This window comes from Populus alba, chromosome 1 (genome assembly GCF_005239225.2).
Source record: "Populus alba chromosome 1, ASM523922v2, whole genome shotgun sequence".
NCBI lineage: Eukaryota > Viridiplantae > Streptophyta > Magnoliopsida > Malpighiales > Salicaceae > Populus > Populus alba.
The window spans coordinates 43706927-43778632 of NC_133284.1; the positions used below are offsets into that span (position 1 = coordinate 43706927).

The 71706-nt window shown below is 31.0% G+C and overlaps 5 protein-coding genes and 1 long non-coding RNA gene across 9 annotated transcripts; 3 read left to right on the plus strand and 3 right to left on the minus strand.

Annotated features, from left to right (window-relative positions):
• Positions 1 to 7720: 7720 nt before the first annotated feature.
• On the minus strand, positions 7721 to 8620 carry LOC118063596 (uncharacterized). The gene is made up of 2 exons (XR_012168988.1): positions 8337 to 8620; positions 7721 to 7842 (listed from the first exon to the last, which is right to left on the minus strand). It is a non-coding gene; the product is annotated as an uncharacterized lncRNA (long non-coding RNA).
• Positions 8621 to 14484: 5864 nt separating this feature from the next.
• LOC118027469 (gamma-glutamyl hydrolase 2) lies at positions 14485 to 20123 on the plus strand. The gene is made up of 10 exons (XM_035030846.2): positions 14485 to 15035; positions 15434 to 15520; positions 15710 to 15799; positions 16550 to 16644; positions 17374 to 17434; positions 18101 to 18190; positions 18270 to 18332; positions 18969 to 19057; positions 19698 to 19790; positions 19896 to 20123. Exons 1-10 carry the CDS (start codon positions 14580 to 14582, stop codon positions 19993 to 19995), a joined length of 1224 nt encoding a protein of 407 aa, XP_034886737.1. The 5' UTR covers positions 14485 to 14579; the 3' UTR covers positions 19996 to 20123.
• Positions 20124 to 24715: 4592 nt separating this feature from the next.
• LOC118063537 (uncharacterized) lies at positions 24716 to 28728 on the plus strand. Of its 2 annotated transcripts, none has more exons than XM_035077591.2 (8): positions 24716 to 25197; positions 25311 to 25366; positions 25457 to 25581; positions 26192 to 26351; positions 26847 to 27262; positions 27431 to 27907; positions 28163 to 28271; positions 28391 to 28728. In XM_035077591.2, exons 1-8 carry the CDS (start codon positions 25129 to 25131, stop codon positions 28524 to 28526), a joined length of 1548 nt encoding a protein of 515 aa, XP_034933482.1. In that variant the 5' UTR covers positions 24716 to 25128; the 3' UTR covers positions 28527 to 28728. The 2 variants fall into 2 exon arrangements, with proteins under 2 accessions (XP_034933482.1, XP_073260388.1); XM_073404287.1 differs by having other exon boundaries at positions 25457 to 25518.
• Positions 28729 to 29414: 686 nt separating this feature from the next.
• On the minus strand, positions 29415 to 34201 carry LOC118063538 (uncharacterized). Its single transcript, XM_035077592.2, has 4 exons — positions 33785 to 34201; positions 31866 to 31988; positions 29965 to 30084; positions 29415 to 29722 (listed from the first exon to the last, which is right to left on the minus strand). Exons 1-4 carry the CDS (start codon positions 33819 to 33821, stop codon positions 29658 to 29660), a joined length of 345 nt encoding a protein of 114 aa, XP_034933483.1. The 5' UTR covers positions 33822 to 34201; the 3' UTR covers positions 29415 to 29657.
• A 3437-nt stretch (positions 34202 to 37638) lies between these two features.
• On the minus strand, positions 37639 to 42527 carry LOC118063540 (uncharacterized). 2 transcript variants are annotated; one of them, XM_035077596.2, is made up of 8 exons: positions 42142 to 42527; positions 41951 to 42025; positions 41686 to 41853; positions 41058 to 41228; positions 40407 to 40616; positions 39291 to 39379; positions 38154 to 38820; positions 37639 to 38040 (listed from the first exon to the last, which is right to left on the minus strand). In XM_035077596.2, the coding sequence occupies exons 1-7, from the start codon at positions 42233 to 42235 to the stop codon at positions 38170 to 38172; spliced, it is 1458 nt and encodes a 485-aa protein (XP_034933487.1). In that variant the 5' UTR covers positions 42236 to 42527; the 3' UTR covers positions 37639 to 38040; positions 38154 to 38169. The 2 variants fall into 2 exon arrangements, with proteins under 2 accessions (XP_034933487.1, XP_034933486.1); XM_035077595.2 differs by having other exon boundaries at positions 37639 to 38044; positions 42142 to 42526.
• A 7132-nt stretch (positions 42528 to 49659) lies between these two features.
• On the plus strand, positions 49660 to 55513 carry LOC118063530 (uncharacterized). 2 transcript variants are annotated; one of them, XM_035077582.2, is made up of 7 exons: positions 49660 to 49796; positions 50233 to 50594; positions 51104 to 51331; positions 51475 to 51829; positions 51906 to 52033; positions 52192 to 52327; positions 54821 to 55513. In XM_035077582.2, the coding sequence occupies exons 2-7, from the start codon at positions 50251 to 50253 to the stop codon at positions 55058 to 55060; spliced, it is 1431 nt and encodes a 476-aa protein (XP_034933473.1). In that variant the 5' UTR covers positions 49660 to 49796; positions 50233 to 50250; the 3' UTR covers positions 55061 to 55513. The 2 variants fall into 2 exon arrangements, with proteins under 2 accessions (XP_034933473.1, XP_034933474.1); XM_035077583.2 differs by having other exon boundaries at positions 49689 to 49791.
• Positions 55514 to 71706: the final 16193 nt, after the last annotated feature.

Below are 71706 nucleotides of genomic sequence, written 5' to 3' on the forward strand. Positions count from 1 at the left end.
TGAAGTTGAAAAATATCAATTAAAAAAAACATAATAAACAAAGTTAATCCACAAAACTTGTGATCCTTATAAGACTTGGATAATCTCATAAAAAAAAAAAAAAAACAAATTAAAACATACCATAAATTACAATACCCAAAAACAACCAAGTGTGAATTATAAAATTAAAATTAAAAAAATAAATAAATAGAAAATACTTCTACTTTATGAGATGATGCACGCCATCTCTTTCCGTAATTTATTGATAAATGGATAAAATTTGAGCATCTAAATTGGAAGGTGAACCAAGAAAAACAATCTACAGCCGGGCCCTCCTATCTTTTAAAAACCTGGCTGGATTGAATGGACTATACCGAATCGGTTCAACAAGAAATCCTAGCCGAATCAAGTACCAAATAATATTAAAAAAAGAAAACAGAGAAAAGTGATTGCATAACATTAGCCTTACTTAAAAAGTAAGTATTAGTGGCCTCTGACTCTGCAGCTGAAGCATCATCCTTTTTGCTGTCTTTATTATCTTCAACAGCAATATTAAAGCCAAAAGGATCGATGTTTTTTCCTCTGACACTAACTTCAATCCTCTTTGAAATTCTAAGAACATAATGGATTGTTGGCCCGTATTCTCCTTTTCGAGCTGCACATCTTCTGCTCCAATAAAACACAAAAATAGTTCACTCCAAGTATAACTAATCTCATCTCTTAATAGAATACTAGCCTTGGTACCCGCGCTATGCCGCGGGTCATTTTTTTCATATAAAAAATATAAAAAAAAAACAACAAAAATTTAAAAATCTTGGATTTTTTTGCAAAGCCATACCCAAGAATCTTGGGTTTGGCTGCAACGCCTGACCTAAAAGTAATATTTAGAATATTAATAATAAAATTAAACTTACATGACCCAAGTTTCAGTAAGCCTAATTGCAACACCGAACTCAAGAATTTTGGATGTGGTCTGGCTATAAGGTCGTGTTATAAAAGTGTGATAATTAAATAAATTAATTAAAAAAAAACAAAGAAAAAAAATCAACAGAAAGGAAAAAACTAATGAAGAAAAAGAAAAAAAAATGAATTAATTGGGTTAACCTTTTAAATCAGGTTATCCCGTAAAACCTGAGATTCGTGTAATGAAAGTTTGATAACTAAATAGAAAAAAAAATAACGGGTTTACCCAGAATTAATTGGGTTAACCCATCAAATCAAGTTAACCTGTCAAACTCAGGACACGTATCATGAAAGTATGAAAGTCTGATAATTAAATAGAAAGAAAATTAAACTTTAACAAACTAAACTAAATGAAAAAAATAACTCGTCAAATCAGGTCAACCCATCAAACTCGAGATCTGTATCATGAAAATCTGATAACCAAATAAAAAAAATTTAACATTAACAAACTAAATCAAACAAAAAAATTCATTAAAAAAAATTAAATTCTATTTAGTTATCAAACTTTCATGACGCAAATCCCAGGTTTTACGGGATAACCTAGTTTAAAGGGTTAACCCAATTAATTTAATTTCTTTTTCTTTTTCTTCATTAGTTTTTCTCTTTTAGTTGATTTTTTTCTTTGTTTTTTTCATTAATCTATTTAATTATCACACTTTTATGACACAACCTTATAGCCAGACCCACATCCAATATTCCTCGGTCCAGTGTTACAGTGTCTTGAGTTTGGCTGCAACACCTGACCTAAAATAATATTTTATAATATTAATAATAACATCAAACTTGCATGATCAAGTTTAAGTGGGGGTGACTGCAATACCAGATCCAATAGTCTTGGATGTAGGTCTGGCTGCAAGGTCGTGTCATATAAGTGTGATAATTAAATAGATTGATTAAAAAGAAAAAAAAAAACTAATAGAAAAAAAAACTAATGAAGAAAAAGAAAAAAAATGAATTAACTGATTAACACGTCAAATCTGGAATTCGCATCATGAAAGTTTGATAACTAAATAAATGAAAAAATTAACGGGTTTACCTAAAGTTAATTGGGTCAACCCATCAAACCAAGTTAACCCGTCAAGCCAGGATACATGTTATGAAAGTCTGATAATTAAATATAAAAAATTTAATAACAACAAACTAAATAAAAAAAAAATCATTAAAAAAAAAAAATAAAAAAAAATAAGACAGTTAAATAATATAATAATAATATATTAATAATGAGTAAAGTGAGGCGTTAAAAAAAAAAAATTCATTCACTGATGCTTAGGAATAATATATATATATATAATAATAATATATTAATATAATATAATAATAATATAATGAGTAAAGTGAGGTGAGGCGTAAAAAAAAAAGTCGAATAATATAATATAATATAATAATAATATAATGAGTAAAGTGAGGTGAGGCGTAAAAAAAAAAAAAGAAAAGTCTTTCATTCATTTATGCACAGGAGGCGTGGGAAAGCTACAGTACTTTCCCCACGCGTTTTAGAGTTCTATAATAAACCTCAGTTTAACAGGACATGAGAAAGTTATTTTGGAATACAATAATCAATGAAAGTTTCAACTTTTCCGTGTGGGAAATGCATATATATATATATATAGAAGGTTTAGCAAGCCAGTGTTGGATAGGCACTTGTTAAAGAACGATCAACTTTTACATGGTCACAGCCTTCTGATGGTAGGAGATGGAGCTAGGCAAATGTAAGCATGGTACGTGGCATGAAACCAGAACCCACTAGAGCCATGATCAGAGTTAAATGAAGAACTTCTCACTGATTTAATTTCTTCACAGCTCTCTGAACTCAGTTGCTTCTCTCTGTGAATATCCTACTGAGTTTTGATGCCAGATTTTTAATTTCTTCACAGCTCTCTGAACTCAGTTGCTTATTTTAAGTTTTAGCTCTTTCACGTGGTTAATATTTCTGGTTGCTAGAAGCCAGAAGCTTACGTTAATTATAGATTTTAAACCTTCATGCGTCTGACTTGTTGGAATATAGTACGAAACTAGTTAGATGACCCGCGCGATACCATAGGTTAATTTTTTTTTGTATAAAAAATATGAAAAAAAACTAAAATCTAAAAGTGTTAGGTCTTTCTGCAAAGCTATATAAAAAAATCTTGGATTTGATCACAACGCCTGACCTAAGAATAATATTTATAATATTAATAATAATATTAAATTTGCATGATCCAAGTTTAAGTGGGTTTGATTGCAATATCAAACCCAATAGCCTTAGATGTGGGTCTGGTTGCAAGGTCGTATCATAAAAGTGTGATAATTAAATAAATTAAGTAAAAAGAAAAAAAAAAACATAGAAAAAAAAACCAACATGAAGAAAAAGAAAAAAATCTGAATTAACTGGGTTAACCCTTCAAATCAGGTTGACTCGTCAAACATTGAATTCGTGTTGTGAAAGTTTGATAACTAAATAGAAAAAAAAAATTGACGGGTTAACCCAGAATTAACAGGGCTAACTTGTTAAACCCAGGATCTGTGTTATGAAAATTTGATAACTAAATAGAAAAAAATTTAACATTAACAAACTAAAATAAATGGAAAAAATTAATTAAAAAGAAAAAAAAAAAACAAAAACAAACAAAAGGCATCAGTTTTCACTATGGACTGTACTCTGCAGTCCACACTCAATGGCATAAAAAACGCAACAAAGCAAAAAGAAAAAAACTAACTGGGTTAAAAGAAAAAAAAAACTATAGGAAGGAAAAAACTAATGAAGAAAAACAAAAAAATCTAAATTAACTTGGTAACCCATCAAACTTGAGATACGTGTTATGAAAGTCTGATAACTAAATAGAAAGAATTTTAATATCAACAAACTAAATTTAAAAAAAAAAATAGTTAAAAGGAGAAAAACAAAGAAGAAAAAACCTATCAAGAGAAAAAAAACTAATTAAAAAAAAGAAAAAAAATCTAAATTAACTGGGCTAACCTGTCAAACATGAGATTCATGTCATGAAAGTCTTATAACTAAATAAAAAAAAATTAACATAAACAAACCAAATTTTTTAAAAAAAATTAAACAGTAAAAAAAAACAAAACGCATCAGACTTTCACTGTGGATTACACTGTGCAATCTATAGTCAAAGACATAAAAAAAAAAAAAACTAAAGACATCAGTCGATAACTAAATAGAAAAACAAATTAATATTAATGACCTAAATTAAACAAAAAAATATTAATTAAAAAGAAAAAAAAAGCTATAAGAAGAAAAAACTAATGAAGAAAAAGGAAAAAAAATCTAAATTAACTGATTTAACCCTTCAAACCAGGTTTACCGATCAAACCTAGAATTCACGTCATGAAAGTTTGATAACTAAATAGAAAAAATAAATTGACGGGAACCCATAATTAACTTGGTTAACCTGTGAAACCAGGTTAACCAGTCAAACTCGGGATATGTGTCATGAAAGTCTGATAACTAAATAGAAAGATATTTAACATTAACAAACTAAACTAAACGAAAAAAAATTAATTAAAAAGAAAAAAAAAGCAAAAAAAAAGAAAAAACTTCGGGTTACCTTGTCAAACCAGGTTAACTCATTAAACCCGAGATTCGTATTATGAAAGTCTGATAACTGAATAAATTTTTTTTAGTATTGACAAAAGAAAAAAAACAAAAAAAATGGATGGGTTAACCCATAATTAACTGGGTTAACTCGTAAAATCAAGTTAACCCGTAAAACCTGAGATATGTGTCATGAAAGTCTGATAACTAAATAGAAAGAAATTTATTATTAACAAACTAAACTAAACTAAACAAAAAAAAATTAATTAAAAAGAAAAAAAAGCAAAAAAAAAAACTCTAGGTCAAACCAGGTTAACCCGTTAAACCCGGAATCCGTGTCATGAAAATCTAATAACTAAATCAAAAAAAATTTAACATTAACAAAAAAAAAAAAGACAAAAAAAAGGATGGGTTAACCCGTGAAACCTAGGATATGTGTCATGAAAGTCTGATAACTAAATAGAAAGAAATTTAACATTAACAAACTAAAGTAAACGAAAAAAATTAATTAAAAAGAAAAAAATAAAAAAAATCCAAGTTAACTTGTGAAATCAAGTTAATCTGTTAAACTCGGGATCAGTGTCATGAAAGTTTGATAACTAAATAAAAAAAATTAACATTAACAAATTAAATTAAAAAAATTATTAAAAGAAAAAAAAACAAAGAAAGAAGGAAAAAAAACTGAAAGGCATAGAAAATAAAAAAATAAATAAAAAATAGTTTTTTTTAAGAAAATGATAGCTCAAAAGACAAAAAATATATATATATATAAAAAAAAAAGAGAAAGCTCAGCCTTTTACTGTGGATTGCCACAGTTAAAATGCTGAGCAATTTTAATATATTTCTAATAAAATATAAGATGAGGACAAAATTGATACATGAAAATAATATAAATATCTTAAGACTTTATTATTGAATTAAAAAAGTTCTTTGATATTATATTAAAACCTTGATAACTAAGCAGTCACGAGTTTAAATTTTACTATTCTTATTTATTTGATAAAAATCAAGTACAAAATAATGTAGATTTGTGCAAGTTTAAGTTTAAAAAACTTTTACTTGGAGTGATATGCTAGAAAATAATATAAATTATATTTTAAAATTTTATTTAATAATTTAAATTATTAAACTAAAATAGTTTTTAAAAGTAAAATTCATAACTTATTCAAAAATGCATCTCCACTCCATGACGTGTTAGCAGTCACACGCGTGCGTTCAGAGAGAAAAAAACAGGATCTGACTCCACATTAAGGCTTAATTTTACAAGGAGAAGATGATTGGAAACTGCCCCAAGGCTCAAAAGACCTTAGACCGCCCAAACAAGAAGTTTATAGGTGTTATTATAATCACCATCAGAAAATTATAAAACAATCATGAACTTTCTCCTATAATTAAAATATTAATAGAATTGCCGACAGCAACATATTGTCGGCAAGTTTCTTGTCAAAGACTTGCATTCTATTTGATGTTTTCGTCGTCAGCTTTCTTTTCTAATAGAATATTCATATCAAAATATAAGATTTTAATGTTCTTCTTCAATCGAGAAGTCCATCAGGGATATTTTTTTTAATTGTGAGTGTTGAGATGAATTTATGTATAATCTCTTCATTTAAAGTTAACAACTAAATAAGTTTTTAATAATTTTTAAAATTAATAATTTTTAAAAAAATAAAATTTAAAAGTTATTCTATTAAACTACATTTTATGTTGTTCTTGCTTGAAATATTTTTTGACACCCCCACATGATTTTAAAATTTATAATATATAAATTGATAATTTTAAAAAAATAAATTTAAAAATTTTATATATAATTTTGAAGACTTAAAATTAACAACTAAATAAATTTTTAATAATTCTAAAATTTATAATATTTAAATTGATAATTTTTAAAAATTGAAACTACATCTCATGTTATTCCTGATATATTTCTCGACACCCCCACGTGATTCTAAATTTAAAATCTTATTAACTACCCCCCTCCTCGAAGACTGTGAAGCAAATATATGATCGTCATTATTCATCAAATATGACTCATGTCAAAACAACTGAAAAGAAAACTAAAAAAAATATGAAGTTAATTTGATATGCTTTTTCGATAAATAAGTTTAGCAAATGGATAACCAAACACCCTCAATTATTGACCTATATATACGTACTGAATAAAAATACATGAACGATGGTACGACTTTACTTCTGAGTCCACTTGTATCCTTTTTTTTTATTTATTATTATTATTATTAATATAAATATTCAAGTTTATGTATCTCAATTAATATTATATATTTTAAAAATAATAATCATATAAATCTCTAATAATTTTGAAGATTTATAAAATTTGTAGTTCTTTTTCATATTGCATAGTAAGTAAATGTAAGTAGTGTAAAATTTGAGATTTAAAAAAAATATTGTTGAATATTAAAAAAAAAAAAAAAATATTGTTTTTGTAACAGTCTCAAATATAATTTGAAATCTCCAAACATTTATTTACAATGTCAAGTGTAATATAAATTTATGGGATTTTTTTTTTTTTAAATACCAAGTTATCGACAACACTGACTTCCATCTTGATAAAAATAATAAATTTCATCACAAACATAATAAATGCTAACTAACTAATAAATACAACATTAAGATTAAGAGTCATATTATGTTTATAAAAAAAAATGATTTGAATCATACTAATAACTTTTTACATTGATAAGGACATTACTTCCTACAGTTTCAAAATTATTTAAAAAACCTAACATTACATCCACACTCACTCATAAAGAAAGATCGGACCATTAATTTTTTCCTATCCATACAGAAGCAATATTCTAGTACACTTGAGTCCAAGCTCCTAGCTACTACATACTGCATAAACTTTACTTTTGCTACTAAAATCCAATCCAAACCTATATACATATCTTGTCAAAAAAAAAAAAAAAAACTCGACGTTCCAGTTACTACTTTCAAATCACAACTAGGCGACTTTTCTAATTTTGCTTTTCTTAGCAAGCAGTTCAGAGCTACCAGAACAGAAACACGCCTGATGGAGTCCCCCCTACTAATAATATCAATCTTTCAGCACTGTCTCCATGGCGAGCCCAGCTCACCGTACAGTCCTGCACTTTTTAATTGACCATTAACCAGTGGCTTTATTGTTCGCTGTAGTGCCATCGTCTACTTTCTCTTCGCTGGCTTTATTGTTCGCTGTAGTGCCATCGTCTACTTTCTCTTCGCTTTTCGTCTTATTTTCTTTTTCACTGTTGAAGCCGCCAAGAGGGAGCTTCTCCTTTGCAACATTAACCGCATCCATGGGTTTGGGCCCTCCAGTATTGGTTTGGCCACCGCGCCCGTGACTAACACCAGGGTCACGTCCAGCACTTCTGATCACACACAAGAAGAAAAGGATAATGACATGGACGTAGTTAGTGAGATTTCATAACTAAATCAAGTGACTGTCACTAAAGATAATCATTACTGAAAGACCTTAAATAATTCCTAGTTAAGTTGGCTGTCAGTCATTTGTTTTTATAAACAAACCAAACTCTTTCAAAATCACCTTTATAATCTAAAAACATTTTTTTGTTCGGCTAACACATGAAAATGATTTATAAATAATCAGCTGAGTGGCTAAGAAACCATTGATATAGCCCCGGCGAAAAGAAGAAGAAGAAGAAGAGTAAATCTAGCCCAAGAAAACCCTCACGGCTAGCTAAACCCGACCAAAAAAAAGAAGGAAATGAAGAAGAAGAAGAAAAATGTCAAATGCATGTTCATCCCATATTTGACTGGACTGGAAAGAGATCCAGAAATCCGTAAGCGAGATGACAAGAAAATTTCCAAATATATAGCCACATGCATAGGAAACTTGACCTACATGCTCAAAGTTTTACGAATCATGTAGCCTAGCCTGGTATTAGGCATGCGGAGCAAGGTCGACTTCGGGATGAAGCCACTGAGCACCATAGACATGCAAGCCATAATGGAGAAGTTTTTCTCTCTCTGAAATGCTCTGGAACTCTAAATCTATCTACTATACTCTAGCTTATGAGCTCCTAGCGAGACTCTGAGGGCTGGTTTTATAATGGAGAGCATGGATGACTTCATATTGACCTCAACAGTAGTTCTCCTGTGTTACTGTTCACAAGTGGGAGATTTTAGCGTTTTCTATATGTACTTTAGGAAACCAATAAGTAGGCGTGATATATATCTCGATAGATATATATCTTTTTTTAAAATGTGTGTGTGGGGGGTGCGTGACTTGACTCCGACACTGTTTGTCTCTGCGTTGCAACTTGTGATTTGGTAAATTGTTAATTGAATATGGTTTGTATTTTTTGGATCGTTTTGATGTACTGATGTCAAAAATGATTTTTAAAAAATAAAAAAACATCATTAATATGTATTTTGACACGAAAAACTATTTGAAAAGTAATCACTATCCACATACCAAACACACTCTCCATAAAGTGTGCGAGGTCCACTCACAAATAATGCAAAAGGGCACATGTTCTTCTCGTGGCTCGCCAATGCTAGCATGATTGCCCAACTTTATTTTTTTTCTATAATTAATGCGGGTGGAATTACCTTTCTTTCAATCTTTCACCTTTTCTTCTCATTAGGATTTAGGCATCTAGGTAGGCTGGTCACATGCTACTTTGCAATGGAGTTTAAGACCAGCGGGATTCAAGCGTTTGTGAAGCTAAATAATTTTGATGGAACAAATCTTGTTAGTTGGAAAGACAAGATAATTAATGTTCATGTTGAATGTCTTAAAGATATTCTACATTCTTGATCTGAATTTGCGTAAACTTTTTTACATTTACACTTAAAAGACAACAATTAGTTGAAGACAAATCATAAGAAATGAGATGAATATAAATTGTTGTGCAAAGAACACATCCTTCATAATTATTAGATTGTTTGTGTGATCTTTTTATATGGTTTTCTCGTAAATCTATTTTTAAAGGGACATCAATCTCACACACCAATTACCAATTAGTGTTAACATTTTCATCAATGATATAGAATTAATGTACAATAACCAACGACTCAATTTTTCAAGTTACTTACCAAGAAAAACAATTATTCTTAATTATTACTTCAACTTTTTTCATGAGGTAAGATTAAGTGATAAATATATTGGTTCATCAAGTAAACAATGACAATTCTACCAAGTCTATTCAAGAAATCAAGTAGAAAACAAGTTCATCGTAATATTCTTTATCTTAAACTCTTTTGGTTATACCTTCCTTCCTTCTTATAAGTTATTGATTTAAATATTGGAGGGTTGGCTATTATAATAAAGACTTGTTTTGTAAGGAATATCAAGTCCAGAGATAAAGCCTATACACATTAAACTCAAGATGCAGCTATTTAAAATTCAAATCTAATATGATGTTTTCATGACTTAATTTACCACCCCCTAATTGTTTATGTGGTGATAAAGGAAATTCGAGGATTAACAATACACATGCAAACACACGTGCACACACTATTTGCACTCTCTAAAAATGAAGAAACAACTTGGTTCACTACTAGAAAATTAGTAAAATATAAACAGAATAATTGATGAAAATTTTCTATTGGTATTTTATGATGACTTTTTCTAACAAAAATTTTACATTCCTGTATCAATCGGCAAATACCAACAGAGAAATTATTTCGGTATATACTAAGGGAATTGCAGTGGGAAGATAAGAAATTAAAAAAAAAAAAAAAGTAAAACAGTATGATGACATGTAACTTTTCTATACAGTATTATTGAGGGAATGTATCTGTCATTATATTCCAAAGACCATGAGCTTCTCTTTGGTGTTCACGGTGTTCATTGCATACTGGTATACCGACAGAATATATTCGTCAATATATCCTAAAAACTATAGGAACTATTTTCCTTTTTTCTGACACGGTTGAGGGTGTTTATTAATATGAGTATACCTAAAGATCATGAAAACTGTTTCACTTATCAATGTGCTGTTAATTATTGGTTTTTACAAATAAAATCATCAATAAATTGAAAAACCATAGGTAATATTTAAGGGATTTCTAAAAATAAATTATTAAACTAAAAATTTAAATTAAATATTAATAATACATTACTAATTATTATTCTTTACATAAAAAATCACCAAATAGTTCAATTTTTTCAACCAAATGTCAGCGCTCATAATTCTTTCAAAGCTGCATTTCTTCGAACATCCTTCCTGCTTGGCTAAAATGCTAATTATACTCTTATGCGTGTACTTGGGATTGGCCCAGTTGATCATAGTTTGTTTGAACACTTGCGATAAAGGTGTAGACTGTGGAGTTTTACAGCGTTCTTTTGCTGAATAATGGAAGGTGGCAAGCTGTAAAGTGGACTTGTGAGCCTAGATACATATTATACTTGAATAATAGAGATTGAATATTCAGTTGATCCCATGAATGACATTTTTATTCTTCTCTTGCCTCTCCATTCTCTCTCTCTCCCTCCCTCCCTCCGTGACCCTTACTCAAACACATTTTTTCTAGGCATTAGAATTATAGTTATAGTTGGTTTTTAAAGTATTTTTTATTTAAAAATATATTAAAATAATATATTTTATATTTTTAAAAAATTATTTTTAAAATCAGTGTATCAAAATAATTTAAAAACTTTTAAAAAATATTAATTTAAAGTAAAACAATATAAAAAATTTAAAATTTTTTTAAAAAATATTTTTAAAACACAAAAATAAATAATGCCAAAATCAATATACCCATCTCGCTCTAACTTTATCTTTTTTTTCAACTTCAACTTATTCTATTTCTCTCTCTCTTACACTTTGTTTCATTGTCCCCTCCATTTTTATTTCAACCTCTCCTTCTCCATCACATTCTCTCTCTCTCTCTCTCTCTCTCTCTCTCTCTCTCATTAATTAAGTTTCTCATACAAATGGACTGTCTAACGATTAATTCAAAAAGTTTACTTCATAATTTAAATAAAAGTTCATGACAGTGTAAACTTAAACATAAAATGATGTTGGTAACAATTAATATAAACTCATAAATTTAGGTGTGGTTGGAACGGGTAGGTTGTCTCCAATCTCTAGAAACCTAATTCTCGTACTTTTTTTTTACAAAATTTAATGATTTTTTCCTAACTTTTAATGCTTATAACCTTTTCATTTATTAGCCAAAAAAACCCATATCATATACCATTTTAAAGTCTGACATGTCTACTTTATAAATAATAGTAATAATTGTGGAACCTAGTTCTTTATAGAAAAATAGATTAAAAAAAAATCACAAAGCATGCTTAATGAACACTGATTTCGACAAAGAAGAATGGAAGCGTTCATGGTATATTTTCATCAATTATTTTAAAACATATTCTAAATAGTTCATACATGCTAATTGACTAGTAAACAAGAAACTTATACACCACAACCATCAAAATAGTGACTCAATGATAAGAAGCTTAGAACTAAAAGGTTTGCTACTCATATAATCTCAAGTTCAAGCTTGTAGTTGTTAATATATAGCTATTAGAGGTTTACATGATCGTTAACTTTGAGATTCCCATAGGATTAGTCGAGGTACGCGCAAGTTGACCTGGACACATCCACATTAATAATAAAAAAAAATTTATGCACCACCAACCATGTTTATTTTATATATAAAAAAATATCTCTTTTATCACTAGTCTAAGTATAATTAACCATCTAAATATATATAAATTGCAGTGTTCAATCCCTTTTTAAGAGCTTGAAAGAGTCTTCGCCATCTTTCTCTTGTTGTAAAAACTTCTATGTAAAGATTTGTTTTCTTATTTACTTTTCCTCACAAGTTATCATCTCACTCACACAATTTTGTACCCTTTATTTGAAGAAGGCCTTTATCAAAAAAGAAACTGGGCTAAAAAAACAAAGAAAGAAGACCGGTTTGTAGTTTGCATATTCCCATCTTTTAAAGCGAAGAAGAGCAGCATCTCTTGATATATTTTGGATAGGATAGCAGGAATATACAATTGTAGAAAACCAAAAATAATATGGAAGAAATACGGCATTCTAATGAACAACAAACAGCACCTAACAAATTAATTAATTAATTAATGGGAAAAACAAATAGATGAACACCCAACACATATCATTATATGCCTTCCTTGAAAAATAACATTAAATAATCTATGAGGAGTATAGTTTAATTGGTTAAGTTCTAGGTTTACTTTTCAGATGTCACCAGTTCGAGTCTTATAAATTTTAAAATCACTAAAAACTTATATAATCATTAATTTTAAAATTTATATAATTAACTAAGATACACATATATTATACAAGCTATCTAGACACCAATAATTAATTAAAAAAAGAATTAGAACAAATACTAAAAGGCATAAGTGTTTTATTATGGACTGCACAGTGTAGTCCATAGTAAAACACTGATGCTTCGGTTTTTTATATATATATAAGTTGTCTTATTTTTTTTTAGATGCTTTTTTTATGTTTTTCGGGATTATTTTTTTGCGTTTTTCTTTGTTTTTTTTTTTCTTTTAACAATTTTTTTTGTTTCATTTAGTTTATTAATGTTAAATTTTTTTATTTAATTATCAGACTTTCATGACATGTTTCTCGGGTTTAACGGGTTAACCCAAATTTTTTTTTTTTTTATTTTCATAAATTTTTTTTGTTTAATTTAGTTTGTTAATGTTAATTTTTTTTTTATTTAGCTATCAGACTTTCATGACACATATCCTGAGTTTAACGGGTTAATATGGTCTGACGAGTTAACCCGGATTTTTTTTCTTTTTAATTAATTTTTTTCATTTAGTTCAGTTTGTTAACGTTCACTTTTTTTTTTATTTAGTTACCAGAAATTCATGACACGGATCCAGAGTTTAACATGTTAACATGGTTTGACAAGTTAACATGTAATTGTTTTTACATGCTTTTTTTTCTTTTTAATTATTTTTTTGTTTAGTTTAGTTTAGTTTGTTAATGTTAAATTTCTTTCTATTTATTTTTTTTCTTCTTAGAGGTTTTTTTTTCTTTTATTTTTTATTATTTAATTTAGTTTATTAATATTAAATTTTTTTTCTATGTAGTTCTCAGCTGATGCCTTTAGTTTTTCTTTTTGTTTTTTTGTTATTGTTATGCCTTCGATTGTGGATTGTACTGTGCAATTCACGGTGAAAAAGTTGATGCCTTTTGTTTTTTCTTTTTTTTTTTAATTAAATTTTTTTGTTTAATTTAAATTGTTAATATTAAATTTCTTTTCTATTTAGTTATCAAACTTTTATGACACGGATTCCGGGTTTGACAGGTTAACCTGGCTTGATAAGTTAGCCAGTTAATTCTGGGTTAACCCATTAATTTGTTTTTTTATATTTAGTTATCAAACTTTTACGACTCCAAGGTTTGACAGGTTAACCTGGTTTGAAGGGTTAACCCATTAATTTATATATTTTTTTTCTTTTTCTTCATTAGTTTTTTTTTCTTTCTGTTGGTTTTTTTCTTTGTTTTTTTTTTCTTTTTAATTAATCTATTTAATTATCATACTTTTATGATATGACTTTACAGCCAGACCCACGTCCAATGCTATTGAGTCTGGTATTGCAGTCAAACCCACTTTAAATTTGGGTCATGCAAGTTTAATGTTATTATTAATATTATAAATATTACTCTTGGGTGAGGTATTGTAACCAAACCTAAAATTTTTGGATAAAATTTTACAAAAAACTTAATATTTTTAGATCTTATTTTTTTTAAATAAAAAAAATAATTGATATATGGCATCGCGAGTGAGGTAACTATTTAAATAATAAAATCTGTCACGATATGCTTTGCCTAGAATCTTCCTATATATTCTGTCTTCAAATTAAATAAAAAAAGTAATAAAATAAATGGACATTCTTACCCCTTAAATTTAAAGACGACGACAGCATATACACGTGGAAGCAGATAACTGGTTTCCGATTGTCCAATCACACTTGTCATCCTTGCGTAATCACTGCCTGACCTTTCCTTTTTGTCCATTTTGCCGTGCTTACTTCGCCACTCTCACCGTCTCCTCGCATCCCCGCCAGTACCGCCCCCCCTCCTCTCTTGCATGCCTCCTCCTCTCAAAAACCCTAACTTCCTTCACTTCCTATTTTCCCAAAATGCCGTACCACTTCCTCTCTAATTCCCCTTCTACCCCTACCACCAAGGCCTCCGATCGCCAAAACGACACCTCCGTTTCTCTCCCCTCAACCTCCACCTCCTCTTCTATTTCCCCAGATATGTTGAATTACCTTTGGATCCCTTTCTTAATCTCGCTCTCTAAAGAGCTAACCATAGCTCGATCAGCAACAGCTACAACTTCTCTTTCGATTCTCCTCCCGAGTCAACTTGCCGATGACTCGCCTTCCGCGCCTAGGTGTCCGGCCCCCGACAAAAATCTGAATTACCGTCCGGTGATTGGAATTTTGAGTCATCCAGGGGACGGTGCCTCCGGGAGGCTTAATAACGCGACGAACGCTTCGTATATTGCGGCGTCGTACGTGAAGTTTGTTGAATCAGCTGGTGCTAGGGTTATTCCATTGATTTATAACGAGCCAAGAGAGATTCTTTTTGAGGTATCTAGATTCTTTAAGGAGAAGTGCAAAGAGTGATTTTAGAGTGGGTTGGATCATTTGATAAGATTAGATTGGAGAGGAAGTGAAGTGGAAACTGAAAAGGGAATTTTTTTTTAACGATTGTAATTGAGAGAACTTTTAAGTAATTCTGAAATTAAGTATTTGCTTAGTCGAGATAATGATGTGGAGTTAGAAACTTTATTGATGAAAAAGAAAATGAAAATGAAATTAAACAAAAACAAAATCTGAATTTGTAAAGTTTTTGTGCATGGTCATTAAAAGGGATAGTCTGGCTTGAATGCAATGCTTGCACGGTGTAGGGGTATGTTATCATTATTTTATAATCTTAGTAATTTATAAATGTTACTTAAGCTTGCTTGTTTGGTGTTGCATTACAGAAGCTCAATCTGGTAAATGGAGTGCTCTTTACTGGAGGTTGGGCTAAAACTGGTTTGTACTTCGACACTGCGAAGGCAATTTTCAAGGTAGGTAATTTTTTCAAACAAACCCTCCATACTAAAATTGATTTCAATAAAAAAGTTGTTTTGCAAGACGATGCATCCCACGTTTGCAATATGTTTAGAATTCACCAAAAAGAATAAAAGAAGACAAGGCATTTTCTACTTTTAGTTTCCCCCCCAACTGTTCTCAGTACAATCATCTTGTACTTGCAGGAAGTTTTAGCAAGGAATGATGCAGGCTTCCATTTCCCAGTGTATGCCATCTGCTTAGGCTTTGAAATTCTGACAATGATCATTAGTGAGGTAATATATGGCCAAAACATATGTATATATATAGCCTGTAATGATCAGACATTCCCATTCCAATTATTTCCATATTTTCCATTTTGTCAGACTGATTCCGTGCGAGAAGAATGATTACCAATTTATATGTTATTTAAAATATATAGTCCATAGTGATTAGGACTCTTCAGGACTTTTGGTGTGCCTGTAAGTACACACATTATGTATATCTTTTGCCGTAGTGACAATAAATTGAGAGTTTCAGTTTCAATTTACAGCGGTGGATTTCCTTCAGTGTTTCACTGTGGATTCCGCTTTCTCTCTTGGATTCGAGGAAGCCCTGGTGGATATCTGGGATTTAGCTTGGTGATTCTAGGTTTTCTACCCCTTTTCTATCTGTCGAGTCTGTTACCCTTTCTACAGCAATTGGTATCTGTTTTGCGTTGCCAAGCTACTTGTCTCAAACTTTATTCCTAATGTTATTGTTCTTGTTCTAGGTGGTTATGTCTGTTGTTTTCTATTGCTGCTTAACCTGATTGTATGCAGAGAGGAGGTAAAACTTTAGGTTTTGTTTTTCTGTGAGATGTATAATTAAATTAAATATGGCCTCACAGTGCAATGATGATGTTGGTGGTAATGTTATTGCCAGAAAAATGTCAAAATGTCTTGAGTAGTTGTTTCAAATATTAGTGCACTTTTGTTAGTGGAAATTCTTACAAGTCCCACTTGAGAAATGTTATGAGCATGACTTTTATTTTTCCTTGAAAATAGGACAATCAAATTCTGGAAACATATAATGCAACTGATCAGGCTTCTACTCTTCAATTTATGGAAAACAAAAGTATCGAAGGAACTGTGTTTCAGAGGTATACATGCTGTAACCTACCCCCCCCATTTCATTAGCTTTGGTAAAATTCAAGCATTTCTCTTATACTAGTTTGTATAAACATTCTCAATTTTTTGCATTTATCAAACATGATGCACGTAATTTTATTTTCTTACCAAGTTTTTTGTTTCTTTATAGAGCCACAAAAGGATATTAATGAATTTGTTAAACAGTGTAAATAACAATTAACTTTTCTGTCAATAACTTAAAAAAAGAGTTTTTCAAATTCTTTTATATGTAAGATAACTGTTCTGAATCCCAACTAATAGTTCCTTGATCATCATTGTTTGTTTTACTTCTTAATTCTTAACATGCTGTTATCTCAATTTTGTCTTCGACATGCCAAATGCTTACCCTTTATTTTTGTGTGACTTGGTTACTGGCATGGAGAAGATGTCCTAACGTGATATAGTTACCTAATATCCAATATGGATGTGTGCTGAATAAGTGAATACGTACAAGATGATGTAGTGTCAAATTGTATTATCCAGTTTGCACACTGGGAAGCATGATATGTGGCATTATGCAATCTGCAAGGGATAAATGGAGGTCTTTTGTTATCATGTCAGGAAGTTTTGCCTAGCTACTTTGGCATTTATTGTGAATTGTTTTTCTTATAGAAGTTCTATAATTATTCAATATTGGCAAAATGATACTTTTAGTTGTACCAAGCAAAAAACTGCTAGTTAACATCAATATTCCTTTGCAGATTTCCTCCAGTTTTGCTTAAAAAGTTGAGTACAGATTGCCTAGTCATGCAAAACCATCATGTGAGTTCGCAAAACTGGTAGTACCTTTGGACTTTGGCTGCATGGTCAAATAGAGACACATGATGCTCTGTTTCTTGTTTCTTTCTTTGTTTAGATTTCTGTAATATATGACATTTTACACTTTAAAAAGGACTATATTTAAAAAAAAAAATTATTTGGTGCAGTGTTCTGTCTTATAAACCAGCAATGCCTATCCATTTCCTTGTGATTGGAGATCTAAGAATATCTTGATATTCATTAAATTTGAAGCCAAAAAGGAAAATGTAAATTAGACTTTCGTCCATATCTGGCCATATTTTAATACTCTTATACTGAAGAACCGTCCCTCAAAAGTAAACTAAAATATACTGGCTGATGAGTATCACTCGAGTGGAAGACGGAATGATGATGCTGTCGTCAAGAGAGTATGATCTGGAGTTTCCACTTTCTTGGGAAATATTTATGCTTTGCATTTCCATAATTTAGACAGGATTGGGGGGATGATACTTGAATGTTTACATCTCCCAATTCTAAGTTTTGCCACCTGCCCTTGAACATGATTGTTGCATCAATGCCGTCTTAATCTTTAATATTCTACTTTTATTTTCAAATTAGAATACTAATCCAATGACCAGAAAGGCTGCTTTCCCCTTTTAATCTAACTTATCTGATCTTCCAATGCAACAGTATGGCATCTCACCACAACGGTTTCAGGGAAATGAACTTCTATCTAGTTTCTTTGAGATCCTGACTAATAGTGCAGACGCAGATAACCAGGTAATGGATGCAATAATTTTATGATGTAGTTTTCTATACACTTGAAGAATTCTAATTCTTTTCCCAACATCTGTTTTAGGTTTATGTCTCCACTGTACAAGCACGCAACTATCCTGTGACTGCCTTTCAATGGCATCCCGAGGTATTGCTATCATGTGCTTTGCATTAGAGCCATTGTGTTTTTCTGTGGAGATACATCTTTTGTTGGGCAAATTCCATACTTGAAGTATAAAATATGGATTTAGATAATCAGGAAATTCAGGAAGGATGACAAGTCCTGTATAACCTAAAAAAAATTAGTGTGGGATAATGGATGCAGCTGTTTGTGCTTTGTAGTTACAGGAGAAAGTTTTGTCAATTTTCACTCCTTGTATCACACTCCTACTCTTCTATATGTAAAATACATGCTAACCTGGTCATCATATAAGAAAGTCTTGCGTGAATTTGTTTGAGCTGGGTCTGGTACTCTTACATAGATCAATTTGGGTATTTAGTTTAAAAATATTAAAGTGGCTTTAATGTCCAAACAATGTAGGCAATTATTTTATTAGCATTACCATAGCAAAAGGAGCAGTGGGAGGCGGAAGGGGATAAAATAACATCATAATATTTTTATAGCTCAGCTTAATTTCTAAACATAATTGAGCAATGATCCTCATGGTATGGTGCACAAGTGTCAATTCTCCTTTGTTTTTCAAAATTTGTTTACTGTTATTGTAAATATACAATTGCTTATGGTAGTAGGATTACTAGTGACTGAAATCCAAATGCATTTCAGAAAAATGCTTTTGAATGGGGTTTATCAATGATTCCACACTCAGAGGATGCCATTCAAGTGACCCAACATGTTGCCAACTTCTTTGTTAGGTGAGGATTTTGTTGTGCTGAAAAGTTATTATCTTATTCTGCAAACTTTTTTTATGAGATGTGCTGAAGATGTACTTTGAGCCTTGGACATTCTGAACTGAGATTTTGCATATTTTAAACAGGCTCCAATAAATCATCTACTCATTCACATGCATGTTAAGAAGGCTGGTTAATTCCTTCTTTTGTAAACTTATATTCATGGAAATTTTGTAGCAGAAAATATTAAGGCATAGTTCATGTTCAGACCTTTCAAAACACAGAAAGTACCAGAATGATCAAATGATACACGCAAGCTTAGATATATTTGAAGTTGTTTACAGTGGTTGTATCGAATACAACCAGTAGCAATTGAAAATCATAAACACTGTATTTTTAACATTTTGACATTTTAACTAATAATCCTGATTAAATCCATTCTATACTACCCTTATCAATATTGATATTGAAACTTTTGTGTTCTGCTGTGTTTATTTTCTGAGATCCCTGTCAGAAGTCCAAACGAAGGAAATTAAAGTCCTATGGGTCTGGCCTGCTTCGTGAACCTTTTCATTTATCTATGGTGATTTGTTGTTCACAGCAGAGTAATGAGATGAAAAAAAAAAAAAAAAAAACTGATTTCAATGTTTGTTTTGTGCTGCAGTGAAGCTAGAAAGTCCTTGAACAGGCCACCTGCTCGGAAGGTACTTGACAATTTAATCTACAATTACAGTCCCACGTATTGTGGGAAAGCTGGGTAAGTGAATTGACTCCGAGAACCAAGTTTGGCACACAAATTTATTGTTACCAAGGCTGGCACTTGCATTCACTGATTTGCGTTTCTTCTTTTATCCTACTGTAGGAAGGGATATGATGAAGTTTACATCTTCGCAGAACCAGAAACACCAAACAATACGAGGTGTGCAGTGCATGGTAATTGTCATGGACGTGTGAAGTTATAAATATTTAAGACTCGGCACTGAAGTCTGAACACTTAAATTGTATCATTGTCAACATTGTAAAGCTTAAGATCGAACTGAACTAAGTGCATTTGTTAATAATTCAAGACATGATGGTTTGTGTTCGCAAATGCTTTCAGTATTTACATTACGCCACTGCCAATTAAGATGTATCACGGCATCCTAGTCATAACTCATAACTTCACTGGTGACCCTGTTTGACTATGATGTCAAGTACCTGCATATTACATCAAAATACTATGTTGTCTGGTTCATCCAATCTCACCCATGCTTCAATTCCATTTCCCATTCCTGCTTCCATCAAACCAATGTAGCTCAAATGCATTGAATCATGTGTGTTGAATGCCTTGGTGCCCATCCAAATAGCTTACCCCAGCCGAAATGAGCTTCATATCAGCACGTTTTATTTATACAAACTCCTAGTTGTGATATAATCACAATTCTCATCAGAAAACTTATCTCTTTTCTTTCAGATGCTGGGTAACCTTGAAAAAAAACCCTTCATCGCCATGTATTTCTGCCATGAATTGGCTGTCAATTTTCCCCTCGGCTTCCCATAGATAGCTCACTAAGGCATCCAACTCCACTTGGTCACTAGCTTTGCATTACACAGGTTCTTTCCAAAGAAGATTTCCAATATTATGTTCAGGCAAAGGTGGACTTTTTGAGTCATTTCCTGTTCTTGAAGCAACTATGACACTTCTCCAGATAATTGCTAGAACCTCAATTGAAGTTGGGGACTGGACAAACAGGGATCTACTTGCTTCTGTCTTGAGCTGTCTTATCCTTCTCCAAGCACGCATGCCTTTTCTGAACATAGCGGGCTAAGAGAAATGGAGCAATAAAACTGGGATATGCTGCTTGTGATGTAAAACAAACAGTAGTTGACCGAGCTTTCATGAAGGTGCAAAATGATGCCCCATCAAAGACATTGTGAGAAACACCAGCACAAATAGCTATAACGCCGCACAAATGTGTTTGCTTGAACCAGAAGAACATAATTACCTAATTTTGATGAATCTGCTGGGTTTCAGGGAAAGAACTAGTGCATAAAGTGGCTCTCCGTTTTTTTCAAGAAATGTTGATAGGTGAAAAGTTTTCACTTGGGCTTCGATGAAATAAACTCCCTCGTCACTGCAATCAATGTAAAGGTCATGTTTGATCTTTCCTGCAAACGGGTAAAAGTGAGATGGCAGTTACAAGCATGACTAGTTGAGGAAGAACTTGGCCAGATCATGAGAACATGACGAGACAGACAAACATGGAGCATGGTTGAAAATGCTTTTGAGGCAACTAATTTCTGCAAACTGCCTGCTGCCTTGTTGGAAGAGAGAATCACTAAGTTCATGGAGGAACACAAGAGCAAACTGCTGGGGGGGAGTAATAGCTCTATAAATAGGCTGCAAGTAAGTTTTGTATATATTACACACACGAATTTATATATATTCCTTTATTAATAGTTAATAAAAAGTTCGAAAAGAATTTACTTGCTTTGTTTGTGTTAATTTCATTTACTTGCAAGTGAGAAAAGACTAAATCTAAGATGTTTGGAAATGTAGTAATAGTTATTTTTTAAATAATTTTTCATGCCTAAATATATGTTAATGATTTTTTTTATTTTTTTAAATTAGTTTTTATATTAATATATCAAAATAATTTAAAATATAAAAATTATATTAAATTTTAATATAAAAAATTAAATTTTTTTTAAAAACGCGGTGAGTATAAGACTGACAACAGCATGGGGGCTGGAATTTTGAGCAAAAAATTTATCGCTGTGATTGTTGTCTTCTAGCTATAACTTGGAATACACTTACTCTTTGTTGCAAATAATTCTATAAAATCTATTTTAGTATTTCATTTAATTTAAAAATTTAAGGGAATATAATAAAAAAAAAATTCAATATTAATTGTGAAATTTTTTTAATTTAATATGTATTTTATAGTATTTAACACCATATATGTATTTTATATTTGAGTTTAAATATAATATGTTTGATCTTGATTAATAAAAAATAAAATGTACGGAAGTAATTATTTATTTTTTAAAACAAACTAAAAGAGTCAATGATAATCAACAAAAATGCTAGAAAGGTGTTTAATTTTAGTTAATGATTTATAGAAATATCATAACAGAACTATTAATTATTGAAAAATTTTTTATTTTGAGAAAATAATAAATACTTAAAAATTAAAACATCAAAGAAAATAAAATGAAAATGAAAAAAAAAAAAAATAAAGGTACATGATTTAGATTGCGAGTTTGGTAGATTAATTTGAGTTATTGAGGAATTGAACTTTTTATAATTTATTTGTAATTATTTTCTACGAGGTTATCACGGTCTAAACAAACATCACAACATTAGATCAGTGCTTGGTTTTTTAAGGATCTATTATTTTCATCATATAATTTAAATAAAAATACTTTAAAAAAAATATTAAACCATTGAATTCCATGACTTCGATCATTGATTTGATAAATTAATTTAAATTGATTGCAAACTAGATTTTATAATTTATTTTAATATTAATTTTTATAGAGTTATCGAGATCTCAAATAAATATTTTGATATTGAGTTGGTGCTTAATTTTGTCTGTGACTATTTTTGTCATCATATAATTAACTAAAAAATAAAAATTATTTTAAACTCATTCCAGCTCATGACCCAATTATGGATTTGGTAGATTAAGCTACAATCTCGGAAATTGAATTAAAATATCACCATCTCAATATTTTTTTAAAAACATATCATTTTTATTTTTTAAAAAAATTAAATAACATTTTTTTTTCGATCATTTGAATTATATTTAAATTTATCAAGTCAATTATTTCACATCAAAAAAACTTTTAAACAATTTAATTTAAAACTCAAGTGATATAAAACATCAAGTTTAAAAATTTTCAAGATTAACCCATTACCAACCAAAAATTTCTTGTTATTTAGACATTTTTTTATGTTTTAAAAAAAACTCCCAATATACAACATAACGGTAGCTGAATTATCTAGTCTAAAACTAAGGACAACGATCATTTCCTTCCTATGTAATCATGCAATTTGCTCAACAAGAAAATAAAAGAACATCTTCATATGAATTAGTTGTTTGGACTACGCTATACATGTGGGTCCTACATATTTGTGTGTATTTATTTATGTGATCCACATGGAAGCATAAAAAACAAAAAAAGATAGCTACATGTAAAGACCGAGCTTGACAAAATAAGTTCAACATACAACAACTACCTAATTTCTAGTTTTATTTTCTACAATAAAATTTGATATATTTTACTGAAAAATAAACTAAATAATTTTATTTATACTCCTTCATTCTAGATCTATCTTAAAAAAAAAAACAAAACAAAAGTCTTAATTATAGACTTATTTTAGGGAATTCGTGAACTAAAAGGAAAAAAATAAAATTATTAATCTTAATATTGGATTTGATAAAATAAATAGAAATAAAAATAAAAATCCCATAATATTTTTAAACTAAATAGAAAATAGCAATAACTAAGAAAAATAATTTTTAAAAAAAATCATTTTTCATCATCTTTCTAGATTGGAGAAAACTTATCTTCAAGTTTTGATTATTTATTAAACAAAGTGCTAAATATTAAACATTGAAAGTATTGATCATTTTTGAATCACTATTAAGTGAATTGCATTATTGTTATTAATGATTATTAAAGCCATAGAATTAAAAAAATCCTTTATTTGTGCTTTATCAAAAAAAAGTTATTTAAATGTCCTTCCACAGTCACCAAATAACCTCAGCCATTGAAGTGTACCATCATTCAAAATTTATGTGAATATTTTTGCACTCTATTGACCTTGACATTATTAGCATTGTATAATTAGCCAACTTTAGATAAAGCTAGCTAAAAATAAAACTCCCATAACACTTTTAAATATTTATAAAAACTATTATTAGTTGTCAATAGATTATTACAAACTGATCTCTTTCCACACCACTTTGAATTCTTTATACTCTAATTCCTTTTCTTCTTCACAAGCTAGGATAAAAACAATATATTTTTACAATTATCACAAAATCCCCTCTTTACTAAGCACTAATATGATAAGCTTTTTCTTGATTATGATGGTATATGTATTGCATTGTCTGTCATACAAGATTTTCAAATCATATTGCTATGATCTTTCTAAATATAGGTGAAAAACATTTATAAATATCACATCACATTAAACATTATTAAAATATCTTTTACTCATGGAAGATATAAAATAAAATAACATTTTTCAATGATTATCCTTATTATCTCGATTCAATTCAATTATTTTAACTTATATGATCTTTGTTTTTTTTTTTTGTTTTAATCTAGCTGCAACTTTATATAATTTTTATTAGTATTATGTTTTTGTAATTATCATCATTAATGATCAAATTATATACTTTGTCTTTAGTGGTACAAGTTGAATGAAAAAGAATGGTGTATAATCAATCCTCATCTAGATTAGTTTTGAGAGCAAACAAATTTTTTTTGGATGACGAAGACAGCACAGTCATCTCTTTTATACAAAATATCCATCCATAACGTTATCCTTACCTCCTAAATGTCTCTTTTATCTCCACATCCACCCCCTTATCCACATATTCAATACTCTCTAGGATAATAATCTTCCCTTTTATTTCTAAGTTCAAGCACTATAATTTAATCCATTTTCTTCCTGTTAAACCAATTGCTATATATCCTGCCACTTATTTCCACTCCGTCTCTCTCTCTAGTAAAAAAAAAATCCAAAAAATTATATCAACAATCCCATTCTCTAGGTCCATTACGAAAAAGTACATGGATTCAAACATTTTCATGATTATGGGCCTTGCTGATACACCCTTGGCCCAGAATATGGATCCATGGAAAACACAGGTGATACATGTCACCTGCCTGCATTGCTGTTCCACCCTTGAAAAAAAAGAACGCAGACCCCTCAAAAACAATATGGCGGGAAAACCAGTGTCTTTGTAGAGGGAAAATCAAACACTCTCATTTTGTCCTTGATTGATATTTTCACGGCGTTGGTAATTTCTCTTTCATCATCCACCTGCACAATTTCTTCCGTCTCTAATTTCTCTTTGAGCCCAAAAACCACAGAAATTATGTCCCAAATGGAAACCCTAGGCATTCTCGATGAAATTGAAGTTCTTGTCTCTGATAAACTCCAAGTGGTACTTCTACTCCTCTTCAATCCCCTTAGTTTTACTGGGTTTTGTTGTTGTAATCTTGGGTCAGTTCTAGTAAATCTAGAAAATTATTTATTTATTTAATCACCTGGTTTCAGGTTTCCTACAAGTGGTTGAGTCGAAATTTCTTGGTTTCATCGAATGCTGCAAAAAGGTAATTTTCCTCTCTGAAATTTGTGATTTTTATTTTTATTTTCCTGGTTTGTGCATTCAATTAACAAATGGTTGGTGTTGCTTCCTTAAGGCTGCTTCAAGAATTTGTTAACACACGCGGAAGTGGATTCGAAGTAGTATACACTCTATCCGGTTGGTTAAAGAACAACCCTTCAAGTTACCATATAAGGCTTGTTTCCGGTCCCAAACTTGAAGGTCAGGTCTTTCAATGGTGCTAACATCATTATAGTTATCGTTGGTTAGAAACGAGAGATACTCGAAATCGCAAGGATTTCCATCTATCCCATTATAATAGATGGGTCTTAGGGTGGCATTGCTAGCTGCTGCTCTTAGGTTTGCAATAATGTGTCCTGGAAGAATCATTAGGTGATTTGTTAGCATGCCATAACCATAGGTTTGTGTTTTCGCCTAAGCAATTTAAGCATTTTTCACTTGGCTTTTTTTTCCCCTGGCTCATCTATGATCCCTCTTCTTGGAAGAGAGTAGCAGTTAGAATTTCTTTCCTTTGAATTGGCCATGGAAATGTAGTTGGAATTCTTTGAATTCTATTGATTAGAACAAAGAATTATAGAAGCGCACCAAGCATATTATGCATTCACATGAATATGTGTGATGAAAGTTGTTTTTGTCTATTTCAATACCTCAGCTGCTTGATTCTGGGTCGATGCTGTTGCACCCGTTGCTGGTAGATAAATTTCAATCATTATTTCGTGGTTTGTTAGTATCATACATACTTGAGTGTTGTGCCTGAGACAAGGATACAGGGATATGCTGAGATTTCCGTTTTCGATTTTTTTTCTTGCAGAAGCTAAACAAGAATTCAATGGCAATTGCTCAGTTCAGGTATATAGTGTTCAAGCTTGCATCCCAAAAGATCCAGCTGCACTTTGGAATGCTGAATTTGTTCAGGCAGAAGAGTTCTTCAAGCAATCCTTCACAGTTGATAATTGCTTAAGAGATAACAGGTATGATGCACCTGTAGTCTGCAATCAGTTCCAGTATCTTACAAGAACTTGACTTGTGTAGATCATGGAATTGCTAGATATGATTATTTCTTCATTTATGAAATTCATATGCAGCCGTTACAATACTGCAGCTGCTGTAGTAACAGCTTATTACTTTGCAAATATTCAGACAATGAAAGCCTGAACCGATGGTCCTCAATAATTTTCTGACTGCTGACCTGCCTTGTGCAACAAAACTATTAGTACTAAACTGTTCTAGAAGAGAGTTGACTGGTTATGTCAAGTTTGTTGATGATGCACTTTGAACTCATTTTTTAATGTAATTAGCACACACAAATGTGTTCTTATTGGGGGTGGGAATTGGTTGGGGGTAATGAGATGAGATATTTCAAGCCTTGGATGGTTACAGATTGAGGGTTTCCCTCTCTCTCCCTTCTCATGAATTGCCGCAAAAATTAGCTTATTTTCCTTGGTGCTTGAATTTTTCTTCTGCAGATTTTGTGGAATTCTTAATTCCTTTGTTAAGTACAATGTTGATGGACCTGCTGCAACCAAAAGTGCGGAAATCCCAGTGCCATTGAATAGTAATTCAGTGTGTCAAAATATTACAGCTCAACCATCTAAGCAAACCAAAGTTCAGCAAAGCCCAAAGGTTGGTCCTCCATCTCCCAATCTGGTGAACAGTGTCAAAAGTGAAAGGAATGGAACAGGAGTTCATGATCTGGCTACCAAGCAGACTGTGGATGAAGAAAAGGTCCATCTCTTGCCTGCCGATAAGAAGAAAGGCCAGAGTGATAAAACCTCTTCTGGAAATGGAGGTTCGTTGGCAAATTTGTGGGGTCGTGCATCTGCCAAGTCAAAGCTATCTAGTGCACAAGCTGATAATGATAAGCACATTCCAAATCCTACTGGTAGGTTTTTATTTGGTTGCCATACAACCAGGAAATTGTCTGCTTAACTAGGATGTAGGATTTTCTGATTTGACTTCTGCAAGACAAGCTCCTATTCTACACCTGGGATTTAATTCTTATCTGCTGTTTCTTTTTCAATTTCTGAATTGGTTTATTACATGTTATTAGTGAGTGCAGAAGCTCAAATTTCTGCTTGTGAAGAAATTGAAATTGGGAGCAGTGATGATGAGGCTCAGGGTGTGAATTTTAAGCGAACGTCTAATGGGGATAATAGTAGAAAAAGGAGGGTAGTTTTAGATTATTCCGATGATGAGTTTGAAGATGCAGTCAATCTAGCATCACCAGAACTGCCAAAGGGCCAAAGCAGTACAGCCTTGGTTTTGGAGAAGCCCCACTTCAACAAGCAAGCAGAAGATAAACCAGTGATCAAGGTAGAGAAATCAACTAAAGGAGCATGTAATCAGTTGTTGAGAGATGATTCTTCAGATGGAAAAGGCATTGACTCTAAAACTTCCTCTTTGGAGAAGATCCAGAGTGACATCACCTTCTGTGATGTTCAGAAGGATACGGCTGCTGGTGCTGCTCCAAATTCCCCCAAAAGGAGAAAAGTGCTAAAGACACGGATTGATGAGCGTGGAAGAGAAGGTAGTCCCTTGCTCATCCTTCTCAAATTCCAGAAAATCCTCCAAGAAATATGATGACTTGGATTTTTTATTTTTTGCTTAAAAGCTCTCTATCCTACCCGTTAAATCTTTGTATTTTGGTTATTTCTTCTTTGTTTTGTTTTCCTTTTCTTTTAAATTCCTTTCTTGGATTCTTCTCTCTAGTATTGACATGTTCCACAAAACCTAATTTCTTGTTTTCCTTTTTTGTTAATATATGTCTCTCTCTCTGCTGCAGTAACTGAGGTAGTCTGGGAAGGGGAGGAGACAGAAACTAAGAAAGTTGAGTCACAGGATTCGAAAAAGAAAGCAGAAAATAATGCAGTTACAAATACTGTTAACAACAGGTAAAAACTATTACATTATAATTTCACTTGCATGTATTCGGTGTATGCTTTAGGATTTGGCGATAAAACTTTAGCTTGTACCTGGTAACTGCACTATTAATCTTGTCTCGTACATTCAGGGCACCTCTGACTAAGAAGTCTCCAGCAGCAGGAAACGGTGCTCCGTCTAATCCAGGAAGCAAAGCAGGGAACAAGAAGGGAGGGAATAAGGACCCTAAACAAGGCAACATTCTATCATTCTTCAAGAAGGTTTGAGCAAACCAACTAAATGTGAATACGTCATCTGATAACCTTCTTTTATTTTCGTCTTTCCCCACCTCTTCCCTCTTTTGTGGTTTTCTTTTTGCATCTTCCTTTTTGGCGTTGTGAATGGAGGATCAGGGCCTTGAGGCAATCGATATGCTAAGCCTTGTGTGTTGTATGAAATCAATACATGTTTATCGTTACTAATTGCTCACGTGAAATCTCTTCCGCCAAATATTCAGTTATAATTATTACAGCATAATGAGAGGCTCGAATGGCAAATTAGAACCGTATGCAAAGGCAATTTTAACAAACACTTAGGCCCATAAGCCTGTGGTCCTGTACAAAGAAAGATTGACCTAAGACACCTGTCTGCATCAAGGAAAGACGCTTGCACATCCCCACTCGTTTAGCATTTCCAACGCTCAACAGTGGTGAAGTACTAGAAGAAAAGAAAAGCACTCAGCAGTAGAAACTGAAGCGTACCTTCTCGATTGGCCAAAATGACACCCATGATCTCTATCACAATCTTTTTCTTGCAAAAAGTAATCGAGTTCTTTAGCTTTTACTCCATGCCTGAAAATCCATTAGCATGCATAATTCATGATGTTCTGCTCCTAAATGCAGTAAACTAAGAGTGTGTTTAAAATGCATTTTCCTTGAAAGGCTATTAAATTGATATATTTTTTAAAACATTTCAATATTTTGAAATAAAAAATAAGGAGAATCTAAAAAGAAAAATCATTTTGATACGAATTCCAAAGTTATTCTAGTTTGAAAAACTATAAAATCCATAAACCAATCAAAACTCCTTGAACCCCCATTTCTGAGAGAAAACTCATCATCATATAATAAATTTCAACTCAATAATATGGTCAAGAACCAAACAACACCGCCCGGTAGCCCAGCAACCAACCTCTGGCTATTAAGGTTTTGTGAAAAAAACATTCTTTCCACTAAATACAAACAATTGTTATGCTGTTGTCAGTTAACGACAGTAACTTACAGCACAGCAGGTAAATCTAGTGGCAAATGTAAAGAAATAAAATGACCCAACTTTTTGAAAGGCATTTTAGGAGATAATTTACATGATTTACATTCAATCCGTGCACACATAGTGCTAATTGATCTCTGTTCTCTGTTTTAAGTTTCTCGGATCAAATTGGTTGGCTCACTCAAAACATACTTGGGTAGTTCATACTTTGCACCTGCGGGAACATTTTGAATACAACATGAAAGTAAGAAATATATCAAATTTGTATCACATACATGGAAAGACCAACACAAAATACACTTTAGCGGCATAAGAAAAATTTAGGATACTCTTATTGTGGAAATGTAATAAGTCCGTAAATTCTGGTTTTTGCAAACAAAAAAATCACCACTTTTTTAGAGAGATTTGGTGTTGAACACAAAAGGTTACGCAATAAAGAATTGAAGGATTAAGGACCTCTTTCATCATAGCATACTGTCAAATCGGCATTTTGAATGATGACACCAGCACTGTCCACAATTGCTTGTGCAAGGGATAATTCAGCTCCGGCAGCAGCTTGAAGAGCATCCCAAATCTCTGGCATCCAGAAAATTGGAATCTATATCTCAGAATCAGATACAATAAATGATTGGAAAGCATATTATAAACAACTTTTTATAATGTGAAGTGAACCGGATCTTATTTTTTATCCTAGAAAATTCAAAACCTTTCATCTTCATTCATAACAACTCTTAGCAAGACTAGATAACTATCGATGGTAAGACAGCATAATGAACATCTGATCTTCATATTTGATAACTTCTCTTCTATCCCTTTTTTTTTTATCAACTGTGGAAAGTAAACACGGCTACTAATCACTGAACTGATAAATTTAATCTTCATATGCGGTAACCTCCCCTCTAAACCCCAATTTCTATAACACAAAAAAAAAAAAAAAATTAAAAAAAACTTTCACTGGCCACTGAAATGATAAAAATGCTGATTCAGTAAATATTTAATGATGTTATGATAAAGCCTTGGAATGTGACAAGCTAGGTAGACATGTGGTTGATATTGTCACATGTACTGTATCGTTATGACTAGTGTCTGATATAGAGACACAAGTCTGCAGTGGCTCTAGTCAAAGTTGCCTACAGTAAATTTTTTGGGGGAACCTTTACAGCCTATAACATATTCAGGTCCAATTACAACTTTTATTTGATCCTCAAGGCACGGTTGGCACTAAATAAAAATCCTAGGAATTGTCATTTCAAATTCTTTACTAGTGCCATCCATTATTCCAAAACCATCCTATCGCTTGCTTCCTTTTTATTTTTCGTTTCTTTTGTCAATGCTAGAGATAATTTCTACTCAATTGAAAGTATCCTAAATATAGACTAGATAATAGAAGCATATGTGGTAGGCTTTGCAAGCTGCGTTAAGATTCTTAAGTAGCAAGTAAAATGTTACATGAGAGAAGAAATAGACCTTGTGCAATGGCAATGGCAAAAACAGTATTAAGGAAAGTAGAAACCTAATCTACAAAGCACAACACCAGCAATGCCAATGGCCAAACTGTCGTCAAGGAAAGTGGAACCTTAAAATTACAAAGCACATCTCCACTCTGAAGTAGATTCTAAAATTTTCCAATATTCCTTGTACATCAACAGAAAGGAGCCTACTAATTATAAATCTATAAATGAAGTGTCAAGAATAGTCCTTTCAAAATCTTCATGGATACTGCGGCATAATGATACTCTGCCTCATTACTGGTCAAAACTTAGAGTTCAGATCAGCAGATTCATGTTTTAAAAATAATTATGTGCTCGAATTACGCACGCTGATTGCTTGATTAGAGACATGACAGACAATTCATGGGTAATAACTAATAACTGATAGGGGAATCCAAATCAAACATCCCTTCAGCTTGAATATTTTATGTAGCAAAGCAATTAAGAATAGTTTGCAATTGTTTTCTTTATGTTCATTCCTAAACATTCAGCGACTGTTATTGATGAACACATATGTATCACAGTCCAATCAGTGTACTGTGGTGGCAATTTCTGAGGTTCTTCCCAAAACTCCCTCTATATGGTTTCCAATAACTTAGACCTGAACTTCTCAATGTAATTGCTCTCAAGGTTTCTTACTTTTATTCTGTATTTCAATGTCACTCTGGATTTTATTTTTTATTTTTTTTACTTAGGAAAAAAAGGACAGATTTCACCTATTCAACAAAAGATCAATTATTATCTTCTTCTCATTCCTAAGGCAAATTCAATCATTATAAAAAATAATATATTACTCAACCCAAGGTTAATTTCTATGAAAAATCCTAGTGAAGAGCCACAAGTGGTATGACATTCCAGAAAAGGTACCTTTCCTTCCACCATAGTGAGGCGAAGTATCCCAAAACTCCTCGCGCATCTGTAAAAGCTGAGACTTTGTAATAGGCTGAGGATGCTTCCAAGGTTTTGGCTTCCGGATTTTTTTCGCACTCCCTGTCATAATCACAAATATGACATTCATCTCTGTTAATTACCATGATTATATAAAGAATACCTGAAAAACTGATTGGCATTCAGATATTTCTCTTTCATAACTGCTGTTACCTAACATTCATCCCTTATTAATGGAATCAAGGAAGAGATAGAAAAAGGCATGTTATGACTATTATGAATATGACATATCATACCACAAAGTACACTGAAACGTATATATAAGGAAAAGAAAAGGTGCTTTACATAGGATTGCTGGTTAAATTTGAGTGCTCTGGGTTCATTATTTTACATAAAAGTGGCAATGTAAAAAAGCAGATGGCAAGGAAATATTCTAGAGATAAGATTCAATTCTCCTCCTCTCCTTAATTGTCTATCTAATCCTGCATCTTCAATAAAAAGGATAGCCTAGAAAAACAAAATAAACATACAAATTATAAGCCCACTGAAGAGTATACAGACAAATAAACACATACATGGAAACATACGATCTCTCTCCCTCACAGACATGAACTTAAAAGGTCAGCTTAGCAAATACTCTTATGTTTAGATTACGTAAATACGGTGACCAAAAGAAGCTTGAGATCACAGCGGAAATTTCCAGAAATCTGTTAAACAGCGGTGCATAGAAACTCGTGAATTGAAGATTTCACTATTCCAGCTATTACATGTGTTATTGTATATAACTTAGGACTCTGTTAATATTTATCTTTAGGCTAAATATTAGGAATGAGTTGGATTCCATTTATAACACATACTTCCGTGTGTACAGATGATATATATATCTATAAGAAGAGTGGAACTCAGGGGAGACGGATTCCAAAAACAAAGTTGTGCCTACAGAACATACTTACCAAACATGCTAATTAGACCTCATTAAAAACAAGCATATTTTAACGAAATTACAGTAATTAAAGCTTTTCAATACTTGCATAAATGGAAGCTAAGCTGGAACCGAAGCGGCAATCACATGTACAATATATTTTACAGTCGATATACAACTAGCACATCTGTTTGGTAATTCGATCTCCTCAAGTCCTAAATCCGGAAAATAATAAACTCGCCTATAACTGTAATTTGAAGCTAGTTAAAATGCCGCTCAAATCATTGATTGGTCTCAAACCGCTTGCATGATAGCAGGCTTAATAGATAACACGAAAAGACTGAACCAATCATCCATAGTCCTTCAAAATCACACAGAGGTCTAGCACCGATAACATATTATACTCATTCCGATTCATTGGATTTTATCAATTTAAAAATCCGTATTAAAACTCTTTACAAGAAAAAAGAAAGCAACCACGGCATTCAGTCAAACATTCAGTTCTTGAATATGTTCCAAAATGAATGAAATCTTCAACTTTCTGTTTCTGTTTCGCAAAGAAATTAAATTATTTGTTTTTAATTTCAATAGAGAAAATCTCAAATTCACAAAGAGAAGCATTTTGACCTAAATTAAATCCTGATATTGAGAAATCTCACATATAAGTAGTAATTATATCTGAAAAACTATAATCACCATCACCAAATCACTCTCTCAATCATCCAGGTTTCAGAAGTCACCAGTGCATTGTAATAACAGTACAGAAAACAGAAGACTAACAATCTTGTTAATGCAACAAATAACGTCCAAAATCAGTTACGATTAGTTTCTGACCTTTTCTTTTCCTTTTAATATAATAAAAAAATCCAAAACATTATGTATTCTTGATTAATTTTTTTCCTTGAGGTTTCTCGGCTGCCAAACAAACAAAGAGAATTAGAGGGGGTGAGAGAGAGAGACGATAGAGTGAGGTTACCGTCTGCTTTGGCTTGTGAGGATCCAGCACATCCCATTCTGTATTTTCTTTTTAAACACAAAAAAATCACTTCAATAAAAGAATTTTGTTTTCGAGAGGGAGAGCTCTTAGAGAAGCTTCATTGAAATGTAAGTCAAAATGAAGTTCCCTTCGGTCCCTGCTGGTTTCTAGAGAGTGAAACAGAGGGATTTATATTTTTATTTTCTTGAGGGGAGGGCGTGGGGAGGTGGTATTTTATTTATATTTAGCTTCCGGTGAGAGCTGTGTGCGGTTATTCCGGTGAGGTTTGTAATAATGAGGGTGATATGTGAAAGAAATTAATTAAGAGGGTTACCTTAATTGTGGATGATGATTGCTTAATTATAAGATAATGTTTAGAGTGAGAAAGGGGGTTAAGAGCGAAGCTGATGGTTGGCTGTCATGATCTTTGTTCGCTGCCTGTAGGTAATCTGTTGAGTAAGGGGCTTTTTCGGAATTCTCAGTTTCATTATTGGGCGGGTTGATTTTTAAGGATATTTTTACTGACAACAATTGTCTGAGCTCCTAAAGAATGTTTCGAGCACTCTAACTTAAATTAAATTTAATATTTTAATGAAATTTCATGTGTAAAATTATTTTGATGGTAAAAAAATTCGATTTTTAAATCAAATTTATTATTTAAAAAATATAAAAAATTAAATCAAATATCAATTCATGTTATTTACAATTTCCAAAAAAATAAAAAATTAATGTTAAAACTAGTTTTTTTTTTTTAAAAAAAAATAAATATCCATTCACCCATCTCTGTTATTTGCAAGACTTCAAAAGAAAAAAGATGATGATTAGTAATATAAAAAAAAAAAATTGAATTTTTTTTTTAAAAAAATATATAAATTCAAATAATTTATTAATTAAATTCAAATTAAATATTATAATTAAATTGAAATATAATAAATGATTAGTTTCAAACATGTTTTTATAGATTATTTCATTAGTCATTACTATATGGCATGTTCGTGCTCTGATGTTGCAAGGGACTAAAAAAATTTTAAATATAGAAAAACATATATACAGGTCTCAATAAATTTTTGATATTATTATTATTATTATACCTAAAGATATTATCATTTTGAAAAAAAAAAATATTCCCATCAAGATAAATTTTTATTGCAAAATAAAATGTTAATATGTGTGCTCAATAAACTAAATAAAAAATTATATAAGTTAATAAATAATAACAAATTTGTTGATTTAAACTAAGGATTGAGTTAGAAAGTTGAGATAAAAATGTATACTAAGATATTTAATATCATATCACATGTAGCTTTTTAAATTTTTTTTATTTAATTATAAAATAATAGTGGTTTTTTTTGTCAAAAATAGAAGTCATTTTAAATAAGCACATAATTAGTATTTCTCAAGTCTAAAATCAATTTTTAATTGAAATTAATGTTTTCTATTAATATATATATATATATATTATAATTACTAAAGCAAGTTTAAAAATATCAAAATAATATATTCATATTTTATGTATTATTAAAAGCTAAAAGAAATATAAATGTGATAAGTCAAGTTTAAAATCTATCTATCTATTTATTTAAAAAAAAAAAACAAAACTTGAATCAAATGTATTTAATTTTTTTAGAAAAATATTTGAATCAAATCTTGACGAACAATTTATTATTAGTATTATTATTTTAATATCATATACATAATAATTGAAAAAAATATTAAAAGTCAGATAAAAATTTATAGTATTGTTTAAGAATTATATCAAAACAAAAAGCAAATGAATTAATATAGTATTTTGAGAGCAAAACAAATCAAAGGAAAAAAACAAAAACATAGAAACGGGTTAGATCCAGCAGCTAGCCGCTTGTACCTAGCCCGAGTTTTCATTTGTATGTTGAATTGTTATTATATGTATAAGGAAGTCCAAGCATCAATCTTGCTACAGATGTACAACCCTATAATAATCGATGTACTGAGTTAAAACCTAAATCTCAAGTATTATATTAGAATTAAACTAATCTAAAATACAGTGATACCTTGCACTAAACCTATTATTAATAGATTTTTATATTTGAATCCGTGAGATGATGATTTACATGAAGTTTTTTAGGGTGTTGATTTATAGTGTTTGATAAAATTAGCATTTTCAAGCTCCATGTTGTAATATAATTGAATTGCTTTTGAAAATAATTTTAAAAAATGAGACATTGATTTTAACAAGATATTTAGATATTCATCATTATTTTTATTTTATTATGATTGTAAAATTTAATTTAGTTTGATGGATTAATCTAGAATATTTAAAACCTAAAATTTAACTAGAATAAATTACAAGTCAAATCAATCAAGACTTTGATATGACAAAATACTTGTTTGATTCCACAAGATTTTTAACAATACGAATGATTTGGCTAAACTTGATTAAGTCAACTATAAGCCAATCACATCTTATGTTTTAGATATTTAAAAATTCAATATGTTTATTTCATCTGATTCTACCATCCATAAAAAAAAAAATAGAAATTGTGTTTTTAAAACCATAGATTATAAGTGTTGTTATTTGGATATTTAAGATTTTAAGTTAGGTTTATAATTTGAATATTTAAATTATGCTTGTTAATTCAAGTTTTTAAGTCCTTAAAATTGATTTTTTTTTTAATCAATTAAATGTGTAGAGGTTAGAAGTTATGTTGAAATTGATACATGTCATTGACTCACCCATTGATTTGTACGTATACCTAATAATCAAAATCTTTTTCCGAATCAATTTTCTAAAAACTACAATTTTTATTGACTTTTCAAATTGGAATAGCATTGCCAAACTTTTACACGTTTCATTGGAAAGAAGTAGATAGACACAGTGAAGGCACGAGAAAAACATATAACAGGGTCAAAATAGTGACGTTAGTGGATATTTTCTGGTCACTTCACATGGCAGCCGGGAACATTTTGACCTGCGGCATGGCTCGATGCGAAAACCCATCAGCGGTTTACAGTTATCTATCACGGCACACTTGAAAAGCATCCGCCACCGTGCCGCCGTAGAAATGACAAGCCCTGCAAAAGGGTTCCGGGCTGATAGATTTTTCTTTATCACGTGAATTCCTTGATTTCCACTAAAATCTCTGGGAAAAATGCTGATATACATCACATCAAGCAATAGCTCTTTCGATCTTCTTGTTTTGTGTCACCGTCCAATTATCAATCCCACTTTCCAGTCGTTGCCATTTTTTTAATGAATCCACTTTCAGTGATGCAAGATAAGTCGAGCTCTTATCCCTCACAGAGGAACCAATCCTAATCAGTGTGAAGCGTATCACCTGTTGCGAATGAAAAAGTTTCTTTTTTTAGACGGGGGTGTCTTAAATGCATGTAATCACCTTCCTTCATTAATTCTATACGCATCTTAAAATTAATAATTATTTAAATTTTTAAAATTCATATTAATAATCATTTAAATTTTTAATAATTCTAAAATTTATATAATTCAAATTAAAAAATCTCACTAGTTTAAACTTTAACTTTTATTAAATTAAATTGAAAAGATTAAAAAATAATGTAAAAATAATAATATTTACTTTTCAAATAACTTTTTATGCTGAAATACATGTTAATGATATTTTTTTATTTTTTTACAATCCAAAAACATACAAACTGTATTAAATTTTAATAAAAAAAAAATTTAAAATTTTTAAAACCACATTCCCAAACAATTCCTAAATCTTGCAGTCCAACTAAATAAAGTTATCATCTCTAACTATAAGAATCTCAAGACCATTTTTTTTTGTGTTTATATATCAAATATTATTTTAATATATTTTCAAATAAAAAACCACTTTAAAAAACGTTATACATAGCAATAAATAAAAACACCTTCGGTGTTCATAGGCTTATCCTTGTATGATGATGAATTGTTACATGATGCCAATGCCAGACTAATTCCACCCTCTTAAATGCAATACTTCAAAATAATCTAGAGCACAAGCATATACTAAATAAGTTTTGTAGATTTAAAAGGCCGACTACATAAAGAAGCAAAATGAGTCTACAAAGACGCTCAACCTTCGCACGGAGAGTTTCTTCTGAACAAATATATGCTTCCAGAAAGCAAGAATGCATGATCAGTTCCCTTTTGGACTACCAGCAGCTCAACTCCTGAATGTTCATCAGTTCTTGCACCCGTTCTGCAGATGGATTGTGTTGCAGCAGCCAGTTTAAGAAATATCATGAACTCCTTTATGAACGTGTCTGACAGATAAACCCTTGCTTACAAGTTTAAACTTGAATTAGATATTAGTTCAATAACAGACATAAGGGTACAAAAAAGGGTGGAGAAAAAAACAAGCTAAGATGGATTTGGCAGGCAGTATAATACCGAGAGTAGTAGTCTATCAAAATCGGTAGGAGCTATCAGACCCATGCTTGCTTCTGATACTGTAATGCTCGAATTTTGGACTTTCATAGTCCACATGCTTCATCTCAGCAGGTTTTGGCTCAGCCCCTACTGCTCCGAAAACTACTTCACCACTTTTATCTCGTTGGCGATGCCTTGATTTTTCTTTGTGATTCTTTGACCTGCCATGAGACGGAACCTCACCTGAACCATAGAATTCTGCATATTCTTGTCGTTTTGAAGACCGATGCTTGCTTAACAAAGAAGGATCCCTAAAACTGGCAGACTTGATCTTTGGTGGTTTCGCTTCCGAGTATTTATCACTTGTAGTTGGAGTATGGACCTGCCGACTTTCAGATACAGGAGCAGGAGTACTCTGCCTCTGAACTGATGGAGGCTCAACTTTATCTTCAGGCAGTGTTAGAGAATCTTTCAAAGGAGTGAGGCCTGTTCTGGCTTCACCTGGTCTGTTCCAAGAAGGAACAAAACAGAGGAGTATACCAACCAATGCTTCAAGAGCAAGCTTAGATAGATCAATCAAAAGCTGTCCAAAAGATGGCCACTTGGGCTCCTCTTTCATGTTCTCCATAATAGGAATGGGTTTTTCCTTACTTGATTTCTTTTTAAATTCACTCTCTGAAGATTGTTTCTGCATTATAAGCATTGGATTTAGAGAACAGGATAAGAAGAATCCAAAAGGAAAAACATTATGATGCAACTGAAAACATGCATCTCCACTGGAGTAACAATCTAGTATATGCTCTAACCTTCCCTAACCAAACCAAAACTACTTCTAAAACTATATCAATGCTACAGATGATGGAAACAAAGCCAAATTCACTTCTAATCTACAGTTCAACAACAGATAGGATCAGATAACTACAGCCAAAAAGATGTTCATACATTCTCAAGCAGCATACAAGCTTTCCTCAAGATTGCTTCCGTGTCAGAATTATTTTTAAAATTAAATTGGCTACTTAATGGAATGCCGAACAGATAGTTACTGAATTGAAGGAGAGAAATGATATCTTTGTAAGGCTAGTGAGGATGAAACAAGTAGGTATTTGAATCCCAGATTAACCATTTTGAGGAAATCAGACAAATCATAAGAAATCATACCATTCTTGAGAAGAAAGAAGACCCAAACCCCTGCTGAAGCATGCACGTAGCATATCCAATCAAGACGGCACCAACAACCATAATCACATCTTCCAAGAGATCCATGAAGTTCATCGGTCAGTAAGGGATAGTCCCAAATGGCATTCAAAATCCAAGTGATGTAAAACAGTGTTTAATTCCATTGACCTCAAGAAACATTACAACAAAAATAAATGCCTAAAATATAAAATAAAGAATTTTTAGTTGGGTTGGGTATGGGAGATATGCTTGGGGCCTTGGACAATGGGCACGAGACTTGGAGATTCAATGTTGAAACCAAAAAGCAATCATGTTTTTCGTTGCTGAACCAATCCAATTTTTCACATTTCTAGGATCATTAGCACACGCTTGGGAACTTTTATCCAAAAAGACTAAATGACATTCACTAAAAGAATACCATGCATTGCACAATCTTTCAACAGGAGTTAATGACCCGTGGATCATTGACGGTATGATAAAAAAAGTTACAACCAGCATGAAGCAATCAAATCCTGTACCAGAGTAGGGCATCATACACATGAATTGCGTTGATTGACCCATGGGTATTTTGGTTCCATAGCTCATTATATTTTAGTGGTTCTCTGTTTCCTATGTGGTGTTACAGCAGGAAGTCACAAATTATGTGAAAATTTGAGTATATCTTTGCACTAAAGCTAAAGATTTTATCATGGAAGAGAAAAATTCAAATGGCAGCAAAGTCACGGACAATCAAAGAGAACACCCCAACCCTTGTTTTGCTCGCTAGTCTGTTGCTTTCTATTGCTGTCTTCCTTGTGCGCTCTATTGATTGGACGTGTACATCTCTTCACTATGATAAACTAAACACCTCCCCTGCAGCCAACTACCATATTACACATTTTCTGTCAATGACTATCCATGCCAAGGTCAAACTAGAGACTAGGCTGGTAAAGTTAGATTCAAAACTTAGATTCTGTTCCACATGTAGTTCTTGGCTTGGTTGAAATGGACTGTATTCCAGATAAAGTTTAAACAATCTAATGCCATAAACCAGCAACATGACTTAATCACTGCCCCATCTTTAAAAGAAAGGTGATAAAAAAGAATATGTAATCATACCTGTCATAGTAAATGAACTGGACTGATAATCACAATCCTCTTGGTTAAGCGATATTTGCCGAAGGGCAGCATTTCCTCTGTCAACAACTAACAAAGAACAGGTAGAGTGAAGATACACCACATCAAAATCATTTGAGAATTTGGCATCTTCGCTGGGCCCATCTCTAAAACCTGCAACATTTGATTTCCCCCCAGCAATGGTTGTGACACCTGCAGATAATTTCCAAACTTAACATCTTTATTCCATCATATACACTCAAATGTTCAACTTTCAACAATTAAGATTTTGCACATCTTAGTGCATCATCTTTTAAATTATAACTAGTCAAGGATTGTCAAAATTGATCACATGCCAGTAACTCCATACAGAACTATACACCTTATGAGTATATATGGCACTGAATTAGGGTGCTATAAAAGGCCTTTTCAACCCAAAACATGAATTAGAAACCCAAAAATGATTGGTTATCAGTGCAGTATGAGTGGATGGAATACTGACCACATCCAAAACTTTGGTTTGGGGGAAGCTACCATGCAAGATTTGTCCACGCAAGCAATGCCAAACACACCGTACATGTATTTGAATTAAGTCCTTTTCTCATAAAAAACACTAATATTTACAACTTCACATCTTGTGCAAACTCTTCATACCTGCATCTCCAATCTTTCTGATGGCTAGATTCAAAGTATCGGCGACATATATGTTCCCTTTATCATCCATGGTTAGACCTCTGGGATGATTAAAACGAGCCTCATTTGGTTTTCCGTCAATATGTCCTGTGTAACCCTGAAATGACCCAGCCACCAATCTTGACCTACTATCTGTAAGAAATAAAATTACAGATCAAAACACAAAAAGTCCACCAAATCTATAGCTCAAATCCAAACCTTCATTTATTTATTGTGGATAGAATTGCCGTTTCCTCACTCAGTGCAAAGAAGGCACCATATAGGCTCACAGAGTTGGATTTTAAACTGAGTTGCTCTTAAAATAGGAAATGCACCTAAAAGAATTCTTTATCTCATTCCACTTTTTGAGAAAGCCAACAATAGCAGGCCCATCGATACATCTGTTTTACGTTGTTTGCAGCAAACGGTAGAATTATGCTTAACAGAATGAATTATCTACTATTTTTCAGGCCCTGAAAGGCTAAACTATAAAGAAACGTAAACTCAACAATAAATTGGCTGTCTTGAAACATTTTCACAGCATTCAAACACAGCTTAAAACCAATAAACTGCAACAAAAGAAAGGAAGGCAACAAGCATAAATACATACATTGTGACAATGGTGGAGTGATTTTAACAACGTTGCTATTAACTTCATCGACAGCATACAGTTCACCATCCTCAGAAACGCGTATTTTGTAAGGAACCACTCCCATTGCATTTCCTTCCACAACAGTCTCAACTAAGTATCCATCCTCAAACTGAAGAACATTCCCATCTGCAGAAAAAAAGCAAACCACGCAGAAAAAATTATCATAAAGCTTGATCATGAAATAACAAGAAGAAGAGAACACAAAAGGGTAATTCAAATTAACCTGAATGGGGTGTTTTTGAGGATGCCACAGTGGTGGTCCATTTGATAAGATAAGACAAGTGCTTAATCAAAGGTGCTAAGCATCCAAATACCAAAAAAATAAGTTAAATCACAAAAGAGGAAAAAATCAAAGAAAAATAACCAAACCCCTCTAAGTAAAACATAGCAAAACTAAGGACAAGAGAGAAAAACCTGGAGGAGCAGCATGAGCTTGGAATTGAAAAGTACAAGCCACAGAAAGTAGCAGAGCAAGTATAAAGGTAAAGTAGAAATGCGATCTTCTCATAGCTCTCTCTCTCCAGACAAACCCAAACTCAAAAAATAACGACAGAGAGAGAGAGAGAAAGATTAGTAGTCTAGTAGTAAAATTTATGGGGTTAGATTATCAAGAAGAAGAGAACGGGACGGACATTATTTTTGGCAGCACTGTGCGTTGTAGCTGTTACTTGGCAGCTATCTAGCTAGCTAGCTCGTTTCTAGCAGTGATTACTGTGTAATAAAAGCAGCTTTATTTTATTTATTTATTGGCATCTCTCTTTGCATGTGGATTTTTTCTCTCTTTTTTTTTCTTTCTTTTTCATTTTCTTTTAGAGGTATAATAATAAAAAAATAGGATAAATAGAAAGTGAAATTTTTAAGGAGGACAGAGGAAAGAGATGGTTAGATCTTCTACACGGGGTTCCACCTTTGCTGTCGTCTGGGTCATCGTGGATACTCTTGATTGGTTATTGCCTTGCATCCTTCTTCTTTTTTGTCATCTTCTTCAAGCAAAAATATAAAATTTAAAAGCAGTCGAATATAAATCAGTCTTTTTAGTTTTTTTAAAATTAAATAATCCCTCTAATTTTAGAAACTATTTATTTAATTCATTCATAATTGCTGATCATATTTAGTTTAATATTACTTTTTTTTTTTTCAAAAAATGTCTTCTCCTTGATCTTTTTTTTTTTTTTTTTTCTAATAAATTGGAATGAGCTTGGGCCAGTTTAATTATTCAATATCATTTCATGTACAATGCCCGTTATCATCAAAGGTGTCGAATTTAACTTTTTCTTAGAACTAAATCTAAAAATCAATTTATTTTTAGGATTGATGGCTTGATATTAAAGCGTGACTCTCAAAATAATTTTTCAAGAAAACATATATAAAGTAATTTATCTAGATATTTTAGAGTATTTTTTATTCTCTTTTATATAATAAATAATAAAGAATGTATATTAGACTAATTATCATAGTTATCAAACTTGATTCAGGGGTTGACCCGGTCAAAGAGCCAGGTTTCGGGTTTCATGAGTCAATCCGGAAAAATTAAAAAATTATATTTATAGTTTTAATATTTCATATGAAAAAATTAAAAAACAATCTATGTGAATATAAACTATATATTTTGTAAATAATGAAATTTAAAAGAATATTTTAAAAAGTTTTTTATCCTACATTGAAAATATATTATGTTATCCTTTCAAGTTGAAATATTTAAACCAAAATTTTTTGTTATTTTATATTGAAAAAATATAACTTTTTTCTTGTGAATATAGAGTATATAGTAAAGGGCTTCAAATCCCACATTGAAAAAATAACTTCTTTCTTATGAATATAGAGTATATATATTAAAGGATTTCAAATCCCATATTGAAAAGATATTATGTTATCCTTTTAAATTGAGATATTTAAACCAAAAAGTTTTATTCCACATTGAAAAAACTTAACTTTTTTCTTGTGAATATAAAGTATATATACGAAAGGGCTTCAAATCTCACTTTTTTTTTTTAGAATATAGAGTAGATATACTAAAGGGTTTTAATCCCACATTGAAAAAATAAAACATTTTTCTAGTATTTTTATAGTGAACTTTAAAAGGTATTAATAACCAACTAAAAAAATATTAAAAAAATGAGGTATAGAAAAAAAACCACATTTGAAAAAAAAACACCAGGTCTCGTCCGAGTTCGCCTAGGTTGACCAAGTCATGAGTCGACCTGCCAGGTCGACCAGGTTTAACCAAGTTGTTGCACTGACTGGTCTTTTGTCTTACTCGGACCGGTTCAACCATCAGATCGACTAGGTCCTTGGTTGACTCGTCGGGCCGGTCCGAGTTTAATAATAGTGTTAGTTATAAATGTTCTCATTACCTTTAAAACTAGATTATGAATTATTTATTATATATAAAAAATCATATTAAACAAGAATCCTTTACAAGCAAACTTGTAGCTTAGTTGACGATAGTCAAATAATAAGAAGTCAACTGGTAGAAGACAACATCATTAGTTCGAATTCTACTACTTGCATTTCATAACTCACATGTAAATGAGCAGTCGACAATGAACTTTGAGTTGATGGGCTCTCCCCTGTAGTTTGGCTTTTAGGAGTGGTCGTCCAACCATGGATCACGTCCAGAAATATGTTCATGATATTAAAAAAAAAAAAGTCATTTGAGCTTGAAACTTAGACAAGACTACTACTACCTTGTGTTTGATTTTATTAATAAGATGACGGTAGTGAAATTTGAACTCTTAAACACTTGATCATTAAAACTCTAATATCAATTAAAAAATCATCACAATCCAAAGCTTAAATTGTTAGATGAAATCCTAAAATGTAATTAATATTATTCTCTAATATTTATATTTTATCTGCCTTTTTTTAGTTCGCCTAAATATCCTTTGTGGTATAAAGTTTTCAAGGATGTTAAATTATTATGTACATTAAATCAAATATATAAATTATATTGTGAAATAAAAGAAATTTAAGATTAATAAGAATGCAAACTTACTAAATATGCTAAAAATTTATTCATTTTTTATTTCTTAATTAATTATTTTAGTTTTTTCACTTATTTTTCCTTCGTTCCCTTTCTAGATATCTATCTCACTTCCAATGCTTTCTCTCTTATTAGTTTTTGATATCCACCTTTACATTTGGAACATCTAGTAGTCAAGGACTTGTAAGGTTTACAATGACAAAAACAAAAAGATATTAAAAAAATAGTTTTATTTTGCATGTTTGGTTGTGCCTTTCAATTGTTTATGTCTCCTTCTCTTAATTACTAGTTTTTCCTTATCTCAATTTGTTCAATTGAAAAAATGGTACATCAATTTTAGCTAATTTATGGTTAGGAGCAAGGCTTACTTTCTGTGGCTAAAATTAATTATAGCCTTTTAAAAAAAATAGGAATAGGAATTCAAGGTCTATACAATAATTTTTATGTTTTTGGTAAAAAAAAAAAAAACAAATGTTAAAATTTGGGTTTTTAAGGTCCATAAACCTGGACCCTAATATTTTTAATCATTAGAACCACCTTTAATGATTAAAAAAAAAATATGAGAGATGGATGATCCATTATTTATCTAAATGGAAGACATATTGTTCATGCTATTTCAAAAAAAATATAGAGACATAAGATATATCGTCCTTTCTTTTTTTAAAAAAATACAGGTATTAAATGTTTGTTTGTGTTTCACCTGTTATTGAATGCTAGTTGCCTGTTATTTTGAATGTCAGGTACATTTTTATTATTGTTATATAAATAGCAATATGAAGTATGTGAAAACAATGTCATCTTTATATTGTATCCTTCTTAAGAAGAAATCGAAAGTTAGTTGTGAAAAACATGTATGTTGGTTTTTCATTGCTTGTATTTATAACAAGTAAGTTTCATTTGATTTAATATAAATTAGATGTTTTTATGAAAAGAAAGTATTTGTATTTCTTATTCGTGTGTTTATCTGCTACTTTAAATTGGAGCTTTATGCTATTTAATTGAGTTTGACAAATTTGGATTAGGATTCACTTAGCACTAGACATATGATTGTAGCATATTAATTTCAATATGATGAACTTTATTATAAACAAATGCATTTTTACCTTTGTATGTTGTGAAAATATGATGCTTCCATTAAGTAATTATTCCTTCATGTGTGATGGTTTGCCTTTTATATATTCATTGATTCGATTAACTATTAGTGAGTCTCAACTACATAAATGTCTTTTTATTTTCATAATTGTGAGTACAATGTTTTCTATTTGTAAGGAACAAGTTAACAATAAGTTTATTAAACTAAATTCCATATTAGTACATAAAAGTTGATTAAATTTGACTAGCTTTAAGATAATACAAATGCACATTTTATATAACATATTCAATTTATGTAACAATTATTTTGAATTTATAATCTCATTAAACACAATAAATTGTATGTCATAATAGATATGGATTCACAATGGTTTGAAGCACTTTTTGAAAAGGATTATGATAATGTAATGAATAACATAGCCGATTTCATTAATTATTGTCATTATACTGATAACAATGGAGATTCAAGTGATAATCATAGTTCTAATAATGATGACAATGACGATGATGGTTCGGATGATGAAGGTAAGTTGTTTTGGAAAAGAGAGTTTAATCATCATAAATTGATTCTATACACAGTCGGTGCCCTCACATTATATATATATATATATATATATATATATATATATATATATATATATATATATATATATATATATATATATATAATATAAGGAACCCTGTATGGATTTGTACAATACTGGAATGTGAAGGTTGCATGAAAGGTTACATAAATATTGGACACGATGTGTAAACATGTTTACGATGGATGAGACGACATTTCAAAGTCTTTGCTTTTAACTTGAAAATTAATATAAGTTAAAAGCATCCAGAATTCTATGATATGATGTTGGACTATGCTCATATTTATCTTACTCGTATAATATATATATATTGTGTGAAATTATGAAGTTTGATATAAGATCTGGAATTATGAGACCTTGTGATGGTGGATTGATTGAGTAAACTGATAGTAGTCGATAACTTGAGATGTCCTAAATGCAAACGAAACTCTACTGAATTTTTGAAAAAAAAAATTTACCCTCAAATAAAGAGGATATGTTGGAATTTTTTTTACATTGATTGAGTCGTACAGTCGGACTGTTACCGCATTTAACTTAGGCAAGATGATATCTTTCTCCACCATAATATATATATATATATATATATATATATATATATATATCTTTCCTATGACAGACCTCACCTTTCTCTCTGTTTCAGCTGTCGGTTCTATCTCTAGCTATCCAAATATGACAACCACCAATTTCTCCCCATTGTCATTGCCACCACCACCCATAAGCACCCATTTAACCAATTTAAAATATATTTCACTTTCCCCAATATTAATTTGTTATTTTACTTAGCTAATTAGTGAATTTTCAAGGATTTATGGATTTTGTTTATTTTGCTTAATTGAGCTATAATTTGAGATTAATTAGATATAAAATTAGTTAAGTAAGTGTATACATTATCTTATTTGGTATGAAAAATCAATGAATTATGTTGTGTTGATTATGTTAGTGTTAGGGTTTAGTTAATGATTTTTTTGTTGATTTTGGATTTTTTTAATGTAACTTGAATAATTTGCTATATTGACAAATTAGCATTGTGTTTTTTGTTTTGATTTTCACAGAACATGTTTTCTATAATGAGAATTTTATATTATAATAGTGGTAAAATCATTGATAATGATAATAGTATCATTTACCATAGAGGAAATACTGAGTTATATAGTTTGAGATTTGATAGTTCATTTGACGAATTTAAAAAAATTAGTTTGTCCAAATTGGGTGGAATTTGGCCGAATTTGATATTGATATTACTTAGAGATTGTTGGGTAGAGGTCATCTAAATTGTTATATCGGTGTGCCCATTACTAGTGATATGGGTTTTAATGCAATGGTTGAGTTGATCACTGTAAATTAATTGCAAATACTAGAGCTATATTTGAATAAAAAACCAAAAGTAGGAAACTCTTTAAGTTTGAAGTGTACTCGGGTCCCAAATTATAGTTAAATGACCATAAAATCATCACATATAGTAGGTCCATCTAGGACAGTTGGTGATGCAATGAACTTAATATCGATTCAAGAAATGGTACATATGGAACCTTGGTTAGGTATAGTAATAACTTCATATTATTATGATGAATCTGAACCGAGGATGAGGAAGATGATTGCCATATCGATGATGTAGTTCAGGAAGAAGAGCATTCTGAGCCAATAAACCAAATAATGAGACCCCCTATTCATGAATTCAAAGATGCTAGTAGGTTTACTCATATGATGAGTTTTGATTGGGTTTTGAGTCGTAATAATTCAAGCTTAAGTATCAAGTTGGAGGTTGGACAAATATTTTAAACAAAGGTTGATTTAACCAATACAATTAAATCACTTCAATACAAAGTGCAATGTTCAACCACAACTTATGTGCAATTATAGTGTAAGTATGAACCATCATGTCAATGGTATTAGCGTGAGAGATATCACTTCATTTAAGATTTCAAAATTGAAAGAGCCTTATACATGTCACAAGAATTCTATTAATATAATGTTGACCATTATCAAAGCTGAAATAAGTATTAGCATTGTAACCATTCATGCAACTATCCATAAAGATTCTTTGTATAATATATTGTATAAAAAAGCTTAGTTAGCTAAATAGAAAATATTAGAGAGGTTGTTTGAATCATATGAGGAGTCTTTTCAAATGCTGCCTAGGATAATATTAGTTATGAAAGAATCAAATTTTATTGAAGATCATATATTTACATAGTGTATCCACATATTAAGCTAGATCTCTACATGTCTTGGTACATGAACATAACAAGGTGATTCATAACACCATTATGGAAGCGTGTCATGAGACGTCCACGTGACACTCTGTGTTAGCCAACATTTAATTTGGATAATTATGAGTCTCGTGAACAAAAATATAATAAATTGATATGTTATGCATTAGTTTTTTTTTAACATGTAATAAAAATATTATTTATATCTTATAAATGATAATATAATCTTTTTAATATATTTGGCAAAATTTTTAATATGCAAGGGTCTAAGAGCTATGACTACAATTTGTTATGCTATTGACGATATTGTGTGCGATGGTTTCAATACTTGGTTCTCATTGTGCTGCTCTTCAATTGATGAGCTTAGGAAGGCTCAGCCTTTGGACAATATAATAAAGAAGGATGGCCGTGTTTATCATGCACGATGACAACATACCTATGGATCTAATGGTGCAAATCAATAGATTGATTGTTAGATGTTTATATATGTAATTTAACTAATTTGTAATTGAGTTGATATTGTTTATTGTGATGAATTATTTTGGTGTTAAGATTAAGTTTTTTTAATTATAAATTTACTTGCTATAAAAATTAGATGAATAAACGTTGTTTTTGTGATTTTGTGAAACTATGTCTTCGTTTGGACAGGAGGCTGAAATGGTTGAGATAGACAACATGATGGGGTTTTAATAGGTTACACATACATTATTCTATGCACGACGACAAGTTATTGCACATAAACATGTGCAATCTCTAAGTCACATTTACTATGTGTGACTTAAAAGTGGTATGTGCTGCATGCATCATCATAATTCTATACTAAAATGAAAATAATTTTTCTAATTGTACTAATTTAAAAAATAAATTTGTTCACTGTGCCAATAATTGGACCAACTTGCCATGCCATTCATTACCTGCCAATTAAGTGGTCCTTTATTACCCGATCAATCTGCTCGGTCAAACGTGCCGTCTCCCCCACACGTTAAATCCACATCACTATTATTTACACGTGGCATTCATTTATTGGCATGATCTCGTGGCCTCTACGCCACGCGATCACCTCTACTATATCAATCCCCTATAAAAAGTTAAAACAAAAAAAAAAAAAAAAATCAAAACTATCTCTTCCTTCAGATCACAGTTCTTCTCCTTCCCTCTATCCAGATACATTTCATTTCCCCACGGTTACGATTACGTACGGTTAGTTCCTCAGATCTCACGATTTACACTTTTTATATTTTTTTCTCAGACCTGATTTCGTTGAATCCGTGTCAATGTAATACAGTTTGGTCTGATTGGTTTATTAAGAGATCTGAAATGAAATTTTCTCTTAGTTTATCGGCATCCGAGCAGAGAGTTACTGAATTGTTTTATGGATGCATACAGATCTGTTTGTTTAGCTTTGTCTAGGTTGTTTGAGATTGAATTGAATCTCGTAGTCCTGTAAATGATCCGTAATATTAAGTTTGATTATAATATTTAATTTTTTAAATGTTGATGGTGAGATTTAGATTTTTACTATTTCTGCGACTTTTTGCGATTTGTTTATTCATCCTGAATTAATTACATCCAGTTTTGATAATTAGTTGGATCCGGTTGTGATAATTAATTACATCTATTTGTCATTTATTTATAGGCTGAATAATAAAAAAAGATGGGAGGTGGATTTAGGGTGCTTCACCTTGTCAGACCATTTCTCTCATTTCTTCCCGAAGTTCAGAGTGCTGACAGAAAAATCCCGTTTCGTGAGAAGGTCATATACACTGTGATTGCGCTTTTCATTTTCTTAGTATGCAGTCAACTTCCGTTGTATGGCATTCATTCAACAACCGGTGCGGATCCTTTCTATTGGATGCGTGTCATTCTTGCTTCAAACCGTGGTACTGTCATGGAACTTGGTATCACTCCTATTGTGACTTCTGGACTAGTGATGCAACTGCTTGCTGGTTCAAAGATCATTGAAGTGGACAACAACGTGCGTGAAGATCGTGCATTATTGTAAGTATCCTTGTGCGGATAAAATCATGTCGGTGCTCTCTCAGTTGAAGTAGCTTTGTTTTCTATGCTCATTCTGTGATGGGGGCCTCTTAGAGTGTCTTGTGCTATACGTTATATTATTATGCATGTTATCATCCGAGTGGCATTGCTGGTGTTTCGTTGCTTGTTACAATCGGGTTCAAATTTATTGTAATGGTCTTTCCGTGAACAATGAACTTTGGAAAAAACTAAAAGTGCCTCATTTCACTTGGCTACTTGATATTATGTATAAATTGTCTTAATTTATTAATTTTGGTTGGGTGGTGATTTGCATTTAAGTGTACTGCATTTTCAGTCAATTTCTAGGATGATTTTGTTTCATGTTGCACCTTGTGATCAGGGATGCTTGTGCCTTACTTGGGGCTCTCCCTCATCAATAAACACTAAGATGGCTTTTTATCTTTTACTTTGTGGCAATGCAACTTGCTTGTGCTATTTGCATTGACATGATGAATGCTTGCTTCTCACAGGAACGGTGCACAGAAGTTATTGGGTATCTTGATTGCTGTTGGTGAAGCGGTGGCATATGTGCTCTCAGGGATGTATGGAAGTGTTGGCCAACTTGGAGTAGGAAATGCCATTCTTATCATCATTCAGCTTTGTTTTGCCGGGATCATTGTGATCTGTTTGGACGAACTTCTCCAGAAAGGATATGGTCTGGGCTCTGGAATTTCTCTTTTCATTGCAACCAATATCTGGTGAGTTTGATTCTTCTGTTTATGGATCCACTAGTGTAATTTCCTTCTCTATGTTGAGTATTGTGAGATTAATGTGCTTTGTGGAGTTATCCTTGCCATCTTTATGAAAATTTGGATACTTATATGGTGCTGTTCATTTTCAGTGAAAATATTATCTGGAAGGCATTTAGTCCAACCACCATTAACAGTGGGCGAGGTGCTGAATTTGAAGGAGCTGTCATTGCTTTATTCCATCTTCTGATAACTCGAACGGACAAAGTTCGTGCTCTCCGAGAAGCATTTTACCGGCAGAATCTTCCAAATGTGACAAATCTGCTTGCTACAGTGCTTATCTTTCTCATTGTCATCTACTTCCAAGGGTTCCGTGTGGTTTTGCCTGTGAGGTCAAAGAATGCTCGTGGGCAGCAGGGTTCATATCCAATCAAGTTGTTCTACACCTCAAACATGCCCATTATTTTGCAGTCTGCTCTTGTATCTAACCTTTACTTCATCTCTCAGGTATTGAGGTTATATGGTTTTATGTACTGCTTGAGATTTGGTTTTCCAGTTCATCTATTAACTTGCTTGTTTACAGTTGCTGTACAGGAGGTACAGTGGAAACTTCCTCGTGAATCTTTTGGGCAAATGGAAGGAATCTGAATATTCAGGTGGTCAGTTTGTCCCTGTTGGTGGCCTTGCATATTATATCACTGCGCCCTCAAGGTAACTGAGATTGTTTCATTCGAGAGTTTTTTTGTCCATTTGGTTTATATATCTGCACTCATATTGGTTCATAAATAATTTTCCTGCCTTATATAAATAACTCTCTGCTGTTGGCAATGCTAATGCTGGTTTAACATGTTTGTTCTAATTCTTTGCAGCTTAGCTGATATGGCAGCAAATCCTTTCCATGCACTTTTCTATTTCGTGTTTATGTTGTCAGCATGTGCCCTCTTCTCAAAAACTTGGATTGAAGTGTCTGGATCATCTGCCAAAGACGTGGCCAAGCAGCTCAAGGTATGTGGACCTTTTTATTTCATATGTTCTATGATGAAAAAAATTCTACTTTGCATTTAGCACAACACATCTTTTCAGCTTTTGCATTGCATAATATGATTTCAGTTTGACCTTTAGTTCTGTTTGCATTTGTATCTTAGGATTTTCAGTCTATTGTATGGGGCTTGTCTTTGCTGACATTTTAGTGGATCCTTTGAAAGTCTTCTGTGCATTTTTATGCATGCTACATGTCAAACAACCAAACTTCTTCATATATTTGGTGTGTGGATCATAAGCAGGTGACCTAATGTTCAAAGAGTCTTGAACAAACTCTCAATCTCATGTTAGAACTGGAGAGTAGTTGGATCCACTTAAACAACTGCAATTTATCTTGTTTGATCCATTTATTTAAGACGTGACAATGATGTAATTTTTTTTTTAAATTCAAGCCAGTTATTGTACTATCCAGAATTTTAGGACTCTTGAGGTTCATCAACAGTTATTTTGGTGTTTGGTCTTTTGGTTGCTTATAAGCCACTGGTAAGGTACCTGCAGTGGAGTGCCCCAACTGGAGACCTTGTACTGTAGCTTAAATGGCATACAAGGCACCACAATACCAAGCTCAACCATAATCGTGGTTTGTTGTTGGATTGAGTCATGGATGTGCCTGTTTTTTTGTTAAGAGACAGGACTAAACCTGCCAACATATTTATGTTCAAAGTATAGGTGGTTGCTTGTCTTTTTGTGTCGAAATGCATGTAAAAAGAACTTGAAATAAACGTTAAGATCTACTAATTCATTGGAATTTGAATCTGATCAGTAGAAGCTTGATTACAAAGCTTAAAGTATATACAAGTATTTAAAGGCATCATGTGCTATTGTTTGTATAATGTATTTTATATAAAAGGTTAGCAGGTTGGTTATGGTTTGATCAGTTGTTAGCCTCGCCTGTTATTAACTTAACCACTAGCTGTCTCATTATGTATTTAAGCAGAATTGATTGCACAATATGCAAATTAGCCATAATCAGTTAATGGATTAGAATGTGATTAGGTAAAGTTGACGGCTTTTGGTGAATCCTTTTTTTGCAATTTTAGGAAATTTCCTTTTCCAACACACATGGTTATGAAAATGGGAGCTCCTCCTTTGTACTTTACTCTGTTCATTTGTATAGTCAATGCCTTAGAATTTGTAAAGATGGGCAGCCTGACTAGGTCATGCAGGGATTTTTCTTTTCTGAATTCTAGGATAAGGTAAATTTTGACGTGGTCATCAGGTTTCTGTGTTTGCATGTTCCGAGGATTATTTTTATTTGTTACCAGCTTATGCACTAGCACCTTTAGCCCGATACTTAAGTTCTTTGTCTCATGAACCTGAGCCCAACTATTACTAACTGTACTGCATTTTCTCCATATTGTAATGATAAAGTGTAAAATGACTGCATGTGCTGGTCTGGAGCTCCCAACTACCGTCTGGTCATGGTTGACTGTCTCCCATCCAGGTTGCATAATTGTAATTAGTGGCACCCAGTGACTGTCTGAATTTGTTTTGGTCAATATCTCTCTCAAATGTGAGAATCAATCTCCCCTTCATGTCTGTGGACATTCTCTTTCTCCCTCTTCCTCTTCCTAACAGAAAAGGCAAGGAGGAAAACACCAATGCTAGGAATTTGAACCATAGTGATCTCCTAGAAAAAACTAAAGTGTACTTTGCCCCATGGCTTGGAGAATATAGATAAGACACTTAAAAAGTCAAAAGGCCATGTGTATGTATCATGCCAGGGAACTAAAGTGTACAATGCCCCTGGCATGATACATACACATGGCCTTTTGACTTTTTAAGTGTCTTATCTATATTCTCCAAGCCATGGACATTGAATGTGGATTTGCTGCAAGGGTTGTCTCTCCCTAGCCTTTAACAGAGGTGGAAATTGAGATTGAATTGTCATGCTCACTGAATTTAGAATTTTAATATGACCGCTTTTAAGCTAAGAGTTCATTGTTTACTGCACAAATTTTGAATGGGACTTCAGACTAGGAAGGATATTGACCAATTATAAAGTGTATCCTACTTTATCATGCTTACTCTGGATTGAAAAGTCTGCCTGTGCCTCTACATTTTGCTTTACCAGAAGCCTGCTAGTAATGGATTTCTGTCAGAATTTTCAAATAAAACAATTTCTTTCAAGTATCAATCTCTGTGGTGTCTAGCCAGCATGAGAAATTGAACTATGGATGATTGCTGTTCATTCCTTGTTTGTTTATTGTTTTTTTTTTCCTTCCTTTTTGGCTGTGATTTGGTGATATTGCATCCTTTGAATTAATTGACAGAATTAACGTTTTGTTTTCCCTCTACTGCCACAATAGCTCCTGCTCGCAGCTATTATCCTGATCTCATCATGCTTTATTTCCTGTAAATTATGAAAGTTCAATTTATGGGGATTCATGGGTCTAGATAATCTGCTGAGTTTTATCAGGTTGACATGTATAATAATAACGTGGTTTCCTCATGCAGGAGCAACAAATGGTTATGCCTGGGCATCGGGAGTCCAACTTACAGAAAGAGTTGAACCGTTACATACCCACTGCCGCAGCTTTTGGAGGTATTTGCATTGGGGCACTGACAGTGTTGGCAGATTTCATGGGAGCTATCGGATCAGGGACAGGAATACTACTTGCAGTTACGATCATTTATCAGTACTTTGAGACCTTTGAGAAGGAGAAGGCTAGTGAACTTGGTTTCTTTGGTTTCTAAACTGTCTCGACTTGAGTGATGGATGGTGGTGGCAACGAGCTCCCCCGCAATTTTGGTGCGTCGAGAGATGTATGGAGGTCCTGTAGACACCAAAGTGAAGTTAGAAGACATATTGGGGTAGTTTGTAGTTATCAAGTACAAATCACATAAAAGGTTAATGTTTGCTCTTTTTTTCCTCTTCCCCTGGCTCCATTAACTGAGTTTCTCATGTATCGGTGGATCTATATGGGCGCATGCTACGGGTCCTGAGTTCAATGAATTGTAGGAATTTATTTACTCGTTGAAAACTTCTAATGACCATTGAAGGGAATGGGGGCAGGGATTGGTGCCCTTCATGTTAATGAAGGATTCCTGTAAGTTACCCTTATGCTCACTCACACTTCAAGGTTTTGAATTTAGTAGAACAAGTAGTGGTTGACTTGGATGTTTTAACTACAGGGCTTTTCTTTTTTATCTGTGACCATTTTGTATTTTGTTGTGCACCTGCCTCCAGTTAAAGGGGCAGGTGCACAAATGTCTAAAGTTGCCGTTGCTCTGTTGTGTTTCTCTTCTTGGTGGCAATGCCCTGGTGAAAGTATTGGGACCGAACTCTTGTAAATGATTGTTGTTGCCAAGGGCCATGAGACGCTCCAATGGTTCCCCAGCCACAGCTTTTAGAAGGTTGTGGGTTTTTAAGTTTTTCCGTCTTACCGCTAGTGGGGGGTGAGATTAAGGTCCGGCTCGGGTGAGTGTTAACTTGAATATGTATCCATTTTTATTCTTTAAATTATTTTTTTTAGTATTTTTAGAAAAAAAATATATTAAATTGACTTTTTTATTGTTCTATAATGATTTTGATATAAAAAAAAAAAAAAAAAACAAAGAACAAAAAAAAATATTTTAATGTATTTTCCAGTTAAAATTAATTTTAAAAAGTTTCATAATACTAAATAAACATTCAATCAAAGTTAAAAAAAAAAAAAAAACTTTTATTGGTCTATAATGATTTTGATATAAAAATAAAAAATAAAAAATAAGTTAAAATTAATTTTAAAAAGTTTTATAATATTAAATACGCATTCAATCAAAGTTTAAAAAAATAAGACTTTTTTATTGTTCTATAATGATTTTGATATAAAAATAAAAAAATAAAAACAAAACAAAAAATTTATTTTAATATATTTTCAAATTAAAATTAATTTTAAAAGTTTTATAATATTAAATACGCATTCAATCACAGTTTTTAAAAAATAAGACTTTTTATTGTTCTATAATGGTTTTGATATAAAAATATATAAAAAAAAATAAAAAATAAAAAACAAAAAAAAAAATTTATTTTAATATATTTTCAAGTTAAAATTAATTTTAAAAAGTTTCATAATACTAAATACACATTCAATTAAAGTTCAAAAAAAAAAAATTGATGAAAATTTAATTGTTTATTGTTAAGGACTCGCTTGTTATTGCTATTCAATTGTGTTTTAAAAATTTGTTTTTATAATTTTAGTTTATTTTTATTATTTTTAGATCATTTTAATGTTTTGATGATAAAAATAAAATTTAAAAAATAAAAAATATTATATTGATAATTGTTTTTTTTTTAATAAATACTTTAAAAAAATTCAAGGAAGTTTTTAGTAAACAAGCCACTAGTGCGTTCAAGTCTTCGTTGTACGGGACACTAGTTGGGAAATTGTTATAATGGAAGTGGAACCCCTTACTAAATCATTGAGAAAAATGGTAATAAAATGGTGTCATCAAGATTTACATGTGCTTGCAATTCTGCTTAAATGAGGGAGATAAATAGGGGGGGTGATGATAGGGTCTACAGTCTGCTACTCTGCTTTAACCAATTGGGCTTTCTTCTTTCTCTCTTAAAACCCAAAGGCATGGAAAGAGGCACCACTTTCCTCATTGGTTAGGGCATGGAACTCTGGTGGATGCGTTTTCTTCTTTGACTTCGAAGGTAACGAGGAAGGCCAGCTGCAAGTAACGTCCAGTACGGCGGTGATTATATTTTATTTGGCGTGGGTTGGTTTTTACATATAAAAATAATTAAATTAATTTTTTTAAAAAAATAATAAATAAATTGAAACCAAATCCAACCAATTGGTTTGGTTTTTTATATCAAAACCCGAAAAAAAATCTTATATTATTTTTTTTGAGCTTTTTTTTACTTTCTAATAGGTTTTTAATGGTTTTCTGATGAGTTTACAATTGATATTAATATGGTTTAATTTTCTTATAAGATTCCACAATATATTTATTTTTTTACCATCAAATATTCATTTGTATTAAGTTGTTAGTGTCAATCTTGTGCTCATGTTGTTATTATCAGTTGTACTCATGTTGCAAAAAATTTTAAATAACATATAATAATAAGTTAAAATTCAAATTACAAAGCATTGCTTTCAAAGAGCTTTAAAAAATAACAAATAACATTGTGTGTATCATCTCTAATTATCATATGTCGCTAGATGTAACTTTTCATTAAATTCTACAAAATAAAAAATTAGACATTTTAGAATGAAAATATGTTAATTAATAAATCATAAAATAAAAGGTGTAAGTTTATAAGAAAAATTATCTTATTCAAGGTTTTATAGATTTCAAAATCATTCATCAAGTTATAATATCAGTTGGAATTGATCCATGATCCAACTAATTTTGACAACAAATAAATGCTTGAACTATTATTAAAGATCGAGAACTTCAAAATTGATTAAATATACCATCGCATGTGCTAAAAAGTTGATTCAAAAGCCATTGTTGATATAGGAATAGCTAGAACATGTAGGGCTTGAAATTGTCCTACTATTCCATAAATATATCTGATAGACCATCATATAATTTGTTTGGAGTAGATTCTTGTCTAATTTGGTAAATTAATCTTTAACTGTTTATAATCATTTGCTGTTGCAAACCAAACTATTATTATTAACATTGAAAAATAAAAAATAACTACTACATGAATGATAATATTTTAAAGTTTTAATTGTTATTTTTTTTTGGGTTGGATAAAAATATATATTTTAACTAATAAAAATTTATAATATTATGGTTTATGTGAAACGAAGGGATTCATATAATTGGATGAATTAGCCAATTAATTAAGTTAAAAAATTGATAATAAAACTATCGTATTTTTGAATTATAATATATTTAAATATCATTATTATAAAATACCACGTTAAATAATAATAATATTTAATAATTATGTTTTTATATTAAAAAAACAAGATAAAAAAATATTATTTTATTTTAACGTTATTTTACCAAAAAGTTTAATCTAAATTGTTTTTGGAAAAACCCAAAATTCATTGGATACCATGATTTTGATGGGACATTGGTGCGTCCAGAGCCAAAAGCCGGTCATTCCCACTGTATCGTCAGCTAAAGTTTGTCTTGTCAAATCAAACCCTTGCATTGCCCATGTGGTGCCCTGAAAAGAAGGGTAGAGGGAACAATTGGCCTTCCAAGTTGGCACCACTCGGTCATCATTCCTCCCCCGTAGCTCTCATTTTGCTTTTGAAAAGGATATATATATATATATATATATATATAATATATATATATATATATATATATATATATATATATATATATATATATATATATATATATATAGAGGGTGTTTGAGAATGCAGTTGTTGTTATTTTTTAAAGTATTTTTCATTTGGAAAAGCATGCTAATAATATTTTTTTTATATTTTAAAAATTATTTTTAAGATCAGCATATAAAAAATGATTTAAAAACATCAAAAATATATTAATTTAAACTAAAAAATAATAATTTTTTTAAATTTTTTTAAAAATATTTTTAAAAAATACTCCCAAACAATAGCCATTCACCAGGAGCACTGCAGATATGCGTAGCTTGTTTACATTATTTGTTTTTTAAATAATTTTTTATATTAAAATATATATTAATAATATATTTTTTATTTTTTAAAAAATTATTTTTAATATAAACATATTAAAATAATTTGAAAAAAAAATTAAAAACATATTAATTTAACATTAATAAAAAATAAAAAAATTTAAAAATTTTTAAAAATATTTTTAAAACATAAAAATAAATAATAATCGATCAAAGATAAATCAGAAAAGATACGTTGAAAACTCAAAACTTTCCATCCTCTTTTCGAGTATATTCTTGGTGGCCAACCCTCCTGCCCGGCACTCAGCTTTGTCTATAGACTATGATGAAGCTTTGGTGGTGCTTCGAAAATATTTCAAAGAGGCATTATTGAAGAACTACTATTCATCAGAATAAAAAAAAAACATTTATTAAAGAAAATAATCGCTATTTATTAAAAAAAAAAAAGGGGGGAAAGGACATTTTTACTCCAAAAATATTTTTCATGTCCCAATTAAGTCCATTCATTGATCAGTTGTACTTGTCACAACCCAATTGATTCCTCCACGGCGACTGGTTCAGTTAATCATCCATTGTCATCTACATTTAAAAGATATGTTAATTTATCAAATGAACTTGCAGACATGGTTATTAAACCCGGTCAAAGAGTTGACCTGGTCAAAGAATTGGGTTTTAGATTTTATGGGTTAACTCGGATCTATTCAAAAAAATTAAAAAAATAAATTTTAATATTTTATATAAAAAATTAAAAAAAAAAATCCATATAAATATAAGCTATATATATATATTGTAAATAATGAAGTTTTAAAAAATATTTTTTAAAAAAATTATCTCATATTAAAAAGATATTATGCTAAGTTTTAAGTTGAAGTATTTAAACCAAAAAAACTTTTTTATTCCGCATGGAAAAAATATAGTTTTTTTTCTTTGGAATATAGAGTATATATAATAATGGATTTCAAATCTCACATTTAAAAAAGATAACTTTTTTCTTGAAAACATGAAGTATATATACTAATAATGGGTTTCAAATCCCATATTAAAAAGATATTATATTATCCTTTTAAGTTGAAATATTTAAACCAAAAAGTTTTATATCCTACATCGAAAAAATATAATTTTTTTCTTGAGAATATAGAGTATATATACTAATAGGTTTTAAATCTCACATTTGAAAAAAAAAAACATCGAGTCTCGTCCAGGTCACGGGTTGACTCACTGGGTCGTTGCACCGGCTGGTCTTTTAATAAATCTATACTGGTCTAGCCCCTGGGTCGACCTGCTGAGCCAGTCCGGGTTTAATAACTATGCTTGCACATACATTGGATCTTTTTTTTTTTTTATATATATATATATATATATATATATATATATATATATATATATATATATATAAAAGTGTCCGAGCTAGCTTGCGTACACTTTGATTAATCTCATAATTTCTAAAGTTAACGATCATGTAAATCTTTAATGATCATGAAGTTTGTAAGACTCGAATTGATAATCTCTAGAAAGTAAGTCTAGAGTCTGAGCTAATTACCCCTCAAGATTACATATATTAGATCTTAGATGTGTTGTTAGTTTGGTGTTTTCCTTCAAGAATAATATGTTTTTAATATTGTGATAGTCTTCTTTAAAGAAAAAACAAAATATTCTGAAGTTTTGAAACATAATTACATATAGAACTTATAAGTATGTTTTAATTTTTTTTAATATTAATATATTAAAAAAATAAAAAACATAAAAAAAACTAATTTAAAATAAAAAAAATAATGAAATGATCATACAACAACCGCTAGGCCGAACGGTCCTTTCAGCTTAACGTAAGAAAGGCCGGCAATTCCTTTCGTAACTCATAATCTTCCGAGGCACAACAACGACAGCTTTCTTGTCATTCATTGCATTGGTCTAAATCTAATAGCCATGCAATGTGTAGTAGTAACCTCTAAACTAAACGACCTAATTTCTTAAAAGAATCAAATTGCTCTGTTTTTATTTCTAAGATAGCTTTGATCTCTAAAACACCTTGCATTGTGAAGTCATCCACGATACAAAAGAGTTTGTCTGAAAGCCAAGTAAGTGGGTTTTTGATGCCACAACACATACGACTCAAAATGAAAACTTGAGCACAATACTAATCAAATAATGTGATATTGAAACAAGAAAATAAATCAATAAATAAATATAGAGAAATGATGAAAACGATGAGAGGAGGCTGTTAATAGCAAGGAAAATCCCTGCATAGCACCATCTTGCCATAATTTAAAAAAAAAAAAAAAACATATAGCACATTTACTGCTTCAATTACTGTACCTCTCCTCATTCTTTCACTGTCTATAGCAACAATAATCTACAGTGTTGAGGAAAAATTCAGTTTTAATGTACATCTAAAGAAAAGTAGCTAATTAAATAATTATTTAGTGCACATATAGTGGTAAAAGTTTGGGACCAAGAGGTTTGCTCCCTCTGTGGTCTCAGGTTCGAGCCCTAGGTTGCTCATATGATAGCTACTGGAGGCTTACATGGTCGTTAACTTCAGGGCTCGTGGGATTAGTCGAGGTGTGTGCAAGCTGGCCCGGACACCCACGTTAAACTAAAAAAAAAAAAATACATGGGTGAAAAGTAGCCAATTTTTTTAAAACATTGTTTCACACATAGACATGCATAAAAAGACAACCATATAATTTTATAAAATTCAGCTAATGCTATTGAAAATCCATTAAAAATGAAATAAATAATTTTTCTGTACACGTGCTTACATAAAGAGGTGATAGCACAGCTTCAAAAAGTTAGAAGTGAGAAATATTTTAATCGGTGTCATTAAGGTGCACGAGCAACTGCATGAGTATTCCTTTATTTTTATTATGTGTTTTCATTTGATAGCAGGTGAGAAAATTGGGTTCCACTGAGCCATGATAAAATCGTGTTTTTGCATTGATTACATGTGGTTATATTCTGTATGGCTTGAATTTGTGGTAGTTTTTTTTTTTTTTTTTTTTTTTTTAATATAACATCTTTTAAGCATAAACCACATCTTCAAAAACTAAAAAAACATAATTTTTATTTTAAAAAAGCATAAACTATCTCTCATCTAAGGACATACTAAATTGCTCCGTTGATGAAGCCACTTTTCTTATTGGCTATAAGAACATGAATCATGCATAGATTTGGTCCATGATGAATTTGATGGATCCATACCAGAACTGCTGTTGCTACTGCTGTTTGAATGTGAACTATTATTGTTGCTATTTGACTATTTAGAATGAGGTTTTAATTTATGGCATTGTTTGATCTTTATTTGCTGTGGTACTCGAAGGTGTTTAGGGTTTGAACAGTTAAGTAATAAGATACCGACACTTTGCTCTGCTCTGATATATATCATCTTAAGAAAATAAAGAGCAAGCTTTGAAAGAATAATAAAGATTGGCCTAAAAGTTTACGCTTCTTTTTCATTAACTAAACGTGTTTATACACACACCCTAATTTACCTATTTCGTTCTTAGGCTAAGAAATAATGATTCACTTGTTGTGGAACTTGACTTATACGCAAACCTATCATGAGATTCCCAAAATGGTCCGAGGAAAATACACCACTGACCTAACTCTAAATCCTAACATGATGATATAAATAAGAAAATAAAGTCATGTATTTTCATGATAAATATGCAGACAGGTAGATTTGCTAGCTCTAGAGTGGTGTGAACCGGTGGTGAATGGTTATGACTATGCTAGAAACTATACGGTGAGTAAATCTCATGGGTAGCAGAGCTCTCTTGAATGGAAACAAGGTTTCGCAAATAAAAATTAATGTCCAATCCTTTTATATGCAAGTAGAGGAAGTTTGTTTGTTTGTTTGTTTGTTTTTTTTAAAAAAATTAATTTAATTTAAAAATTTAGGCTATTAGATTCCGAGATATAATTTATATTATTTTATAACATAATTTCTCAAATAAAAGTTTTTTAAACTTGAAATTTGCTTAGATTCATATTATCTTATGCTTAATTTTTATTAAATAAACGGAGATGATAAGATTCGAACTCATAATTGTTTAGCAATAAAGATTCTGATATCATATTAAAAAATTAATTTAATTCAAAAATTTAATCTATTAAATAAAATTTTAAAATATATCTTATATTATTTTCTAGCTTTTTTATGATATTATCTAAATTCAAAACCCAAAAATATATATAGTTACACCTACGATTCCAAGTAAAATCAAGGGGTCGAAAGCACATAGCTTAAAAAAAAAAAAAAAAAAGAGGTCACGCAATCATGATCCACCTCAACTTACATTCTCGACTTGTGTCCTTTATTTAGTTATAAAGAAACTACCACGAAACAAGAAGTTTTTCTTCAGCCATGGCAAGTCATGGACATTAATAAATTAAATAAAACAATAAGAAACGACAGAACTAGATTTCTTGTTCATTCTTATTGGTTTGGTGTTACTTTCTTAGATCTTGACCAAAATCATAAAATAAAAAAATACATCATGATCAAAGTAGAAGCCTACAAGCAGGGGTGGAGCTAGGATTAATTGTTAGGGTGGTCAAAAATAATATACTAAGATATAATATTTGTTTTAATTTATTGTACATGAGTTGTAAAAAAAACCTGCATAATTTAGTTTTATTCAAATAACTTATTACAAACATATAATGACCTTTGTATAAGGTAAAAGGTTTGGAGTAATACCAAATTGAGTCAAAGCGATGAAGTTAATTTTATCTTTATGATGAATCTATCACTTTAATGATGCTGGTCTTTATACCTATCATATATAAACATACAAAGTATATAAGAAACATTAGCTAAAGCGAAGCATTATTTATGTTTGATAAACTTTGAAATAAAGTAAAAAATAATAAAAAATAATTCTTACAAACTTATTTTAATTATGCTCGTCGTTCTTTCATAGAATATAAATCATCGATTATCATATCAATTGTGAATCTTTCAACAATTTCTTTTTTATATGTAGACAATCAAATAATTCGCAAGAAAATCATCTTCCATTCGATTACGAAGTCTTGTTTTAACAATCTTCATCGCTGAGAAAGCTCATTCAATAGTTGCTGTCGAAACAAGAAGAGTCAAAATAAACCGAATCAACCTATCAACTAGTGGATAAATTATTGATTTTTTTGTTTCAACCAATCCTTGACATAAATCAGCAATTGATGACATGCTCTTTAACTTTGGATAATTGGGTACATCAAGCTCATAATGCTACAACTGAAGTCTCAAATGAATTTTTTCTTGGTCAGAAAAATCTTGAGGATAGAACTTGTCAACAAGTAAGCATATATCTTCAACATTGAATAATTTATAGCTATTTCTAGGATCTAAAGCTGTGCTCAACTTAAGAAGCTCGATCGCCTGCTCATTGAATCTATTATTTAGCTCTTGTAATTGTTGATTAATGATAGTTGTAAATATATCAACTCGATAGTGATATTCAATTGTTACTAATTTTTGTTTATGGCGAGATCGTCTCACACTAGAAAAACAAGCATTCATATCAGGAACTTCAATGTCTTGATACTTACAAAATGATGTCACTTCTTCTAAAAGAGTTTTCCAACCATCATCTCTTAACTTCTGAATTAAAGTCTTTGTGGTAGTTACCAAATACATAGCATTTAAAATGTCTTGAGATTTTTGTTGCAGGGCTTGGCAAAACATATCAGTAATTCCTATAACATCCTTTATTATATGTAAGATGAATGCAAAATCAAATGACATTAGCAACTTAAATGAAAAAGCCGCATCACCACGTTGAGAATAAGTAGATCCATCTAAAGCAATGTTTTCAAGAACCAAGCAAGTTACCCCATACATTTTTATCAAACTATAAATTGATTTGAAGTGCGAACCCCATCTACTATCTCCAGGTCGTTGCGAACCCCATTTACTATCTCCAGGTCGTTGCAAACCACCTACTTGATTAACTCCTTTACCCGTTTCAATCTCACCAATATCAATTAAATGTTCAATTGTAGCTGCTTGGAAAGCCTGTAATTCATCCTTACACTTACAAGAAGCACTAACAATGTTAATAATAAAAATCAAATTCTGAAAGAAAGTGTGAACATCAGATATTTCTCTAGCTACAACAATAAGAGCCAATTGTAATTGATGAGCTAAGCAATGTACATAATATGCATAAGGGCAATCATTAATGAATAAAGCTTGCAAACCATTCCACTCTCCATGCATATTACTGGCACCATCATACCCTTGACCCCTAATATTTTGAACATCAAGATTGTGATGAGATAAAACAAAAGAAATCTCTTCCTTAAGAGTTGCAGCAGTTGTATCTTTGACATAAACTATATCCAAAAATCGTTCTCGTATAAATCCACTTCTATCAACAAACCTAATAACAAGGGCCATTTGTTCTCTTCTAGATTCATCTCGAGCTTCATCAACTATTAAACAAAATCTTGCATCACCAATCTCATGACGAATTGAAGATTAAACATTTCTAGCAAGGACATGCAAAATTTCTTTTTGAATTTGATGTGAGGTGTATTTAGTATTTTGTGGAGCATTACCCAAAACAAAAGCACCTACTTTTTCATTGTATGATGCTAAAAATTCCATCATTTTAAGAAAATTATCTCAGTTTTTTCATTCTGGACGTTCATCATGTCTTCTAAAAGTACATGCTTGAAATGTGAGCCAACGAACAATATCTATTGAATCTTTAATATGCAATCGATTATTCTGAATTTCTTGAGTAGTTTGCCTCTTAACTACCTTCTCAATATGACATGACTGGTTTTTCAAATTTTCCAAGCACCTGGTAGCAAATCTATGAGCTGAATTTGGACCTTTTTTCATATGAGTCAAAAAAGCACATCGTTCCCCATCATTAACTTTCTTCCAACAATTAAATCCTTTAATAGTAAATGTGTCTGATCCTAGTTTTCCAGATGGTTTACTTGGAAATAAATAGCAAGGAAAATAAAATGCAGTATTTTTCTGTGAATATTCAAGCCACAGATAACTTTTGAATCAATGAGACTGAAATCAATGACGATGTTTTTTACCAGTCAGCGGATATTCAGACATCAAAGGTTGATATGGCCCCAATTAATGCATGCCTTTCGAATTTTATCTTGTTGATTAATCGGGTATTCTCAAATTTGAGGACGATTGCTTGGATCTCTAATTAAATGAGCAATATCGATTCTATTAAGAGGCTGCTCACTAATCAACGTAGGTTCTTTGTAAACTGAAACACATTGAGGCTGCTTAACTATAACTTCAACATTACTTGAAGTTGGTTAACTAAGCTTTGAGTTATCAATATTTTTTCTCTTTTTTTTTGAAAAAAGAATCAATTCTTTTTATTTTGTTCATGGTTCAACCTAAAATCAAAACATATATCATGAGAAAAAATTGATAATTTTGGTGGCTCTGCTAAAAACAAAACATAAAAAAAAATCCATGCATAATCAAAACAAACTAATAAAATATATCTAATTAATTAGAAAAAAAATCATTATAACAAGAATTCAAAAAACAATTGTTAGAACTAGCAAATTTGAAAAATAAAAGGAAAAATTATAAAATTATAAAAAAATCTCATCAAATTCTTAATAAACATCTCAAAACAAAATAAAAATATATTTTAAATTTAAGTTATCGATATCCAATTACCTTGTTTTGTTTACTAAAAATTAAACAATACTCTGCTTCAATCTTTCCGCACAAAAATTATGTTTTTGATCTGTATCTTTATACTTGTTTTTGTTTTGACAAGCAGCATTGCAACTTTCACATTTATATTAGGGTTGTACTTTGTAGCCTGTAGGGAGAGAAAAGACAAACACATTATCACTTTATATGTTTTTTTTCTTTCCATATAGACACTCTATAGGCTTACATGTAGGCTTTTTTTTTTTTTTTTTTTTTATCACTTTGTAGCCTATTACAGCACCTTACAATTAATTAAAAAAAAAAGTCTTGCAAGGGTTGGACCCCCTGCTTGCCCCCCTTTACTCCACCCCTGCCTACAAGGAATGATTTGACTTTATAGTCAGACTTAAATTCTTGGGCATGGCTGATATAAGAATTATTTATTTATTTTTATGTTTTAAAAGCATTTTAAAAAATTTAAAAATATTTTATTTTTTATTTACTTTGAATTAATATATTTTTAATGTTTTCAAATTATTTTGATATATTAATATTAAAAATAATTTTTAAAAAATAAAAAAAATATTATTAATATATATTATAACATGAAATATTATTTCAAAAACATCCTATGCCTGTTTAATGATCATGGCTTATAATCTACGGTAGTTGTCTAGTTAGGGTCTAGTTTCGTTATCACTGTTTTGATACTTCACACTTCACAGTCTTAAGCCGACGATACTACGTGGCAACATCCATGATTTGGACTTGCTGCCTTTTTAAATTTTTACTTATCATATTTATCCATTAAAAAATAACTTATTTTGTTCTTATATCCTTCATTTAGCCAAATGACTAAGTTTTTTAATCCATCATTCTGTTAGTTTTTCTATCAAAATTAACAAAATCAGTCATGTTTATAATTCTTTGAGTATATATGTTTAGAATTGTAGTGTATAATACTTTTTAAAATAATTTTTTGTTTACAAGTATATTAAAATAATTTTTTTAATTTCATTTTTTTTTGGTATACAAACTATTAGAAAACACTACAATAATTAATTTAATATATTTTTAAACTAAAAATACTTTTAAAAAAATATAAAAAAACTGTAAAAGCTATGTATCTCAAATACCCTTTTAATTTTATTTTGAAGATGACCATAAACTATATGGACATAGGGCACACCAATATAAGAAAAAAAAAAAACCTCTCTCGTTTTGAAACCTTTAGCTTTCCTTCTTCGATGACCCCCTCCTCCTTCACTAGGAAGTGTTATTTCTATATAATTTGGATGATAAAAATTAACACAATGATAGATTAGAAACTCATTTACTTTATAAGGATAATTTTTTTCAATTAAGGATATATTGATGAAAACTCATCCTATTGTTAAAAGGACTAAGTTTTTAATCTATCAATTTGTTAATTTCCCGATCCAAGTTAACAAAATCGATTATGACTATAACTTAATATTATCTTAAAGATATAAACACATAACATAACATAATCAATTTAGAAAATACAAGTTTTGAAATTAAATTGATCAAAATAAACCACTCATGGATAACTATAACTTAATATTATCTTAGAAAGAAAAGGGTTTTGAGTATAATCATAAAATTATGATTATAAAATTTAAGAGTTATTACTTGATATTATAGTTACTAGAAAATCTATATTCTACGAGAGTCTGGGTAATGGACTGATTGTATAAGGGAAAGATGCATTACCCCCCAATACATATTACCTAAGATAAGTTGCATTACTATTTAATTGTTTTTCTAGGTTACTTTCTTGTTTATTGGTTTTATCTAAAATTCAATGTAGATCTTTTTTTGTGAACAAGTCTTTATCTTGTTGGGTTAAATCTTAATTGTTTTAAAGTCTAAATTTTAGCATCGCATTTATTATACGCTTTATATCTTTAATATATGAGGGTGTACTTTACAATATAATTTTATACCTCCTAGTATTAAAGTCTACGACTAAATCCTAACAGTTTAAATATAAAATGAACAAAATGATTAATGAAGGATTTTTGATATTTTGTTCAAACCCTAATAGATAATTATAAACTAGATATGATATCCATTTTATATTTTAAAACACGAGAAATATGTAATTTGTTTATTTTTTATTTTATGAAAATATGCTTAAAAAACTTTTAGGATTTAACTGTATGCATGAAAATAAAATATTATTGTTTTTTTTTTTCAAATAGGAAATTAATTTAAAATTTTTGAGATTTTTGTTGGATCTTCAAATTTTTTTTTTAGAAATGTTTCAGAAAAAACTAAGTATTTTAATATCGGATCTATATATTATAATATAAATATACAACCCGATATTATACAAAATTGAAAGAGAAGCATGCAAGCAAATCATATAATTTTTTAAAGGACTTTTGAATATTTTTGGAATATCTTTTGCTTTCATTTTTTTACTGTTCGACCAAAACGGTGTTGTTTTGGACAAAAAAAGTTGTTTCATTTAAATGAAAACGACGTTATTTTGGCTTTTAGGGTTTCAATTTAGGGATTTGGCAAACACTCAATTTGGTCTTTCATCTTTTAATTTCTTTCAATTGCATCTTTAATTGACCATAAGTTTCTAATTTTATGCAATTTTGCCTCTGTCAAACTTTAATGTCACCCTCGAATTTTAGCATCATTTTCAAATTAGTCCTTGGTCCTAGATTTATGCAATTTGACCCTCAATTGACCATTAAACTTTTTTTTTTCAATTTAACCCCTAATTGACTAAAAAATTTGATTTTCTTGTGATTTTATCATTGTTTTGGTTTTTAGGGTTTCAATTTAAGGATTTGTCAATAGCTCAATTTGGTCCTTCGTCTTTTAATTTCTTTCAATTGCATCTTTAATTGACCATAAGCTTCTAGTTTGGTGCAATTTTGCCCTCGTCGAACTTTAATGTCACCCTCGAATTTTAACATCATTTTCAAATTAGTTCTTGGTCTTAAATTGATGCAATTTGACCCTCAATTGACTATTAAACTTTTATTTTTCTTTAATTTTACCCTGATTTCAATCAATTGAGTTCCCATGGTTCAATGTTTTTCATAAAATGGTCATTGGCTGTGATTTTTTTTCAATTTAACCCCTAATTGACCCAAAAGGTTTGATTTTCTTATGATTTTATCCCTGTTTTGAATCAATGAACTTGATAAAAATTAAATATGGTTTCCTAAAATTCTAATCTTCTCAATTAAACCAAATTTAAGCCTCCAAACTTAATTTTTCACCAATGAAACCCCTAACAAAATTAATTTAACTCATTTAAAGTATAATTAAGTCCTTGCACTAAATTAAATCGTTCAATTTGATCAAAATTAATTATTAAACATAATTAAACTTTAATTTGGCCCATGATTAAATCAAATTGACCTATTAAAAATCTAATTATGTTCTTAGGCTTATTTTTTTATGCAAATTCATTCAATAATGATTTAATTTGACCTTGAATCTGCATTGTTTATTTGGTTTTGGTATAATGAGGTGCAATTATGTTCCTGGTTCTATCTCAAATTGCAGTTTAATCTTTTCTATATTTGAAATCTTTCCAGCTTATTTTTTTCAAAATGTTAATCTTCTTGTTATTTTTATTTTATTTTTTAATTTATATTTTGAAAAGAAAAAAATTATAAATTTTTTAAGGAATAACCAAATTATGACATTAATGATTAAGATGCAAAAATAATCAAGCAATGATATTCACAGTCATCTCATATTAAGAAAAATCAAATCACACAATCGAAATTAAATTTCAAAATTCAAGATTTCATTTTACAAAATAAGTTAGTTATGCTGCACGCTAAATCAACCTGTGGCAATAATCAATTAAATGACTACAATTAATTAAATTATCGACCATGCAAATTAATAATCGATATCATCCAAACATCAACCCAGTAAACATTGGGATCGCTAATCATCTTACTCAAAAATCAAACCACAATTTCATGCTCCAAGGTTAATTTAGGAATTTCAACATTCCTTTGCTCTCTTTAAAATTACCTAAGGTTTCAGATCCCTTGTGTTTAAAGCGCTCCGACGTGCCAAGGACATTTCAATTAGGCAAATCTTAACGAATACACATAATAATACAATTATTTTTAATTACAAACACAAGTAAAATAGAAATAAAATTCGGACTTGAGAAATTACTGAAATGTCTTTGTTCTAGGTAAAATCATCGTTCTGCTCATGTCAAAACTAAAATTACCAAAACGCCCCTAATAGCGCATTGAACTATTCATGCATAGCCACTGTTGGGGGCTCCGCGATGACTGATCTCGTGGCTCTAATTTGTTGGGTTGCGATCTGGTGTGGATGAATTTAGATTAAGTTACTGAATCAAAGGCTAGGATTCAGTGGGTATTTGAGTGGATGACTGGGATTAGTTTGGGTCTTAAACTGGTGTGGGCGAGAGCAGATCAAGTCTATGAATCCGACTACTATGATATTTGAAAGTTGGATTTAACGGTTGTGATCTCTTCTGGGATTTGATCCGATGTGGGTGAGCTCAATCATGATTTGATTAGCGGCTGAGATCCATTTGGGCAATAGGATCTACAACCAACCAGATTTCTTTTCACCTAACCAACGACCTCAGATTCAATCTCTCCTTCTATCGAAACCAAAGTCGAAAAACAAAAAGAGAGGTTAATTAAGCTGAGATTTCTTTCAAAGCTTTCCCCAACACTTTATTTTTTTTTCTTATATGCATGGGCTTATATAGAGTGGATTGATGGGATGTGATTAATCATAAAAAAAAATAATTTAATATTTCTTTAAATAAGAAACACTATTAAAAACACTGTTAAGAAAAAGCAAAAACACTTTCTCAAAGTACCTCGGTGCGCTCACTGAGATGTCGTGTTCTGTCGAAAAGACCTAAAATATCCCTGTACTTTCTCGAAAACCTCCATGCCTCTCCCCTCACAACGGCTATGCAATAGGCGAACAACCCAAGGGCAAAAAGTCTAAGAAGAAATACGTTGAGACCCAACCCTGGAATCTTTTTAATTCTCGACACAGTTCAGTGTCGGACTTTTTTCCTACTGTGGCCTGACATCTTTTTGTTTGAAACGAGGCATGATTGTTTCAAGT

What these genes read in the sequence shown, in the direction of transcription:
- LOC118027469 (XM_035030846.2), top strand. Translation starts at nt 14,580, where the DNA reads ATGCCGTACCACTTCCTCTCTAATTCCCCTTCTACCCCTACCACCAAG. An exon ending in TGACAATGATCATTAGTGAG is followed by an intron (nt 15,800 to 16,549) that starts GTAATATATGGC and finishes CCTTGAAAATAG; the next exon opens with GACAATCAAATTCTGGAAAC. An exon ending in GAAGGAACTGTGTTTCAGAG is followed by an intron (nt 16,645 to 17,373) that starts GTATACATGCTG and finishes ATTCCTTTGCAG; the next exon opens with ATTTCCTCCAGTTTTGCTTA.
- LOC118063537 (XM_035077591.2), top strand. Translation starts at nt 25,129, where the DNA reads ATGTCCCAAATGGAAACCCTAGGCATTCTCGATGAAATTGAAGTTCTT. An exon ending in TCTCTGATAAACTCCAAGTG is followed by an intron (nt 25,198 to 25,310) that starts GTACTTCTACTC and finishes ACCTGGTTTCAG; the next exon opens with GTTTCCTACAAGTGGTTGAG. An exon ending in ACAAATACTGTTAACAACAG is followed by an intron (nt 28,272 to 28,390) that starts GTAAAAACTATT and finishes TCGTACATTCAG; the next exon opens with GGCACCTCTGACTAAGAAGT.
- LOC118063538 (XM_035077592.2), bottom strand. Translation starts at nt 33,821, where the DNA reads ATGGGATGTGCTGGATCCTCACAAGCCAAAGCAGACG. An exon ending in CTCACAAGCCAAAGCAGACG is followed by an intron (nt 31,989 to 33,784) that starts GTAACCTCACTC and finishes TGATTATGACAG; the next exon opens with GGAGTGCGAAAAAAATCCGG. An exon ending in TCACTATGGTGGAAGGAAAG is followed by an intron (nt 30,085 to 31,865) that starts GTACCTTTTCTG and finishes TCTGGATGCCAG; the next exon opens with AGATTTGGGATGCTCTTCAA.
- LOC118063540 (XM_035077596.2), bottom strand. Translation starts at nt 42,235, where the DNA reads ATGAGAAGATCGCATTTCTACTTTACCTTTATACTTGCTCTGCTACTT. An exon ending in AGCTCATGCTGCTCCTCCAG is followed by an intron (nt 42,026 to 42,141) that starts GTTTTTCTCTCT and finishes TTGGATGCTTAG; the next exon opens with CACCTTTGATTAAGCACTTG. An exon ending in CACTCCACCATTGTCACAAT is followed by an intron (nt 41,229 to 41,685) that starts GTATGTATTTAT and finishes TATTTCTTACAG; the next exon opens with ATAGTAGGTCAAGATTGGTG.
- LOC118063530 (XM_035077582.2), top strand. Translation starts at nt 50,251, where the DNA reads ATGGGAGGTGGATTTAGGGTGCTTCACCTTGTCAGACCATTTCTCTCA. An exon ending in ACCTTTACTTCATCTCTCAG is followed by an intron (nt 51,830 to 51,905) that starts GTATTGAGGTTA and finishes GCTTGTTTACAG; the next exon opens with TTGCTGTACAGGAGGTACAG. An exon ending in TATATCACTGCGCCCTCAAG is followed by an intron (nt 52,034 to 52,191) that starts GTAACTGAGATT and finishes AATTCTTTGCAG; the next exon opens with CTTAGCTGATATGGCAGCAA.